The following is a 71,873-nucleotide window of genomic DNA, read 5'->3' as shown; positions in this document are numbered from 1 at the left end:
AAACTTCCGCCGCAACCCCCAGAATGCAGTTTTACTTTACTGACAATGTTTGACGGAATCCATCAACAGTTGCATGCTGTTATTTATCATTTGACGACCCTTAACACTATCATACACTCAGAGAGTGTGTAGAGAAGTTGCAACTTCTAAACACTCCTGAAGAAAGAGAACGCAGGATTAATGAAATTCCAGAAGTACATGTTGACCCCCATATGGATCCTAATTATGAATCTGCTGAAGAATGGAATGACAAAACTACTGGTACTTAATGTCTTGACTGTTCATATTCTACAGTGTCTATTATGGTATTATAAATATTGACTTTCTGGGGACTTATTTATTGACTTGTATGCAGTTGATTGGACTATAAATAGGAATGGATCCGATCTTCATTTTCCTGGAAGAAAAGGAGCAGAATCGAACTCTGTGCAGTTCCCACCACAGAAATGTTCCGATGCTAGTCGTCAGACTAGTTTGAATCCACCTACAGAGGGTATAACACATAAACCAGGAGTAGGAAGTAACTTGAACTTGCAATCAGCAAATGGATGGAATATTTCTCGGCCTCGCATTGATTTAAACAACACGGCGGGTGAAGCTGCATCAGTTTCATCATCTGGAGTTGTATCAAGTGATGTGGAGCCAGAAAAAGTATGGCACTACAAGGACCCTTCTGGAAATGTTCAAGGTCCGTTTACTCTTTCACAGCTTTCCAAGTGGACTACTTATTTCCCAGGTGACATGAAAATATGGCTCACATTTGAGAGTGAAGAGAACTCACTGTTGCTGACTGAAGTGCTCTCAAAACAGCAGAAAGATTCCACTCAACCTACGCCAGTCGTTAACAGTAATAAATCCACATGGGCTGGCCCTGGGAAAGATAGTAGTAACTCAAGTATGGCTGAAAACATCACTTCTCCTGTTGGTTATAACGTTGTCTACTCTTCTGGATTGCCTAGCCAGTCTGCTGACCTTTATCATGGAAGAGAAAATCCGAAGTTTCTGGGTGAAGCTTTGCCAGCGAGAACAGACTTTGGACCTCTGAAGAACTATTCATGCACCATTCCATCTTCTGATGGTTCATATGGACCACCAGGATCTCATGGTGATGGGGTCCCCCGAGAAAAGAGTGGGGAACACAACAATCATCAAGAAACTAGTGGTATGTGGAGTCCAACCACACCACAGAAGATTCATAGCAATCATATTACCATGAAGCCTGATCCTGGTGTGTGTACTACCCAGAAGCAATTGCAAAATGATTCAAAAGGTAATTCACTATCAGGATTTGTGGAAAACTTGAATACACCGAAGGTTTTTGGTTCACAGAAAGTACCAATTCCTACTCCACCTACTGCTCATGATGAAATTCAATCTTCAATTGCTTCAGCAAATCCTGGGAGCTGTTCTCCAATGAATCCTAGTCAGTCGGGGGCTCCATTTACATGTACTTCTAGTTCAAGCAAGACCGAGGAGACCATGAATCAGCGGAAAACATGTCCGCCTGATGCATTAAACGTGTCTGTTAACCAACTTCCTGGGCCTAAAATTGATCCAGTGTTATCCCCTCACACTCAGGATCAATGTCCCAGTCCAACTCCAAAACTTGAGAGGAAGCAGACTTCCATGAACAAGTCACGGTCAACATCTGTAGCACCTAAAGATTCAGCTATGAAGGCATCTGACCACTCTTCGATACCTTTCGTATCAGAAATATCTGGTCCACCTTCTAGTAAAATATTTGGCTTGCAATCACTCAAGGAGACACAAACATCACGTGTAGAAGAAAAAGATCTAAAAGATGGAGGCTCCGTTGCTCAAACAGAGCAACTAAAAGGAGAGGCTGCATCAGCTAAGATACAGAACGGAATTGTTAGTTCTGTCTCTGATGTTGAAGCAATTGCTGTGTCTGATGTGTTGGGATCTTCAACAGTACAACACCGTGGAACTTATAATATGTATGGAGCAACACCTTCGGAAAATATCATGCCAGCTTCAGCCGAGGAAGAAAGGCCGCAGTGCTCTAGCCCTATTGCGCTATCTCCGTGGGGTGAACCAGGTTACTATCAAGGTGAAGCTGTTGATTCTGCTCTGTGGGGTGTTCAAGATGACCCAAGCAGTGACATGTGGTCGTTGTCTTCACCAACACCAGCTCTCCAACCTTCATCAGGTTAATGAATACTATTCTATTCTCGTTTTTGGTGTTAATTTTGACAGAGAATCTTACATAATCTTGTACAGATCTTGGAGCTCACGAAAAAGATACTTCATGCATTATAGAAGCGGTGATAGTAGCCCAAGGAAATAGTGCTGTTGTTCAAATGCCAACATCAGAGGGGGAGAAGACTGAAAAAGGCAACCCAAGTGCTTCAACAGCTTGTGGAGTGCCGGAGCAGGTAATGCTATTGGAAATATTTAAGGATTGAAGTCGTGCATGATGTGTCTTCTGAAAAAAGATTCCTAGCAAAATGGTCTTCCATGGCCCAACTAACTTGTTTCTTTTGATTTGATTAGGTAAAACTAAAACAAAATGCTGCATGGAGCTCATCTTTCAAGAGCACGGAAGCTTCAGGCGAGCAGACATTAGGATCATCTTTAGAGGGGAGTAAAGAAGCTTCAGGTAGGCAGCCATCACACTCATCTCTGGAGGGGATGACAAAAGCTTCGGGCAGGCAACCGTCGAGTTCATTCCTAGAGAGGATCCTAGAGAGGAGCCCAAAAGCTTCAGGCGGGCAACAAGCAGGCTCATTCGTAGAAAGGAGCGCAAAAGCTTCAGGCGGGCAACAGGCAGGCTCATTCGTAGAAAGGAGCACAAAGGCTTCAGGCTGGCAACCGTGGGATTCATCTCTAGATGGAAGTGCTAAAGCTTCAGGTTGGGGTTCACCTCTTGAGGGAAGCACGAAGGCTTCAGGTTGGGGTTCATCTCTTGAGGGAAGCACAAAATCTTCAGGTTGGGGTTCATCTGTAGAGGGAAGCACAAAAGCTTCTGGTTGGCTACGATCAAGTTCATCTCCGGAGGGGAGAAAAACTCCAGGCTGGCTTTCATCAGCTCGTGAGAGCTCAAAGGTGAATTCCACGAGTGCTAGCCTGAACCGCAACTCTTCTTCAAGTCACCAAACAACAGCACCAACAGTTAAAAGCTCTTCAGAAACACCAAGGAGACAGGGGAACACCAATTCAAATTCTTCTGGCTGGGGTGAGGCACCAGGGAACAAGAGCTGGCATCCATCTTCTGGTAATGCTAGTCGAGGCAGCAAGTCGAGTCAGCACCATGATAGGTACTCTCAGGGCAATGAATCACGGAGGGGTAGCTATCAGGGCAGCGAATCACGGAGGGGTACCTATCAGGGCAGCGAATCACGACGAGGTAGCTCAAACCACCCTAGGAGGTCTGACCATCGTCAAGATCATGGCAGTGGCGTGTCATCAAGATCATCGTCAAGAGGGCAGCCCCAACGAGGAATATGCAAATATTATGAGAGTGGCCAGTGCAGGAAGGGGTCATCTTGCTATTACGTTCACCCCCGTTGATCTTCGTGGTAGGAAACACATCGTGAAGTTACCACGTCTTACCTCACATTTTTTGTATAGCCTGATAAGTTCACTTCGTAGTCAGCTTAGAAGAGAGCTCTTGGCGCCACTCAGATGCTAGTAAATACATCCGTCGGCACATGAGTATGATTGGAGCAGCATTTTAAGCTTAAAAAGCCACTGATGATGCACTACGTGGATATAGATTCCCCGTTTTGCAGTACTCTCTCTGTTCTCAAAATAAGTGCGCGATTGGTAGGTTGTAGCACCTTGAAACAGGCTCTGTGGAGAGGAAAACGGTTTGATTGGATGCCTTGTCCACGTTCACGTTGTGGCCCACGTGCCTCTCAAGCATCTTCGGTCTAGTCCCTGGAAAAACGTCTAAATCGATCGATTCCAGTCTGGTGGCGTACAAGCGGATGCGGGCGGCGGAGATGGCGCGAGCTCAGTTTTTTCGATATTTATTACTGGAAGTATCGAACATTACATTCAGTTTCTGTATAGTTAAGATATAGTTAAGATGCACAGGCGAGTGGCATGGTGGCCGGGCGTCAGAACCTTGAAAGACCACCTTATAATTTTTCTTTTTGCCAGGGTTCTTTCTCTACCCAGCCAAAACGACCATACAAGCAATCGCTCCCACTCGGATAATCGTTTTATACGAGAATGTATCCCATGAAACAATCCAACTCCTGCAACGGCTGCATTCTGGGCTTCTGCTACATTTACAAACTGGACCTTACTATGTCGCTCAATCATGCAAACAATCTTCCAAACCCAGTTCGTCTTCTTCCTTCGTACTCTCCCTCTCTCAAGCTTCTTCTCCTGTACCAAAGTTTACAATTCTTATTTCTTCAAACAGAAGAAAATACACGGAAATTGGTCTCAGATTTAGGATCAGAACAGGAAACACCTAGTTTGTCTATTTCCCCCAATCTTACTGTTGCGAATTGAGGATACAATTTTACCAGAATACTTGCAGCACATACTACTGTATTTTCTTATGCAAGTGATTTCGTAAACCATGACGGGAAAAATCGCCCAGATCCGATCGAAGGAACAAAATGTGTTCACAAACAGGGGACAAGGGAAGAGAAGAACATATCCTTGATCCTCAACGAGCCGCCGCGGCTAATCACGATTCCGTCGCGTGCCGTAGAGTCAGTAAATTGGGCGGACGAGCGGTGGGGCTTCAGTCCCGGTGAAGGGACAGGCACAGTAAGGTGACGATGACTTTGGGAAGGACAGGACTGTTCGTATGATTCAGCTACACTTTCAGGTTTAATCTGCAAACGTGCCATCAGCCCACCGCTTAGCTGCATCTTGTCCCTTCTTTTCACATCAAATGGTCCATAATAGATCGGTGCAGTCGGTTCATGAGTCTAGTCGTTTCACAAGATACGTTCTCCGTTTTATACCTTGAATCCACCCCATTTAACCAATTACCAAATATATTAGTTATACTAGGGGTGGGTACAGGGTAGAATCTATCTGAATGATTGATCATATAGATCTAGCAACCCGACAGTTAAAGAAAATGTGTTTTATTGTCTCATCTTCGTGACAGAATACACATTTCTTGCTACCCTACCAGTTGCGTTTTACAATGTTATCTTTAGTAAGAATCACACCTCGACGAAGATACCATGCGAATATCTTCGTTTCTAATGGCATCTTCATCTTCTAGATGGACTTATTATTTAAAATCGGTTGGGTAGGAATGCAAAGAGCTTTATACATTGAGTCTACCGAGAATACACCATTCTTGATAAGACTCCAACGGAATTCATCAGACCCCGTAGATAACTGTATTGAATCTAACCGCTGAAGCAGTTCGTTTTAAGAGCGGGGACCAATATTGATAAGACTCCAACGGAATTCATCAGTTTGAACGTTACCGAGGGTGGAGAAGATTCCATCACCTTCTGCAAGGTGTTTCCTTTATAACGAACAATATTGTACAAAACCGGATACGGTTCGCGGAGAGTGGTTGTTCCCAACCATTGATCCTCCCAAAAAACGTATCTCCGCCCATTTCTAATGGAGAAGGAGCCAAACGGAAAAAAATATTTTTTTGTTGCCATGATACCAGCCCAGAAGTGTTTATCCCCCGGTTTCCAAATAACCTGGGATATCGCCTTTGAGCCTACATACTTTTTCCGCAACAGTTGTTGGCATAGATCGTTTTCCGTTAATAATCTGGCCAGCCGTTTTCCTAGCAAGGCCCTGTTTTTAACTTCTAGATCGTGAACACCAAGTCCACCTTGATCTTTTGGATGTCATACAACACTCCATTTTGTCAACCGATATTTTTTCTTTTCACTATCCCCTTGCCAAAAGAATCTTGATCGGAAGTAATCCAATCAGTGCAAGACTCCTTTGGGCAGCTGGAAGAAAGAGATCATATACAGTACCATATTTGTAAGTACTGAATTTATGAGGACTAATCTTCCCCCAAGGGATAGGAGCTTTCCTTTCCAACTAGTAAGGCGTTTCTGAAGTCGTTCTTCGACGATTTTCCATTCAGCCAGAGTTCGTCTCCGATGATGAATCAGAATACCAATACAACTAATTGGAAAGCAACCAAGCCCACAGCCGAATAACGCGTCATAAAGATTGGAGTAAAATACATGGTGAGTCATTAGAGTTGTTTGCGGGTTCAGTTTGATCACTGTACTTCAAAAATACTAATTTACGGGTACTCAACATGCTTGAAGTTTCGTCTACGGTCACCCATGCTCGGGACTCGGTGTATTTGTCGAGGTGGCACTTCTGGGACCGATATGTCAGGCCCAGTTGTGTTATATTTTGCAGAAAAAACCCACAAATACTTTTCCCTATGTCTTCTTCCTTCTCCGTCATTCCTCTGTTTTCCTCCTTCCCTCTGTTACCTCATGGAGAAAGAGAAGCAAGGCAAGTAAAAAAAAAGAAGCAGAGCAGGCCCCCTCTGCTCGCCGCCAGTCTGAGCACATGGAAGGAGGGTTCCTTGACCGCGTGGTCGAAGAGAGCGGAAGCATCGGCCGAGAATGGAACGCGGGGAGGCGACGGCGTGAGGAGGCAGGGGCACACCGGCGTGCTAATTCAGCGGCGGCGTGGAGAGACTGCAGCGCACGAGCGGCAGGGTACGCCGGTTGGTTGGTGCCACCTCCACCTTCCTCTTCTTTTGCGGCCTAGGGTCAATCTTGTGCTCCACCTTCCTATGCTTCTGCGGCGCATGCGTTCGCAACCGCGCCACCCTCCCCCCTTCCGAAAATCGCTTCGATACGAGCAAAATCCCTTGCTTCTTTGCGTGCTCCAACCCTCTGGATCTCCTCGACCAAGCAGCGGGCGTGGGCACAGACCAGCGGAGATGAACCAGGCGGCTGTCGGAGAGGAAGCCGACGGCGGGGTGACGCGGTGGAGACGGGTAAGCCTTGCATTAGCCGGACGTGTCGTGGAGGTCGGCCGACTCGGCGGTGAGGCGGCCACCAATGCAGCTCGGGTATGGATGGCACCACGACGCTCCACCTAGTAGCGTCCGGCGACCCGCACGTCACTCGCGGCCGTGGAGGCGGTATGGTGCGCATGTAGCACTGTGTGCAGGGGAGCCCGAGCGCCGGCCGACACTGTGCGCCGTCGTGCGCATCCTATGCAGGGTCCACGTCTGATTTCACGAGCCCCAGGAACTCATCCGTCGGTACCACTGACGGACCATGATGGGCCGGGCTCACGCGTGATGCTGGGGCGTGACTCCGGTATGCTACCATTGCGGGTTAATTGCTCGTAGGTGCGTAGCCGCATCCTATCAAGTCTACGGCGGTCGTCGGCGCCGGAGAAGGGCCACAACGAGGAGATAAGGGGCGGTGGCTGGGGAACGGGGCTAGACGGGGTGGAGGATTTAGCCGAGTTGGAGAAGGTGGAGGGGAAAAAATTCGAGGGGCCTTTTGCAAAAATAATTGCACAACTGTAACCCAACTCAGTCTGACATATGGTGTTTATAATTTGCCTCGTCATCAAATATAATGTTGTACCGACGATGAGTGACCGTCTATGAGCATGCAACTCGTATTAGTTATCGTAAATTGGTATTTTTGAAGTACAGTGATCAAACTGAACCCCGCCGACAAGTTCAATGACCCATCATTGATTTTACTCTAAAGATTGGTATCATCTATGGTTTCGCCAAAACAAAACAACTCACTTTTATGAAAGTTGATCTTAAGATCTAAAAATTGCTTGAATGTTGAAAGAATTAACTTCAGATTACGTGCCTTTGCTAAATCATGATCCATAAGTAGAATTATACCGTTGGCATACTGAAGAATTGATAAGCCCACATCAACTAAATGGGGAAACACACCTTCAATTTGACCATCAAACTTAGCGCGTTTAATTATAATTGCAAGCATATCCGCCACAATGGTAAAGAGCATCAGGGACAATGGATCGCCTTTCCCGAGACCTTTTTTTTGTCTGGAAGTATTTGCCAATGTCATCATTGATCTTTATGGAAACACTATCACCAAAAATGGTATTATTAATTAGAGCGCGCCACTCATCAGAAAAATCCTTACATCCGAAGTGTTTGTTGAAGAAAGGACTATTTAGCTTTATCATAGGCTTTTTCAAAGTCGAGTTTGAGTATGACCCCATTCAACTTTTTGCGGTGCATCTCATGAACTGTTTCATGCAAGATGACAACTCCATCTAGGATGTATCTGCCTTGCATGAAAGCCGTCTAAGAAGGTCGCACCACATGATCCGCCACTGAATTCAGTCGAATAGTAGCTACTTTTGTGAAATTTTTGAAACAAAAGACATATGGGTCTGAATTGTTGGATCCGTTCCGCATCAGTAACTTTCGGTAAAAGAATGATTTCACCAAAATTGATGCAGAATTGATCCAACTGTCCCGCATGAAGCTCCGTAAATAATTCCAATAAATCAGTCTTCACAACATCCCAGAAAGATTGATAGAATTCGGTTGGAAAACCATCCGGTCATGGTGGCTTATTATGCTCCATCAGAAAGACCGCCTTCCTAATCTCCTCCTCGGCATAAGGGGCAATTAGAATGACATTTTCTTCTGGAGTCACGTGAGGAATATCATCCATCCTGGATTCATCCAGGGATAGATCCGATTCCTCAGTTTCGCCGAACAGACCCTTCTAGTAAGAAGTTGAAAGAGCAAGGTCTATACCCCGTGTTTTGTGTGTTTGATAACAACACTTGAATGAATTTAACCGTGTGCATAGATTGTCTTTGATAGATTTGCAGGTGCACGGTGCCCTCGCTGAACACGTCATGATCGGAGGACTGAAGCGTAGCTTATAGGTTTCCTGGTTTTGTGTGTGTGTCGCGAGGTGACGTGGCTGGAGAGGGAAAGAGGAAAAACAGCAGATTATGCCTGACCGATACTACCGGTACCAGTAGCGGTAGTACCGCTACCCTACTGGTACCGCCCTGAGGTACCGCTCTGGGTATTTGCACTGAATTGTCCCACAGAGTGCGTTACGGTACCTCTACGGTAGCATGAGCGGTAGTACCGCTTACAAGCGGTAGTACCACCCTTGTACCGCTTAGGTACCGTAACACAAGTTACGGCACTACCACGTTGGTACCGCTAAGGTGCCGCGAGGAGTCCAGGGCTCACAGAGGCCGTTACGGTACCGAAGTGGTACCGCCAGCGGTACTACCGCTGTGAGCCCACGTGGCGAATCTGTGGAGAGCATTCGAACCCAGAGCGGTACTACCGCTTGCCCAAGCGGTAGTACCGGTCGTGCGGGATCTGAGCTTAACGGTTGGATTTGGAGGGACCTATAAAAAGGCCCTTCTTCTCCAGTTCGTTTTCATCTCTTCTCTCTCTCTCTCTCCTCCATTGTTGTTGAGCTCAAACCTTGAGGATCTCCTCAGCCACCCAACCAATCTTGCCCAAACTTTGTGGAGTGGTGGAGGAGGCCCCGAGCTATAGTTCTACCAAGAGAGTTTTCACCAATACCAACTAGTCCTTAGTGGATCTTGGAGTTAGGGTTCCTATGGTGGGATCTTGGAGGAAGTGCTCCTATGGAGGCTAGCTTGGAGTTGTGCTAGCCCCATAGGGTGTTGGGAGCCTCCTATTGTTGTGGAGCTCGCCCCAACCTTGTGAAGGAACCACCGCCTCGATCGGTGTCTTAGTGGAGAAGGGGGAGCCCCTTTGTGGAGCTCTCTCGAGGAAGAAGGTGAGGCCTTCCTTCGTGGTGTGGCCGTCTAGCCTTCGTGGCTAGCACCTCCTCAACGCAGACGTACTCCCTTTTGTGGGAGGAACTGCGGGAAACAAACCTCGCCTCGTCTCCGTGCTCCCCGGTTGTCCCACTGCTTAACTTTAATATCTTGCTTGGTTCCTTTGCTTGTTGCACTAGCCTAGGATCATACTAGGATCACCTCAAACATTAAAGCTATCACCTTTACTTCCGCATCGCACTAAAACTCAAAAAGGTTAAAAATTGCGTAGCGCCCATTCACCCCCCTCTTGTTCGCTACGATCCATTCAATTGGTATCAGGGCAAGGTTTTCTTGCTCGGGCTTTACCGCCTAAGAAATGGCCGAACAAGAGGCGGCCGAGAATGGGTCCCTTCCCGTTGAGCTACCACCTCCACCATCTACCGTCAATAGCACAACGGCTACGTTGGATGTCCTCAAGAAATTGGAGTCGTCCATCGTTAACCAAATGAAGGCTATGATGATGGAGTTGGTAGCTCCAAAACTAACCCCCACCATAGATCCTAAGGAAAGTGCCGAGGTTCCCCCACCCAAAGCTACTTAATTTCCTCTTATTGGTTTTGTCGCTCAATCGACGAAAAACCAACAAGAGGAAGGGCTTGGGGAAGCCATCACTTCTTCAAAAGGGAAGGATGATCCACCGGTTGCGGGACAATTAGGAGGTAATCATGTGGTGCCTCCACCAAGTGATTACAACATAAATGTCCCAATACCTATGCCTCATATTTTGTCTCATGGTTCACCACCGCTACTTGAATCGAATAGCTTTGAAAATTGGCAATTCTTAATGCGTTCTCATGTGCGCAGCGCTTCTACCGAGCTTTGGCGCATCATCGAGAATGGCTATTCACAACGAGACCCAAATAAATTGACTCAAAGAGAATTGGTGGATGACCAACTCAACGCCACCGCCATCAACATGATTCACATGGCCGTAACACCCAAGGACCATGCTCACATCCGCTCTCTCAAGACCGCCAAGGAAGCATGGGATAAACTCGACAAGCTCTTCCTCGGAAATGAGAGCATTCAAAGCTCTTGATTTGATGAAGTGAACAACATGGCTGACAACTTCGTCATGAGTGAAGGAGAATCTCCGGAAGAAATGTACCGTCGCCTCATCGCTCTTGCCGTACAAATGCAAGATCTTGGAGCAATGTTTGTGGATGACCATTGGATCAAAAGAAAGTTCTACAATGCTCTCCTCCCATATGAGGAAGTGAAGTTGACGGCCATCCGCCAAAATGCCTCCTTCCGCGCTATGACTTCCGATGAAGTCCTTAGTAAAGTTATTGCTTTGGACATCTCCAAGAAGAATGCGGAGGATCTTGTTGCTCGCGCTCACAACAGCCGCAAGCCCAACCTCGCTTTAAAGATGAAGGAGCATGAAGCTAGTGAAAGCGATGAGGATCCCATTGAGTGGGGTACGGATGATCTCAAGACCAATTATCATGAACACATGGCTCTTGCCGCCAAGAGTTTTTGGGATGGGAACAAGACATGAAGCTCAAGGCCAAGAAGATACTCGCCTCGTGAATCTCCAAGGAACTTCTGAAAGAACCCAAGGGAGGGGAAAAGAGGGAGAACATGCTACAATTGCGGCGACAAAAGCCACTTCGTCGCAGATTGTGTCTATGAGAGAAGGGAAGATAATGGTGGAAGGCTTGTCCGCAAGGACAAGTTCAAATCCCTCTCCAAAGGTTTCTCCAAGTTCTCCTCCAAGCCCGGTGACGCTAAAGTCTCCTTCACCAAGAAGCCTAGAGCTTTCATTATCCGTGAGGAGTATTCCTCCGATGAAGGTGAAGAGCATGAAGACAAGAACTCGAACAAGGAAGAGGAGGGAGTGGCCGCCATCGCCATATCCACTCCCTCCACCTCCCTCTTCGACTCTCCTAATGAGAACCTCATCACCAACAACTCCCATTGCCTCATGGCAAAGGTATCTTCGGAGGTAGAACCCCTTTCCAAACCTACATCCTCCTCTAATGCTATATCTATTGATGATGCCACTAGCCTCACCATTAAGCATGAGATTGTGGGTTTGGATGCTTTTCTCACTAACATGCAAGGGGATACCAAGACCTATGTTGAGGCCCTCATGGCTCAACTTGGTGCGGCTCAAGACCTTATAGAGGAGAAGGAGAGGCTTGAGAGGGAGGCGGCAAATGAGATTGCCTCTCTCTCTCAAGCATATGAGGAGGAGCAAAATTTGCGCATGTCTCTTGAAGCTAGTGTCATTACCCTCGAAGACTCTAACAACGCCATCATCTCCCAACTCACCAAGGACCGAGATCATGCTCTTGGTTTGGTGGGTGAGCTCAAGAAGAAGAAGTTTCTTCTTGAGGATGACCACGAATTACTTCTTGAGGAAGTTGCTACCCTCACCAAGGACTTCAAATCCTTGGAGAGTAAGTATGTGCTTCTCTCCGAGATATGTGATCATCCTCAAGAGGAAGCTCCTAAGGAGAAAGTGGATGAAGGCTCGAGCTCATGTTGAGACGAGCTTGTTAATCAAGTTGCATCTTTGAAGAAGCATAATGCATTGCTCTTGGAGGTCAATTCCCTTCAAGAAGAAGCCTTGGATGAGTATTACCACCTGTGCAAGAAAAAGACTTCATGTTGCAATCATGAAGAAGAAATTGCCGCTCTTGAGAAGACCAAGGCCAAGCTACTAAGTTTGAATGGTATGCAAGAAGAGTTCTTAATGGAGTGCCTCCGCATGAGCAAAGAGAAGGTTACTTGTTGTGACCATGAGGAAGAAATTGCCTCTTTTAAGAGGAGCAAAGCCAAGCTTATGGAGGTCAACTCAATGCAAGAGGAAGCCTTGAAGGAGTACTTTCCTTTGAGCAAGGACCGTGCTTGTTGCAATCATGAAGGTGACATTGCCAAGTTGGAGAGCCACAAGCGCCTACTTATGAAGATGAAATCTCTCCAAGAAGAAGCATTGATGAAACATTTCCGGGTGAACAAGGCAAAGGAGGTCCAAGTGTTCGATATCACTCACCCTCACCTGGAGCATGAAGATGAAGTAAATCGCTTGAAGGCCAAGATTGATAGACTCCAAATCCAAGTCCAATACTTGGAGAGAGTTGTTGAAGCTAAAGATGGATCCAATGAGGGCTCTTGCAATGAAGTAGGAGTGGCTTCCAAGCCAAAGAGGAAGAGAAGAAGGAGGACCAAGAAGAAGAAGAACAAGGAGAACATGAGGATCAATCATGAGGGAGATGATTCTCACTCAAGGAGGGGTGGAGTTCCCGATTCCACCACAAGGGGCTTCGCCGGCTCTAACAACCCTTCTCATGTTCTTTTTGTCGATTACTATGGACATATTAGTGCTCGCTTTATTGGTCCTCAAGAGGACAATGTTGATTGGACTATTTGGGTTCCCAAACCCCTTGTTACTAACATGATAGGACCCATTGAAAAATGGGTACCTAAATCCAAGACTTGATTCCTTGTAGGATTATGCTTCTGGTGGTGCTAAATGGGTGGTTGATAGTGGAGCCACAAGTCATATGATCGGAAGCAAGGAAATTGTTGTCGACCTCGAGCCATCTCACTCTACCGTTTCTTATGGCGACAACACAAGATCAAAGGTATTGGGTCTCGGCAAGGTGGTGGTAACACCCGACATCTCACTTGTGAATGTCCTCCTTGTCGAGACTCTTGGTTACAATCTACTTTCCGTTCATCAAATTGCACATATGGGTCTTTGTACCTTTTACAATGAACATATGGTGGTCCTCTTGTGGAGCAAGACACTCCGAGAGGACACATTCTAGGACTAATAGAAAATGTTTCCTTTTGTAAAGATCGTGTTTGTAGGGCTTGCATTAAAGGAAAAATGCATGGAGCTCCTCACAAAGCCAAGACAACCATATATACCACAAGATGCTTGGAACTTCTCCATGTTGACCTCTTTGGCCTGCCGTCTCATGAAAATTCTTGGAGGAAAGAAGTATTGCCTCGTCATCGTTGATGACTATTCACGCTATTGTTGGGTATTCTTCTTCAAGTACAAGAGTGAGACTCAACGGACCATGATGAAGTTTTCCAATCAATTTCAACGCAAGTACGACACCACGATCCTCGCAATAAGGAGCAACAATGGAATGGAGTTCGAGAACTACACCTTAGATGACTTCCTCGGTGAAGAAGGAATCCAACATCACTACTCCTCGCCATACACTCCCCAACAAAATGGGGTCGCCAAAAGGGAGAATCGAACCTTAATTGAAGCCACTCAAACATGATGATGGAGTACAAGTCTTTTGGGTGGGTTGTGGAATTTTGTGATGTGACATTTGATGAAGATGATAGATCTTTGGGGGAGCGAAGTGCTTCTTGTGAGAAAGGAGATGAAATTCCCCCAGATACCGTAGGAAGGATGGGTGTTGGCACTCGCCGACCTCAAGAGCTACCTTCTACGAGTACCGGGGAAGGATCAAGTTCCACCCACGTGGAGCCATCTACACCACAAGGCCAAGCTTCTTCCATTGAACAACCAAGTGCAAGTCAACCACTACCACAACCTCAAGTTTGGCATCAACAATGACAACCGCAAGGTCATCTACTACAACAACTGACACCAAGTGACCAAGGCCAAGCTTAAAGTTCTTCACCGAGTGGTTCAATTTGGGGACAATCTTTCCGGATACTATCATTTCCAATACCCCCAAGTCATCCGATTCTCATGATGATGATGTCTTCTACAACAACAATGGTGGTCAAGGCGGGGATCCAAACCATGATGAAGATTAAGTGGCCTCACAAGAATCTACTCCTATGGCCAATACTCGCCGTGAAGATATTACTACAAGTCTTATTCCTTGCGCTATATCATTGGAGATCTAAAGAGCAAGGTTCGAGATGGAAATGATGGGGGAGCTCAAATTCTTCCTTGGTTTTGAAATCAAGCAAATGCGTCAAGGCATCTTCATCAATCAAGCAAATTACGTTCAAGACATTCTCAAGCGCTTCGATGTGAAGGGGGCCAACGGTATAGGAACCCCAATGCACTTAAAGTGTCAAGTCTCCCTCGATGAGACCGGCAAGGCGGTGTTAAGTGTGGGTATGCACATACCACTCTTTAGCTAAATGTCTTGATGAAAAGCACGCATGAACATAGGGGGAGTGCGGTTTAAACTTACTGAGCTATCCCCCCCCCAATAATGCATAAAGAAATCCAAAACGTACTCTATTTGTCAAATAAGTGACTAATGAGCTTCATGTTGAGTCTTAGTAGTGAGTCCTAGATATATCTACGCGACGTCACACTATTATACTCTTACACGGTGGCTTCGGCCACCAACCTCCTCCTTGAGGAGTTTTTGGTTATCTTCGGTTCTTTTTGACTTTCTTTTGGTTTCTTTGTTTTTGGTTTTTCTTTTCTCCATGTTCTTTGTGGGAGATTCACCCAAGCTTGGCTTTTCACGTTGATCCTTGCCAGCTTGGTTGAGTAGTACCTTACCAGTTTCTCGATCTAAACCTAAGCCAATACCTACCTCTTGAGCCATTTTAGTCTAAACGCACAAGCCTACAACATAATATGGGATTTTTGAGACTTGGAGCCCGGTACTACCGATCCTTAGGCTGGTACTACCGCCCCGGTGCAGTGTCCTGATGACTGTCAGGATTTTGCCCAGGAGCGGTACTACCTCCCAAGGTACCGGTCAGGTACCGGTAAGCGGTACTACCGCTTATACGAGCGGTACTACCGCTTTCGGCTTTGACTTAAGGTATCAGGTGGGGACGAATCCAAACAGATTCACCACTCTCCCCCACCCACCTCTAGTCAAGGACGACTCCAAGCTCGAAGAACCCGAGGAGACCGGCCCCGATCTCCTCCTCCGACCATCCCCGGTCAAATCTCCTCCGTCGAGAAGCTTCCCCACCTTCTCCTCCACCATGTCCTCCGGTATGAACTCGAACCTCTCTCTCTAGGGTTTGTTGGATTCCCTAGATGCATAGGTTAGGGTTTGTTGGATTTTTTGGTGGAGAAACCTTCTTGGAAGCCTCTCCATGTACAGGGATACTAGCTAGCAACATTATGTGAGACTATGAACTTCAATGCCATGTATCTCGACATAGATCTAGTTGTGCTGATCTCGAGCGGTAGTACCGCTCGTTCACGAGCGGTACTACCGGTCTAAGTTGCGGTACTACCGCTATGACTGGTTTCACTCCTGTTGCTTGTTAGTGTCCTTTTTGATCTTTTTTTTTGAAACTTCCTTTTTGATCTTTAACTCCAAGGCTTGTGCACTTACCCCTAATTCCCTCCTCAACCTATGCTTCTTCACATGTCCATCCAACCTCTCTAGCGGCGCGAAGAGGGGCAAGAAACTCTCATCTCATCGTCCCCGTGACCAAGTGCAAGAAGAGCAAGAGGAGATTATCTCGCCAAGGACCACCAAGCGTCAAAGGGCAGCAGCAGCGACAACTAGCAAGTGGACCACCTCGGGTCCCCAAAAGCCTATGAGTGCTCTCACCAAGTCGGAGTTCTTGGAGATAAGGAGAGTCAACCACTATTTGGTACCAAGGAACCCGCGGTTATGCCCCAACAACCTCTTCTACCACGCCAATCAAGAAAGGATCTACAATGAAGTCTATGGGTCAAAGGAGTTCAATTGTTGCCCCCAATACTCCATCAACATGGACAAGCTCTGCTCTAAGCCATAATACTTTGGGGAGGCACTTGAGATATGCGAAGAGCAAGGTCTTATTCCCTTGATGACCTTCTCCCACAACTACTCCAAGGAGGTGATATGTCAATTCTTTGCCACCGTGGTGTTTCCTGAAGATGAGTATGGCTTCCGCTCGTTGAAGTGGATGACCAAGGAACTCGAGATGGAGGCCACGTGGCAGGAGTTTGCTAGGGGCATTGGCTATGATCTCCCCGACAACGACATCAACCTCTTCCGGATTCACCTTCAACACAAGCCAATGGCCAAGGAGAAGATGGTCAACCTCTACATCCCCGGGGGAACGTTGTGTGGAAGTGCCTATCATCTCCTTCCCGTCTACGACATCATGAACCGCATCTACCGCAGCACTATCAACCCCAAGCACACCAACCAAGATGAAGTGCATGGCTTTCTTGTGAACCTCCTAGTGCGCACCGATGAGATGAGGGGTAGCGGAAAGCAATTGGATGTCATGGACTACATATGGCATGAGATGCGTGAGTGTGCCTTCCTCCGCAAGCTTCCTCAATATGCACCCTACATCATGAGGCTCATTTGCCTCAAATGGGAACAATCTCGCCGTGGAGATCTCCTAGAACAATGCTGCCCCATCACCATCCATAAGGAGAGAAGCCCCCAAGTAATTCCCCAAGGTATGGCAAGAATGCTCCCAAGGACCCGGAGGAGGAGGAAGCCGATAGTGATGACTCCGACTTTGTGCCCACCTCCGTCAAGACCAAAGGCCTCTTCGCCAAGCTCACCGCTCGCCTCAAGAAGTCCTTTTGCTTCAAGGAGGACCTCCAAGACAAGATGTATCAAGCCCATCATGACAACAAGAAGATTCGTCAACGCCAAAAGACTATGATGAGGCACATGGGTCTCCCCGTCTCCGAGGGCTCCGAGGACAACATCACACCTCCCAGTGAGTGGAAGTCCAAGCACACTTGGTCGAGCTCCGAGGACTCCATCCCCGAGCGCATCATTCGCCCCTCTCCACCACCTCACGGCAAGACGATGAAGATGAAGAGGACGAGGAGGATGAGTATATGGAAGGTGATGATGAGGAGGATGACGAGGAGGGCGAGGAGGATGAAGACGAGGATGATGATGACGAGTGATCTCTTTGGGGCGCTAGCATGCTTCTTCTCCCTTATTGTTGTTATGATGCCAAAGGGGGAGAAGTTGATCTATTAGGAGGATGGGTATTTGCATGGCGATGCCAAGGGATTGGTGCTTCATTTTGGTTATTCGGCCTTGGCATCATGTTTTATCCCTAGTTATTTGAGAACTTATTCGTATGCTTTCTACTCTATTCGTGGATCTCCCCGGTTTGTAATAAGACTTATTCGTGGTAGCCTAGATTGGTCTTCGTTGTTTATCTATTGTCGGCTACACCAATCCTATGGAGGCATTTATTGTGAGTTTGGGTTTTCTCAAGGCAAAGGTATGACAAATCCACCCAAAGCTCCTTGTGTTGCCATATGTTGCCTCCATAGTGTGCATATGCTATATGAACTTGTCAAATATCCTTGTTGCATATGTGCATGGTTTGTAGAATCTAGGGGGAGTTGTTTCTCTAGGATGTGTTCATTTGTATTCAAATGCATATTCCAATTATGCACACGTCTAGGGGGAGCTCCGTCTAGCTTTTGCAAATCTAGAACCTTATCATAATATCTTAATCCATTGCAAATTCTTGTGTTGTCATCAAACACCAAAAAGGGGGAGATTGAAAGAGCAAGGTCTATACCCCATGTTTTGTGTGTTTGATAACAACACTTGACTGAATTTAAACGTGTGCATAGATTGTCTTTGACAGATTTGCAGGTGCACGATGCCCTCGCTGAACACGTCATGATCGGAGGACTGAAGCGTAGCTTATAGGTTTTCTGGTTTTGTGTGTGTGTCGCGAGGTGACGTGGCTGGAGAGGGAAAGAGGAAAAACAACAGATTCTGTCTGACCGGTACTACCGGTACCAGTAGCGGTAGTACCGCTACCCTACTGGTACCGTCCTGAGGTACCGCTCTGGGTATTTGCACTGAATTGTCCCACATAGTGCGTTACGGTACCTCTACGGTACCATGAGCGGTAGTACCGCCCTGGTACCGCTTAGGTACCGTAACACAAGTTACGGCACTACCGCGTTGGTACCGCTAAGGTGCCCCGAGGAGTCCAGGGCTCACAGAGGCCGTTACGATACCGAAGCGGTACCGCCAGCGGTACTACCGCTGTGAGCCCACGTGGCGAATCTGTGGAGAGCATTCGAACCCAGAGCGGTATTACCGCTTGCCCAAGCGGTAGTACCGGTCGTGTGGGATCTGAGGATAACAGTTGGATTTGGAGGGACCTATAAAAAGGCCCTTTCTTCTCCAGCTCGTTTTCATCTCTTCTCTCTCTCTCATCCATTGTTGCTGAGCTCAATCCTTGAGGATCTCCCCATCCATCCAACCAATCTTGCCCAAACTTTGTGGAGTGGTGGAGGAGGCCCCGATCTATAGTTCTACCAAGAGAGTTTTCACCAATACCAGCTAGTCCTTAGTGGATCTTGGAGTTAGGGTTCCTATGGTGGGATCTTGGAGGAAGTGCTCCTATGGAGGCTAGCTTAGAGTTGTGCTATCCCCATAGGGTGTTGGGAGCCTCCTAGTGTTCGGGAGCTCGCCCCAACCTTGTGAAGGAACCACCGCCTTGACCGGTGTCTTAGTGGAGAAGGGGGAGCCCCTTTGTGGAGCTCTCTCGAGGAAGAAGGTGAGGCCTTCCTTCGTGTTGTGGCCGTCTAGTCTTCGTGGCTAGCACCTCCTCAACGCAGACGTACTCCCTTTTGTGGGAGGAACTGCTGGGAACAAACCTCGCCTCGTCTCCGCGCTCCCCGGTTGTCCCGCTCCTTAACTTTACTATATTGCTTGGTTCTTTTGGTTGTTGCACTAGCCTAGGATCATACTAGGATCACCTCGAACATCAAAACTATCACCTTTACTTCCGCATCGCACTAAAACTCAAAAGGTTAAAAATTACGTAGCGCCCATTCACCCCCCTCTTGTTCGCTACGATCCATTCAGAAGTAATATAGGATTTAAGCTGCTCATGACATTCGATCATGCCCTCTTCCTGTACAAGAGAGTGAATGTGTTTCTTTCTGTGTCTACCATTGGCAACACTATGAAAGTATCTCGTATTCGCATCTCCTTCCAATAGGAACTGGGCCTCATATCTCTGGTACCATTTGAGTTCCTCTTCATGAAGTAAACCGGCTAACTTTGCATTGTATTGACTTTTTAGTTCAATTTCTTGCGCAGTCAGCAGGCGTACTTCAGCGATTGCCTCTAAATCATCAATGTGTAATGTTAGGCTGGGTTTCTCTTGTTTGAGCTGCCCAGTCATGTGCCTGGCCCACCCCCCAAGGTATCTATGCACCGAACGTAGTTTATTATTTCACCTTTGGATTGTGGTGTTCCCAGCAACCGGCTTATCCCAAATGAATTTAATCATGTCCGCAAAACCATCCCGATATAGCCATCCAAGTTCAAATTTGAACTGACGTCTATGTTGAGGCAATGGTTTCCCAGTAGTTAACAAAATAGGCGCGTGATCTGACAAGGCTTCGATACGAGGAAGAGCTCGTACTGAGAGTAGAGGGAACTTAAATTCCCAATCAGAGTCCATAAGTACTCGATCCAACTTCTCGTATGTCAGCTCAGGAAGACTATTTGCCCATGTGAATTGTCTCCCAACCATTGTCACCTCTCTCAAATCCAAGCTATCAATGACAACATTGAATAAGAAAGGCCAATGGGTGCCAAACCTACCCTTGCTCTTTTCCTGAGGGTATCTAAGCAAGTTAAAATCCCCTCCTATGATGATAGGATGAGGATTGTCCTTAACCAGATTTACCAACTCACGGAGAAAAGCGGGCTTATGCCCATCCTGCGCGGCTCTATAGACAGAAACCAAACTCCATATGAAGTTATCAGACCTATTCCGAATGTGAAGTTTGATATGAAACTCACCACCGGAATTATCTAGAATCTCCATAGTCGAAGTTCGGACTCCAACTAATAAGCCATCAGAGCGTCCCCGAGGTGGGCGGGATATCCAAGCAAAGTCCTCCCCGCCTGAAAGGCGATTTAGAAAACTTACTGAATAACTCCGTTTACCCGTCTCGGAGATAGCAATAAAATCTAAACAATGTTCCCTAATATTTTCGGTAATATGTAAGTGCTTAGCCAAGTCTTTAAGACCTCTTCAATTTCCAAACATGCCATTCATTTAGAAACAATTGGAGATTTAGTCACTTTGGCTTTTTTTGTTAGGCCACACATTTCTCTTAATAGAGTACAACCTGGATTTCCGTTCGACAGCTTGAAGTTCAATGCATGAACCTAACGCCCCGTCATCGACCAACCGCTGACCTGGGCAAAGTTGCATGATCTGCCGTGGTTGATTGCCGGTGAATTTAATGAATGCATGTGGTCGTTTGAGCACTTCTCAGCCACTCCAAGATCAGAGGGACAAATGGCAGATTTCAGAGATATATTAGAGGTGTGTGGCCTTGTTGATCTTGGGTTCTCAGAAGTCCCTCACACATATGATAACAAACGGTTTGGGAATTCAATTCAAATGTAAAAGTTAGATTGGACCATGCAGTTGCCACTAATTCTTGGCGTAACCTGTACCCTTTCTACTCGGTGATGTATGTGATTACGCCATGTTCTGGTCATGTGGCTTTGCTTATTAAAGGTGAGATTGAGGAGGTACAAGTTGGTAGGAAAATAAAATCCGCAAGTTAACAAAAGATGCGGGGTTACACGTGATGATGTTGCGACAACCAAGCTATGGCAACAAAATATTTCCAAAATCTTTTTACTGCTGTCATAACCTTGATCCACGTCCGACGGTAGAGCTTTTAATGAGTGTTACAGCCAAGGCTAATGACCGTTTATGTTGTGATTTTACAGAAAAGGATATCTCGGATGCACCGTTTCAAATTGGGCTGCTAAAGGCATCTGGTCCAGATGGCATTCCCGCGAGGTTTTTCTAGCGTAATTAGGACACTTTGAAGATAAATGTTGTGGCTGCGGTACATTTTTTTTAGAACGAGTATCATGCCAGAAGGTGAATTTCAAAGGTAAGTAATCCATGCAAGTTATATGAGTATCGGCCAATCAGTATTTGTAATGTTGTTTACAAATTGTTGTCAAAGTGTTTGGTAAATAGATAAAGACCCTTGCCTTGGTTGGCAATATCATCTCAACATCACATGAAAATGGTCCCATAAAAAGCTTTTGTGATATAAAATGGACTTATCAAAGACATAGTTGATTGGGTATTCTTGAAGCAAGTGATACAAAAGCCGAGGTTCTCTCACCGGTTCATTGATGTGTGTAACGTCAGTGAAGTATTTTGTAAAATTCAATGGGAACCTCTTGGATTCATTTCACCGACACATGGGCTTCAGCAAGGTGACTCCTTATCTCCATTTTTATTCCTTTTTGTCACTGATGGACTCTCGTCTCTAACAGAATTGATGCAAATTTGATAAATCTTTCTTACTAACCTATCCTCTCTTTGCTAAGAGAAAGCACCCCCCTCCCCCTATTCCTAGCTCCCATTGCACACAGGAAAAAATACACCGCAAGACGTTTTTTTATTTTCTTGCAATAGAAGTTTCCTTTATTTACTAGAACATATATCGCTATATTTATCACATGTGACATCCAGTAGCATGAAACACAGTACTCATCTAGCAGAACAACGTTGTGGTTACTTCGACCTGGGCGTGCTGGGAGAGAACACCGGGTAGTAGGTATTCAGCTCGAGCTGCTCCAGAATTTGCTGCATGAGTCCCAGGTAGGAAGAGTGCCCGACGACGAGATCACTAACATCAACCTGCGTATGATTTGCACAACTTAATTAGTCAAGAAAAGGAGGAGCTTACTCAGTTGAATGCGCCAGGCAAAAACACGTACGTTTTCAACTCCAGGGACTTGGATCGCCTGGATACCAGCCAAACCTTGCGTGAGCAGGCTGCATGACAAGTCATTTTATCAGGTTCATTAGTCATCAGAGAAAAACGAGACGCGGTGGTTGCAGGCTGAGCTTTGGGCATGTTTGAAACACACGAGTTTCACAAGAAATAGTTCCAACTGGGCGTTGATGGTACTAGTTACCTCGCGCGGAAAGTGACACCGAGGATCCAATCATTGGTAGAGTACACATTCACAAGCCTTCCAGCAACCATCTGCACATATATACAGGTTGGTGTATATATGATTCTATGAAAACAATTGCTCGCAGTTTCCTGGGAGGGAAAGGTCAAAATAATACTGTCCATACCTTCCTGGCGGGAGCCCATAGCTCATCGTTAACTGAAACCGGAGCACCAATCAGCACAGCCCTCTCAACAATTCCCTCTGTTCATGGTAAAATTGTCAGCTGAATAAACAACCGACTCCATATGTGCACATAGTTAGAGCTCAGGAATTCTCTCAAAAAATGACGTACCATTATTGCCCGACAGAGCTAATTCTTCCAAGCATTTGAACACGACACGCGCACCGAGTGAAAAACCGATGAGGGTGACAGGCCTGGAAATGATTGTGAATTTTTATACGAGGGAGAAATTAGCTCATGCAGACAGCATTTACTGAATTCTTTAAATTGTGGGCAGAGGTACCTGCTTCCTTGCAAACCCTTAAGCAAAACATCAGCCAGCATTTTCCCAACCTTATCTGTCCTGGAATCACCCACTTGATTTATCAGGTAGAAAATATTACTGGTCTGGAGGCTAAGTTTAGAAAGAATGAACTACACAATATTGCCTGAAGTAGAGCTCTTGATCAGGATATAGTTTCCAATTCCTGCATGGTTCCCCTGGAACCCTTTTTTGACAGGTTTTTTTACTAGCAGGAACAGATCGAATTTCGAACGTTTTGGGATTTCCAGAACTTCAATTCAAATTTCAAATGACTGAATAGGGATATTAAACATTTGATGTACAAATCTACAAACAAAATATGATTCGAATCCTGTATGTCTGTCTCCGAGAATGGAAGCGTGCTCTTAAGTACTTCCATGTAGTATTCAGTTTTTGTGCAACTATGCCTTGGATAACTGAAAATAAAAGAAGAGCAAAATATGGGCAAGAGTGTAGGAAGACACCTGTCAATAGCAATAGACCATTTACTGTCGATAAATTCTGCAGCAGTTATTATGGTAGCAGGCCACGCAAATGCCGAAATGATCCCACTTAAGACAGTCTGCATTGCACCTTCCCTCACCAACTCCAGTGCAACTCCTGTAGTGATAGCAGGAATCCTTAATAAATTTATCACTGCACGAGTGCACATTATGCATGAATCATGAACATTACTTGATGCCAGAAAATCCTGTATTGCCGTACTCAAGGCAATTATATGCTTAGTCTCCCACTGAAGAATGTACCTGCGAATTATCAATGAGAGCTGCAACTATCCTCTAGTCACGATGCTGAAAAGATTTACACAGTGCAAGCTTGTGGCTGAAATGGATTGTGTAAAACTCAATGGGTTATCTGACTTGTTATATCGTAAATCAAATTTCTGGTAATCGTTAGCCAAAACCTATTTGTTATAACACTGAAGCATAGAAAAATACTACCGAGGAATGGGCAGTAAGAAACGTTTTCTTCAGCAACTGCTGTATTAGGAAAAATGTACCTCTCTAAGTTAGTTTTCCATCCTTCCCAAGGCTTTGAAAAATCATCGTCATTAAAAGCAAACCCAGACACCATGATGCAAACTGCTAGGCGCTGTAACAAAAAAACATATCATGAAACCCATTTTATCTTATCAGTAAACATCATTATAGTTGTTACAAGAAACACAAGACAGAGCATTGGATAACCAACACTGTACAACTGAAAGTGAAAAAACAAACACATACACCCTGGTTATGGTTCTCGCCAATGGTTTTGAACTCAAATTCTTTCACATTTCCAATTCTTTTGGCCATTTTGGACCCAGTTAACCCAGCTCCAGCAGCTGATTCCAAACAAAGATGATGGTTAGTCACTATGGATAATTATGGAAGTCTAGATCATCAAATGGAGGCAGGGATTGATATATATTCCATTTTATAAAAGAATATTCAATTCTAATTTCCTCATTACACTCGTTTGATTGATCACTAGAGCAATAATGCACATTGTTACTACTAAACAATAAAAATGAGGGGGGAAATCTAAAATGTGAAATGCCTCACTGAAATATCATTCGGAATATTCAGGCTCACCTCCAAATGATGCAGCAACTGCTACAGAACCAGCAGTATGTCCAGCAGCGGTAGCCATAGCAGCAAATCCACTAGCCCCTATAACAGGGACAAGTGCGTGCAACGTTGGAACCAGAGCACTAAACCCTGCAGCAATCGCTGGAGCAGCAAGACCTGTAGAAGATCCAGCTAACTGATTCAGCAGATGGTAGAGAAGTCTCATCGAGATTTTGACACCATTTCACATATCATTTACCGCCGGAGATGGCCATGAGGGTCCCTCCGGTCAAGGCCGCGGCGCCGATGATCCCTCCACGCTTCCAGCTCTGCCACCTGCTCCTGGGCGACACACATTCACGCGATTGCTCTTCCACTTTCGCTGCAGCCATAGCAGAGCAAGCAACCATTATCTCGATAGCTTCCTACAATGCCAAAGGTGTTCGACGGCAAAAGACAGATTTAGCACGGTAGGAGCTCGCATGCCATTTCGTTTGCACTAGAGATCGAGACACGGAGATGTTATGTACCATCTTGATCCACTTGACGTCGAGCCACGTCGCGATCAGCCGGAGCGCGACGCGGTGGCGGGCGTCGTAGCCCTTCCTGATGCGGGGCGACCCCGTGCCGTCCTCGGCCATGTTCACGTCCGCCACACAGGCGGAGAGGAGCATGTACAGCACCGCCATCTTCCGGTAGTCTTTGGAGGAGCGGCCGCCGCTGGGCGACCCTTCGTCGTCCTCTTGTTCGTCTTTGTTGGAGCACTCACCGAACACCTGCTGTTTGAACAGGTCTCCCGGCGCAACGTCGTTCTCCAGGCCCATCGCCATGGCGTCGACGGCTTTGGCGAGCGCGAACTCGAGGTCGGACCTGTCGGCGGCGGCCTTCTCGCCGTCGTCTTCGTCCTCGAAGACTTTCCGGAGAAACTGCGCGCGCCATATACATCACACGATACGTCGAAATGTGGGGGTGGAAGGAACTCAATTCAAGACGGGGGATGCGGTGTGTTGTTAGCAAAACGTACGGCTCCAATGTGGTGCTTGGGATCGGAGGTCGCCGCCGTCTTCTCCACGCCCGGCCATGCCTTGGGGTCGATCTCGAGGAACCTGAGAAAGCATGCCACGTACGCCGGATCAAGATATCAGGAGGCGGAGCACGCACGCATGTCGGAATGTGGGGGGCCACCTGACCTGAGGACGGGGAAGAGGAGGCCACGGGAGTCGTGTGTCCAGAGGTCGCGGCCGTCGGGGTCGGCGCTGCAGACGACGGCGGTGTCAAGGTCAGGGTCCTCGTCGAGGCCGTGGGAGCCGAGGAGGACGCGCTGGTGGATCTGCGCCTGGCGGAGCGCGAGCGCGAGGAGCGCACCCGCCGCGTACCGCTGTGTCTGGCTCAGCGTCGACGACGTGGCCATTGCCCGGTGGTGTCCACTTCGCCGAGAGCCAGGGAAAATCCGGGACCGGTAGCGATATTGCGACCGATCGAGCAGCTTCGGAGAATCGGAGGTGCGCCTCCAGCAGGAACACTCCACAGCGAACCAACGCAGTCATGCACATAGGCCCCCGCACAGGAACGATTTTTTTTGGGGTTCCAAATTTTCGAGCCGGTGTTAGAGCATCTCTAGCCGAAAGCCTATAGTTTAGGAGATTAAAGGCCACTATATTCTTTAGACGAGCTAATTTGCTCCTTCAAAAAATGCACTTTATAGCCAAACTCTCATTCTTACTGCATCTCCAACAGCCGCACAATAAAGCCACGTGCTAAAATCAGTTTACAAATAGCTTCCCTTCAACCAACTTGCCCTTCTTGTTTTTCTTAGGATCTCTCTTGAACAAATTTTGGGTAATGTCGTTTTACATGAACAGAATGAGAGCACAAATAAGAACAAATGCATGGTAATGTCACTAAGAATATACACATATTAGTACAAGAGAAAAACGCACCCGCGGTACACCAAGTTGACAAGAAAGAGCACATTGGTCACGAAATTGTAGAATGCCAAACCGCGGTCTCCAACTTGCCAAATGTGGGCACGCTGGTCACTCTGTGACGGAAGCTCTAACGGAGCTGTTAAGTGAGCACGTAATGGGCTTATAGGGGTGTGTTTTTCTGAAAATACCCTCGAATTAAGTGTAGTGTTTGAACCAAGAAAGTTCGGTTTTGGTGTAATGTTTGAACCAAGTAAATTTCAATTCTCAGTGTAACACATATAGAAGATTTTACTAAATTCATCCACAAAACTATCCAGCTGTGCACCACATAGAGCAAGATTTTACACATTGGGCATCTATCAAACAAAAGGAGAACTGCTATTACTACATACAGTCCATAGAAATGTATCACACATAGCAAGGTTTTACAACATTCTCATGTACAAAAGGACTGACAAATAGCAACCACTTTGCTATGTAGATAATTACAACAACTATTCAGAGTAATCTCCAGTGTGGTGTTGATCTGGTACGAGCTCTGATACTCTTCTTGTGGTTGTGATGTAGATTGTCCATCATCTCCAAGTAGCAACCACCTTGCTCCCCTCTTCCTTTTGTTTTAAACATAAGGCCAAAGGCCCAGCTTTAAATTAATAAAGCCACATACGACAGATACAAGAGTGCTTACAAACAGCTTACAGGAACAGGCACCAAGCAGACTAAGGATACACCAGAAACACAGCTAGAGATGCCTAGACCACAGCACGACACCGAGAAGACTCCTAAGGCAGCGAGGTTGAGGAGAAGGCAGCCGGGAACACGCCGACGTCAACTCCAGCCAAACAACTAGACCCGAGCTCCACCGTCTTCACCTCCGGAAAGGACTCCCAGTCCCTCGCCCCGGTTCGAAGGGCGTCGACCCATCAGGAGGCAAAGCAGTTCCCCCAAGAACACGGCGGACCTACGGCGACTAGGCTGCCGGGGGAGAATCCACCATAAGCGTCCAGAAAGCTTCACCGAGACCACCACCACCATAGGCACCACCGCAACATCGTATCGAAGCTGCCGGACGAAGACGCACCCATGAAGAAGCGACGGAAGGGACGCCACCACCCCATGTTGCTGAACAAGACCACCAAAGTCTGTAGACGCATCTGCCAAACCACCATTGTTGCCGTAGAGGGGAACCCTTTCCCCTCTCGCCCAGGCGAGGGCGTCGACCAGCAAGCAATGGCCTTTCCGCGGCCAGACACCAGACCAAGCACTTGACAGAAGACATGGGCGAGCGCGACGCCAAGCAAGAAATGTCGCCACAGCCACCACCAAACACAGCTGCAAAGCCTACACCTCTGCGGTTCCCCGGATGGCGCCTCCAAGAAGGGGAACGACGCCTCAACGCGGCCGCCATCCGCACGGAGAACCAGGGCTTTCGCCTAGTTAGAGGAGGGGTTAGCCAGGGTGTTACCTCAACGAGGCCTTCAGGAAGGGGGCCGGCGCCAGCGGCGTCGTCCTCGTTGTGGCCAGCCAGGCTGACCAAGGGTTTCCCCCAGCACCACACACCAGCACCCACTGACAAGGTATCAACTTGTCAATGCCTATGGATTATAGGCTAGGGTTTAGCTGGAAGTAGAGGGCAAGTAGATCTCGAAGGTTTCAGCCGAAAAGTACTCGACGATTATGAAAACTAGGGTTTGTAACAATGATTCGATTCCCTTTTCGTCCCTCGACTCCCCCTTTATATAGGAGGCGGAGCCGAGGGTTTCGTTTTGTACAAGTTACAGAGTCCGGGACGGTTTCTAACTCATCCCGCCGGTTTTACCAATAACACTTCCTATTACAACTCTAACTTTCCTTAATATATCTTGGGCTCCCGAATCTTCTTATTCTTCGAGTACTGGGCCTTCAGTAAACCCCGGGTACTATCTTCGACAGGCCCATTTGGGATGCCTATGTCAGTAGCCCCCGAGATTTTGCTTGAATCGTAGAGTCAGGGAAAATCTCCACTGTTTATTTTTATTCGAGAGTTCTAACTTTTTTATATTTCTTCACATAAAATTCTATATTGTACAGGGATATTGGTAGTTGGGGCTAGTTTGTCTGACGGATCAGGTACTAGTTAACTGCTCTAGTGGCAATCCGCAAAAACCTACTTCAAGATCACGTCCCTGGACATGATCTCGGGATACTGGTGTAAACTTCGACAGGTGCCGCTTAAGGTCTTACCATTCTGTCGAGTCCCAGTCAAATTTATCGAGTACCTAACGCATCCGTTAGGATTTTTCTTCGTATCTGTTGATACGGATAAAAGTAGCAGAGCGCAGTTTTCGGCGATGCCACGCCCAGCAGAACGGATCTGGGGTCTTACCTTCGCAAATTTGCGGCATTCAGAAATTGATCGCAACTTTGGCGTTCTGAGAATATATTGTCGAGTGCTTTTCCGGCTGTTAGAATGGCACATTTTATCGAGTCGAATATGACTTATATTGCTCTCCCGATGGGAGTATATGTAGAGTTAATTAAAACTCGAAATATACTCTCTTGCTTTTCTATCTTTTTCTTTTTTAATTTCATCGGGCACGCGAACAGCGTTCCCGATGGGAGTAGCCCCCGAGGCTACAGCCAAGAACTTGTGCTTGGTTGTAGGCTCAACATTTTAGTCCACCTTGTCGCTATATTGTCATTATTTCCCAATATGATCTTCTTTTCATCTCTCGGGTGCGCGAACAGCGCTCCCTCCGGGAGTAGCCCCCGAGGCTACAGCCAAGGACTTGTGCTTGGTTGTAGGCTCCCGCAATTTCTATACTGCCATACTCGAAATTTTACTTTTGGTCGAAGTAGCCCCCGAGCATTTGGGCAAAAACTTGTATTTGATCAAAGGCTCCCGAAGTATTTTATAACTCCTTCTGTCGCCAATCTTTTTTTTTTCTTGTCGGCATGCTTCCCTTAGCAAATTTACTTCATCTCTGTTAATAGTCGTGATTTTTCTGCTTTGTGGGTCCATTGCTTCCACCACGTTGACACGTCGTGCAAGTGGGGGACACACGTCCTCCGCTTTTCCTGGCGCACGTACGGTAACGCCTATCTCAGTAAAAATACCTTTTTACCCTTTATCTAGAAGATCTTTTTTCACCACACGAATTCTTCATCCAACGGTGCATTGCTTCGCCCGATTCTTATATAAACCTTTCTTCAACCTTCGTTCACTCCTTCGCTTGCGCCGCACATCTGTTCCTCTTTGCAAAAAATTCCCCTGCGCCCAACTCTCTTTGATCTTCCGCACGCACGAACATTGCTTTTCCAGTGCCATTGATGCCACCGCGCACGCGACTCACTCGCCATAGCACTCCAGAGTCCAAGATGGCCGCTGAAGACCTTGAGTGGGAGAGATCTAAAATCTCCAATCAAGACGTCAACACGCTGAAGAGGCTTGGCCTGATGAAGAAGGAGGACGCCATCCGCTTTCCCAGCGAAGAAAGCTACCCAAACCCTCCAATAGAGTATCGGGTTAGTTTCGTTGATCACCTCATCCGCGGCCTTTCTGCCCCAATTCACGATTTCCTCCGCGGCCTTCTTTTTGTTTATGGGATTCAACTGCACCAGTTGACCCCCAATTCCATCCTCCACATTTCTATTTTTATCACTCTGTGCGAATGCTTCCTTGGAATCCCTCCTAACTGGGCTCTGTGGAAACGCATTTTCTGCCTCCGCCGCAATGGCTCCCACAACGCCACTTATAACATAGGCGGCGTTGTTATCTGTGTCTGAACTGACATTGATTATTTCGACGTCAAATTTCCTGATTCTGTCCAAGGGTGGCGCAAAAGGTGGCTCTACATACACGAAGAAAGTGCCAACTCTGTGGAACACAACATAGTCCCTTTCGACGGAAGTGCCAAAATTCAGCGCCGCCGCTCCTGGGATGCTGAAGCTTCCAAAGAAGAGAAAAAGGCGACAGAAGCACTTATGTCTCATATTCATCAGCTTCAAAATACTCGAGGCAAAGAACTGTCCGGTGTTCAAATCACCGCCTACTTCCTTAGGATTAGAGTGCAGCCTCTTCAGGCCCGCAAAAATCCCCTTTGGACGTATGCTGGTGCAAATGACGCCAATAGGCTCTCCAATGATCTTTCTGTAAAGGACTTGGAAAAGCTGATTCGAAGAATATCCTCGCTGAACAAGAAGGATCCTATTCCCTCCTCTTGCCGCGTGGCACCATACAGCTCCGCCAATCCTCTACCCGAGGTATTTTGTCTTCTCGAATTTCTGTCTTATTCCGAATTTTCCCTGCATCTCATTGTATTGATATTTCTCTTTTGTCGCTATTTTCCTGCAGAACCATCCTACTATAGCTTCCCTTCCTCCTCTTCCTGAGGATGGAGAAGTCGAAGAAAGGGCCATTGTCACAGATGACAATCAGGAAGCTCCATCCTTTGTGAACGAACCCGTGGATTCACGAAAATCTACGGGTAATTCCGAAGATACTTCGTCGGCACAATATCCTCCTCCCGCTGTCTCCCCGAAAGGCAAAAGGAAAAGGAACAATGTCGAAGACTCCGACACTTCCAAAGCCGAAGAAATTGATCCTTCACACCAGAAGGCAACTTACGATCCTTATCTTGAATCCTTCGTCAGCTCGTAAGTCTATTTTATTTCTCCTTATCTCTGTACCCGAAATGTTTTGTCTTGTCCTGCTTTTTATGCTGTCTTCTTTTAATCGCAGTGATGACGAGGGAGAAGTACAAGCTGTCGACGCGGCTCCCCGTACGAGTACGTCACATACTTTGCTTGCTTCGGACACACTAGTTGAAGGAGAAGAATCTTCGCCTCCTCAACGGAACGTCGTCACCACTACTCCGCCATCAAGCCCCCTTGCGCCTTCACCAAAAAGGGCAAGGATTGAAACGATTGTTGAGCCTGCTCCTCAGTTAGGCGGCTCTTCTTCTTTGTTCTTGGACGATGTAAGTTTGTCGATATCTATATTTCCTCTATTTTGTTTTTTCATGTCTTCACCCGTTTTTCATACCGATATTTCTCTCTCTTTTTTTTTTCTTCTTTGATAGCCCATGGTCAAAGAGCTTATTCGCATCGGATCCCAATTCGTTGGGTACCGTGAACATGCCAACAGAACTGAGGGTAATAACTTTTTTGCTGTCTTTGTTTTTGACTTCTTGCTCCTGTCCTTTGTCGCAACCATGTTAACCTTTCTTTTTTCTTTTTTACTTCGACAGAGAAACTTGCAGAGGCCAACAAACGTGCCGACGCACTTGCTCAAAAACTGGAGCAAAGCGAGGCGGCTCGCAAGAAGGCCGAACTTGTTGCTAGCGAAGCCAAAGCCGAGGCTGATGAAGCTAAAGCAAAAGCTGCTAGTGTCGAGGAACTGCAGAAGAGACTTGAGGATGCTGAATCTGCTTTAAACGAGCATAAAGCTGCACAAGCTGCTCGTGAACAGGGGATCCTCAAGCGCCTGAAATCACAAAGTCGACGCACTCAAAGTAATATTATTGACTTCTTCTATTGTTGTGCTACCCGCTGTTTTCTTGCTTTTGACCAACATTTTGTTTCATGTGGCAGACCAGACAAACCAAGAGTTTGACCTGGAGAATCCCGACAATGATCCTCTCCTTGACGCACTTTCTTATCTGGAGCTTCATGGAGCCGAAATTCGTGAAGGTGTGGCGAATGCTAGTGCGGGACTGTCAGCGCTGTTCCCCTTCTTCTTCCCGAAGAAAGAGGAGCCCCCGACTTTCCTTACCTTGGCCAAGAGCTTTAATTCATCAGAGGACCTTGGACTGAAGATGCGTCAAGAAAACATGAAGATTGCTGTCGAAAGCACTGTTGCCCTGGTTGCTGACAGCCAACAGACTATTGATTGGATGAAAGTTGGTGACACCAATCAGATAGAGCAATCAAAATGGAGGTCGCTGATTAAAGCAGCCAAGCCCAACACGAAGAAAATCTTGGCCTATCTCGGGATCAAACCAGCTTCAACTCCTAGCTCATCAAGGCCGGAGGTCTAGTTGCATGCCTCTTTCTTTTTCTGTTTCTTTTGCTCTTGTCGCCAAAGTAGTTATTTGGCAACACGTACTGCATTAGCTCCACTGTAAGGCCTTTGTAATTATTCCGAAAGATTAATGGGAACTCTGTCTTTGCTTGTTGACTGATGTTGTCTTGTTGTATTAAATTTCAGTTGGTATTTGATAACTATACTCCATCCTCCGCTCCTTCCAATGTTTCGCCTTCTTCTTCTCGGTCAAGAAAAACTCTTGCTGATGCTACACCTGTCGAAGATTCTTTGCCGCGAGAATTGGATGAACTTCGGCAGCAACTTCAGTATGTAAAGAAGCAAACACTTGTGATGATGGAAAAATCTCGTAAGTCATCCGAAGCCGAAAAAATTGCACTTCAGCAAGCTCACGAGGCCATGGCTGCTAAGGAAACCGCTGCTTCCGAGGCTGAAAAGGCGACTACTCGAGAAAATTTCATGCTCGAGTTAATGAATGAAGCCAGTGCGGATATGTCGGGTATGCTTGTTTCATCCTCCGATATCTTTCGTCTTGATGCTACGTCTCTTAAAGTTTTCTACTCCGTTGCTTTAATAGGTTCCTTTACTGATGCTGCTGCCGAGGAAGAAAAGGGTAAATACTAGGACGAACCTCCTTGTTAACCTTTCCCTTGACCATGGTTCTCTGTTTTGGGCTACCCCAGAGAGGACCCGCCAGATTGTCAGATTTCAGGATCGCACCTCTCAAACTCGCGACTTCCTTGACTTCTGTACCAAGACCCTGTTTATGGTTTATAACTCCATGTTTCCTCGGAACGTTCAACCAAAAACTCTTCCCGAGTTAATGGAGAAATTCAAGGATGCCCACAGGATCCATGATTTTGTCAGAGCTCAACTTGTAGCTGGCGCCAGATTTGCCCTTATCATGCTTCAGATTTGCCACTCGAAGCTTGACCTGACCCAAGTTGTTGCGAAAGTTCATGAGAAGGTAAGGCGTCGAAGAGTTGGTGTCGACCGAATTAACACGAAGATTTCGCCTATAGCCGAAGAAATGATTGAAGACCTTCTTCGGATGGATGCCGACTTTTTTGCCGATGGTCATTATGCTGACTTTCTTGGCGCTGCTCCTGAAGAAAACAGAATTACTCTTGATGACATACTGAATCATGACTAATTATTTTCCTTTTGTAGATAACTCTTCTTTGTAACCCATGATTGTGATTATATTGTGAAGCAATCATTATATTTCTATATTTGTCTAGCCCCCGAGTGTTTCGGTGGCTATTTACTGTATTTGTATATTGCGAGGTTTTGAACCAAGGCATTTATTTAATATGTATTTATGGCGAATATCAGCCCCCGAGCTTCTTTATTGAGTACTATTTTGTATTTTGATTAACTCACGAGGTATTTTAATACCAAGGCAAGACTTTTCTTTTTTGATGAACTATATTGAAATTCGTCGGGTTAGAGACTTTGAGCATGTCGATAAAGAAAAGTTATATTGACACTATCTTTATTATATTGCAGCACCGCGAGCCCGCCTCATTAAAAACCTTTCCCGGCCCCACTCGGTGCCCCGAAAAAGGAAAAGAGTGCGTCTGAAAACTCGCGGGCGTTTCAGTACATTGAAGTTTTACAAGGACTATATTTCAGCTCTAGGCATAGAACCGCCTGAGTTGCGCCACGTTCCAGGGTTTTTGCTCCTCCACCCCTGTCTTCTTGTCCTTTATTCTGTATGCTCCTCCTCCGATTACTTCCGTGACAATGTAAGGGCCAAGCCATGGTGACTCGAGTTTTTCATGACTTTTTTGCGTGAGCCGAAGAACTAGGTCTCCCACCTGAAAAGATCTCGGCCGCAAACGTCGACTGTGGTAATTCTTCAAGTCCTGTTGGTATTTGGTTACCCTTGATAGTACTTCGTCTCGAGCTTCGTCGAGTGCGTCGACGTCGTCTTCCAATGCTATCTTGGAAGTTTCTTCATTATATTCTGTGACTCTGGGGGAGTCGTGCTCTATTTCTATTGGCAGTACTGCTTCTGCTCCATGGACCAGGAAAAACGGGGTCTCCTGTGTCGCTGTATTTGGTGTTGTTCGGATGCTCCACAACACACTTGGTAGTTCTTCTGGCCAGGTATGCCGAGCTTTTTCCAGTGGTCCTAACAGGCGTTTCTTGATGCCGTTGCAAATGATGCCATTGACTTTCTCGACTTGCCCATTGGTTTGAGGATGTGCAACTGACGCAAAGTGCAGCTTGATACCCACTTCTTTGCAATAATCTTTGAATTCGTTGGATGTGAGATTCTTGCCATTGTACGTGACGATCTTTGTGGGGCACTCCAAATCTGAAGACGAGGCCTTTTATGAATTTTACTGCAGATGCTCCGTCTGGTGAATTTATCGGCTTCGCTTCTATCCACTTTGTAAATTTATCGACAGCTACTAGCATATACTCCTTTCCTCTTGGCCAGGATTTGTGTAACTTGCCCACCATATCAAGTCCCCATTGGGCAAAGGGCCACGACAATGGTATTGGTGTTAGTTCTGCTGCTGGAGAGTGAGGTTTTGCGGTGAACCTTTGACACGCGTCGCAAGTTCTTACTATTTCCTTGGCGTCCTCGATTGCTGTCAACCAGTAGAATCCTGCTCGAAATACCTTGGCTGCAATAGCTCGACTACTTGCGTGGTGGCCACATATTCCTTCGTGTACATCCTTCAGAATTATTCTTCCTTCTTCGGGTGTGACACACCTTTGCAGGACGCCTGAAATACTCCGCTTGTACAATTCGCCTTTAATCACCGTGAAAGCTTTGGAGCGTCGAATTACTCGCCTTGCCTCAACTGGATCATCAGGTATTTCCTTCCTGAGGATGTATGATATGTACGTCTGCATCCATGGTATTTGTATCACCATGACCAGGTCCTGATCTTCTTCTTCTTCCTCTTGCTCTTCCTTGGTAGCCCCCGAGGGTTTTTTCTCCTTCTTTTTTGATTTTATCGATTTGGTGGATCTCTCTGTTATCTCTTCCCAGAATACACCTGGCGGAACTCCAAGGCATTGCGACCCGATGTTTGCAAGAACGTCGGCTTCGTCGTTGCTCAATCTGCTAATATGATTTACTTCGCATCCATCGAATAACTTCTCGAGTTCGTTGTACACTTCCTTGTATGCCATCATGCTATCATTGACTGCATCACATTGGTTCATAACTTGCTGAGCCACCAATTGTGAGTCGCCAAAGATTTTTAGTCGAGTTGCACCACAAGCTTTCGCCATCTTCATCCCGTGTATGAGAGCTTCATATTCTGCTTCGTTATTGGATGCGTTAAGGAACGTCATCCGAAGGACATATTTTAACTTGTCGCCTTCGGGTGATATAAGTACTACTCTGCGCCAGCTCCTTCAAGTCTCTTGGACCCATCAAAGTTCATGGTCCATGTTCTCGACAAGTCTGCAGGGTCTGTGTTTTGCAACTCCATCCACTCTGCGATGAAGTACGGCGAGAACTTGCGCCTTGAGTGCTTTTGTTTTTGCTTACGTGATGTCCCGAGGGGAAAGTTCGATTCCCCAAAGGGAGACACGACCCGTAGCTTTCTGGATTGTTTAGTATATTTGACAAGGGAGCTTCATTGACCACTATGATCGGATGTGCCGAAAAATAGTGGCGCAATTTTCGTGCTTTGTTGTGAACACTCCATATGCTAGCTTTTGGTGCGAGGGTACCTTTGTTTTGAGGCGACGTAACTTCGCTCCACGAAGTATGCTTGCCTCTGCACTCCATGGATTTTTCCTTCTTCTTCTCTTTCGACAACTAGCACCGTGCTAACCACTTGAGGTGTGGCTGCAATATACAGCAGGAGAGGTTCCTTTTCCTTTGGCGCCACCAAAATTGGTGGTGTCGAAATTTTGCACTTCAAATCCTCGAAAGCTCTATCGGCCTCTTCGTTCCATTGGAATTTTTCTCCTTGCTTTATCAAAGCGTAAAATGGTAACGCTTTTCTCCCGGCGCGACGAATCTGCTCAAAGCTGCGACTCGCCCGATTAGCTGCTGTATCTCTTTCAACTTTGTTGGCTTCCTCATTGTTACTATAGCTTGTATTTTGTCGGGATTTGCTTCAATCCCTCTTCTTTGAGACCGAGAAACCCCGAAGTTCTCCTGCTGGGACGCCAAAAGAACACTTCGTCGGGTTCAGCTTGAGGCAGAATTTGTCGAGGTTGTCAAAAGTTTCCTTGAGATCCTCGATCAGTGTTGCCCCCTTTTTTGACGTTATGACGACATCATCGATGTATACTTGCACGTTTTTCCCAATCTGTGTCGCCAAACACTTCTGCATCATCCTCTGATATGTTGCTCCCGCATTTTTTAGACCAAAGGGCATTGTTCTGTAGCAAAACACGCCGTATGGTGTAATAAACGCGGTCTTTACTTCATCTTCTTCTTTCAATCTGATCTGGTTGTAACCAGAATATGCGTCCAGGAAGGAAAGACATTCGCATCCAGCCGTGGAGTCGATAATTTGATCGATCCTCGGGAGGGTAAAGTGATCCTTTGGACAATGTTTATTGAGACACGTAAAGTCGACGCACATGCGAAGGACTGTCGTGTGTTTCTTCGGCACCATCACTGGGTTAGCTACCCATGTGGCTTCTGTAGATATCTCTTTGATAAAACCAGCATCCTTGAGTCGATTTATTTCTGATAGCATAGATTTGCGGTTTGGTTCCGAAAAACGCTGCAAGGGTTGTTTGATTGGTCTCGCGAGAGGATCTAAGTTGAGGTGATGCTCGGCAAGTTCCCTGGGTACTCCTGGCATGTCAGCTGGACACCATGCGAAGATTTTCCAGTGCTCACGGAGGAACTTGACGAGCGCGCTTTCCTATGCGATATCCATATTTGTTGCAATGGACGTCGTCTTTTTCGGGTCTGTCGGGTGAATCTGCACCTCCTTAGAATTTTTCTCGGTATTGAAGGTTGAGTCTTTATTTGGCCTTCCAACATCTGGCAGCACGTCGTAGTCAGTCATACTTTTTGACGCCAAATACTCAGCTTGCATCCCGAAAGTTTCTGATAGCCGATGAAAATCCTTGTCATATTTATCGGCTAAAGCGAAGCTTCCTTTGACTGTGATTGGTCCCCTTGGTCCAGGCAATCTCCATAACAGATATGTATAGTGTGGCACCGCCATGAATCTAGCATATGCTGGTCGTCCCAACAAAGCGTGGTACTGCGACGGAAAATCTACGACTTCAAATTCCAGCCTCTCGATTCTATAATTCTCTCGGGTTCCAAACTGAATGTCGAGATTAATTTTCCCCAATGGATAATTTGGCTTCTCTGGTGTGATACCGTGGAACCTTGTGTCTGTTGGCTTTAGGTTTGCTAAGGATATGTTCATCTTCCTCAGTGTGTCTGCATACATGAGGTTTAAGCTGCTGCCGCCGTCTATGAACACCCGAGAGACATCAAACCCCGCAATAACTTCTTTGGCGAGAATAAGTCTTGACCCCTGGTCGAGGAACTTGTTGCGGATGATCTGCTATGGTGAAGCCAATATCTTGCCCTGACCAATTAAGATACTCGACAGTTGGTGGAGGCATTTTTTCTGCCATAAACACTTGTCGTGAGATTACTTTCTGAGCTCTATTTGACGGCCTTGCCTTCTGAATCATCGACACCGCTCCGTGAGAGTTGGGATCAACATAAGGTGGTGGTGGGGGTGTTGCCGCTATTCTGAGCTGGTGTCGATTGTCGTCTGTAATCGCGGGAGGTGGTGGCAGGTGAATCTCGCTCCTTGGTTCTCGAAGATTTCTCTGTGTTGCCCGCGCATTAGCGTGCTCTGCATACCTTAACATTGCCTGAAAATTTCGACAGTCTTTCTGCAGGTGCCCTGACTATCTTTTACCGTTGCTGTCGAGGAAAAAGTGCATCTGACACGGCCCATTCATCATCTCTTCAGGGGACACGAAAGGCCTTGGGAACCTAGGCCCGCTATTTTGCCTGTTGTTGCGAGAATCATCCCTATTATCACCTCGCTGTTCACTGCTTCTCTGATAATCATCTCTGTTGTTTCCTCCTGTGTTTGCTCGAAAACCTGCCGAAATTTGCCCTGGAGCGTCATAATTCTGGTACTGCCGAGGAAATCGTCGCCTCGGTTGATAGTTTCGACCACGGTCCTCCTCTGGCGACCTGTGTCGTTTGTTGTAGACAGCGTCTTCTCCATCTGCCCATTTGTTTGCTATCTCCATTAACGCAGATACTGTTTTTGGATTGGTCCTTCCCAAGTCCTCGACAAAATCTCCACGCCTGATTCCTGCGACAAACGCATCTATTGCTCTCTCGTCAGATATATTTTCTGCCGAGTTTTTGATGATATTCCACCTTTGAATGTACTTTCTCATTGGCTCATCTGGCTTTTGTCGACATGCTCTTAACTCCTCTAACGACGCAGGTTTTTTGCACGTAGATCTGAAGTTCTTGACGAACACGTCCTCGAAACTTTCCCAGCTGTCAATAGATCCTGGAGTGAGTTTTTTTATCCAAGATCGTGCGACTCCACTCAAATGCACCTGGATGCTTTGCATAGCTGTTGCCCTGGTTCCTCCTGTGAGCTTCACTGTCTCGAGGTAATCAACTAGCCAATCCTCTGGATCTTGAAGGCCGTCGAACTTCTTGAAGTTGTCGGGTAACTTGAATCCTGAGGGGACTCGAGTTTTTCGGACTCTCCTCGTGAAGCATGGCAAGCCGCACATATCTTCGTCGTTAAGCTCCGGAGATTGCCGATGATCCCTTCTGTTTTGCCGCGCTCTGTCAACCCTTGTTTGTGCTGCTGTGTCTCTTGCTCCACTTGGTCCTTCAGGTGCTACCGCCGTTGCTGCTGCAGGTCATGGACTATTTTGTCTTGCCGCTTCCTCGGGAGGCGTTGATAGAAACGCTGTCCCCATAGCTCCAACCCCTGCTATCGCCATATTGTATAGTGTTTCCCTTGGATCACCTGGAGGTGGTTTAGATGCAAGGATAAAAGCTTGTGTCACCATATACCCAGCTTCTGGTGTCTTAGGGATAATGTTCCCTCTTGTATCTATCGACATAAAGGACATGTCGAGGTTTTGAACCAGGTGCTCTCTTTCAGCTTCGGGTATGTGTTGTAACCTTGACCTTCCTCTGTTCCGAGCCTCCCTGTGGCTATCACCCGAAGTTCTAGATTGTCGACTTAAATCTGCCCTTCTCCTGCTGGATGCAGAAGCTGCCTCCTTTCTTCTGTTTAATTCGGCTGTCTGTTTTTCCAATTCTCTGGCAGCTCGTGCGAGTCTATATTGATATGCTTGTAATTCCTCTGGTGTGGCCGTGGTAGCCATTGGTTCTGTACCGTTCATAGCTCTCGCAGCTCTGTCCCACGCTGTTTGTGAAAGTTGAACTCTGTCTCGCGGCTCTGGTCCGACGTATTTGTTGCCCAGGCCTTGTCGTAGATTGGAGGGATCGACGTATGGATTTCCCAAATCGTCGAAAGCCTCAGATGTTTCCTCTTGATCTTCAATGGCATAAATCTGATGATGCTTTGTACTCAGATCTATGTTGGGTTTGGTGACATCATTGTTGAGATTGATGAAGACCTTGCCCACTGTGATAGATTTGTCGATGAAGTCGTAACTATCGACATCACTTGAGCCATCGCTTATATATGAGTCCGCAGATGACTCAAACGACATGTCGTTGAAGATCTTGGCGAGTTTCTCTTTTGCTCTGGTGCCGACGTAACGTGTCGATGAAGTTTCTTCTTCTCCTGACTCGGTTGACGATGTATAATTTGAAAAATCGGAATCGACCGCCGACGATCCCGACGAAATCGGAATTTCGACACGATACGATCCTTCCTTTTCGACGCGAAAGTGAAACCTTCCGAACGTCATCTCCATGGGCTCCGCCAGATACGCATATGCATCCAAACGGGAGGGTGGGTGAGGAACAAAATCGACAGGACCAGCAGCGATCTATTTACCTCAATCCATTGCGTTGCTTGCGGTTGACGATGTCGAAGATCTTGAACGTGCCATCGAGATCAGATCCTTACGCCTCTAGTTCCCACAGACGGCGCCAATTGACAAGGTATCAACTTGTCAATGCCTATGGATTATAGGCTAGGGTTTAGCTGGAAGTAGAGGGCAAGTAGATCTCGAAGGTTTCAGCCGAAAAGTACTCGACGATTATGAAAACTAGGGTTTGTAACAATGATTCGATTCCCTCTTCGTCCCTCGACTCCCCCTTTATATAGGAGGCGGAGCCGAGGGTTTCGTTTTGTACAAGTTACAGAGTCCGGGACGGTTTCTAACTCATCCCGCCGGTTTTACCAATAACACTTCCTATTACAACTCTAACTTTCCTTAATATATCTTGGGCTCCCGAATCTTCTTATTCTTCGAGTACTGGGCCTTCAGTAAACCCCGGGTACTATCTTCGACAGGCCCATTTGGGATGCCTATGTCACCCACCCACCTGCCAGGGCACCCAGATCCGGCGGCCAGAGGCCACCAAGATCCGGGATTGGCAGGGGCGCGCAGATCAGGTAGGAGCAGGCTTCCTCCACAGGTCTGGAGCAAGGGCCAGCCACCACTCCGCGAACCACGGCCGCCGTCTCCCCGCCACCCGCGCGGCCGAGGAAGACGGACCGCACCCACCACGGACGCCCCCTGCCGCAGGGCCGGCGCCGTCCACCCACCCAGGGCCACCGCCCTGGCTACCGGAGCCCCCACCACCGCAGACCACCAGCAGACCACCAGGAGGAGTCCACCGAGCAGCGCAGCAGCGGCAACGGAGATCCCGGGCGCGGAGTTCCTCCAGCTAGTAACCGTGCGGGGGCTGAGGGCTCAGATCCCCGCCGCCCCCTTCACCGGCGCCGCTTGCTTCGCCGGCGGCGCCTCCGAGGACGGCGAGGAGGAGGGGGAGAGGGAGGGGCGCGCGGCGGCGGCGGGTTAGGGTTCGCCCTCCCGGTCGCCTGGAGGGGGCGACACGAGAGAGCGGTACCATTTGGTGGAGGGTACTGCTCTCTCTCTGCTCTTCCTTTTGTTGTATCCTCTCTTTGCTCTCCCTCTTGCTTGTTGAACAACAGTCGCTCTTCCTCTTGCTTTTGTACCTCTGGCACGTGTACCCCTGGCTCGTGTACCTCTGGTTCTAATTGTCCAATCAGTTAGTGCAATGCTTACCCTACCAGATTTTGGGATGGCATTTCTGTGCTCAGCCACAAACCAAGATTCTTCAGGCAGCGGTTCGGCTACCCTATTTGTACATGTAGGTACCTCATGTGCTAATTTGTACACCATTCAGCTAGGAAGTTGGACAGGATCATGGCTAGGCACTAAATTCTTGGGGATAATGTGCTGCAAGGGATAATATACAGTCAAATTCATGCTACAATTGAAATGACAGTAGTAGTGTATAGTTTTATGTGAACTTACTGTCAATAATTCTGGGACATCAATGTCACCATTTTCGTCAAAGCACGTAGCCCTTTTTTTCCTGGCCTCACACGCAGCTGATGCTTCCTGCTGCTCCATCTTTTTCAGACTTGGTCTTCTCTTTCTTTTCCCTACAACTTGCTCTTGCACTTCTTGCACTTGCTCTGGAACTTGCTCGGCTGGAACTAGCTTGGCTAGAACTTGCTCTGGAACTTGCTCGGCTGGAACTGGCTCAGCTGCAACTTCTTCATGTGTTACTTCGTCAGTTGGTACAGGTTTGGCTGTCCTTTGCTCCGGAGGAAATGCAATCCCAGCTTCCAGGTCAGCCTTATAATCTGCACAATTTCTTTTGGTGTGATTTGGTGATCTACAGTAACCGCAATGCATTTTCACACCATCCTTGCTAATCTTTGTGCCCGCCTCGTTCTGAATGTAGCAGATCCGTTGACTAAAGCTCTCCCTAGGGCAAAGCATGACCAACACCAGAGTGCCATGGGTGTTAGGTACCTTACAATGTAATCTAGATTATTGACTCTAGTGCAAGTGGGAGACTGTTGGAGATATGCCCAAGAGGCAATAATAAAAGTGGTTATTATATATATCTTTATGTTTATGATGAATGTTTATATACCATGCTATAATTGTATTAACCGAAACATTGATACATGTGTGATATGTAAACAACAAAGAGTCCCTAGTATGCCTCTTAACTAGCTTGTTGATTAATAGATGATTAGTTTCATAATCATGAACATTGGATGTTATTAATAACAAGGTTATATCATTATATGAATGATGTAATGGACACACCCGATTAAGCGTAGCATAAGATCACGTCATTAAGTTATTTGCTATAAGCTTTCGATACATAGTTACCTAGTCCTTATGACCATGAGATCATGTAAATCACTTATACCGGAAAGGTACTTTGATTACATCAAACGCCACTGCGTAAATGGGTGGTTATAAAGATGGGATTAAGTATCCGGAAAGTATGAGTTGAGGCATATGGATCAACAGTGGGATTTGTCCATCCCGATGACGGATAGATATACTCTAGGCCCTCTCGGTGGAATGTCGTCTAATGTCTTGCAAGCATATGAATAAGTTCATAAGAGACCACATACCACGGTACGAGTAAAGAGTACTTGTCAGGAGACGAGTTGTCAGGAGACGAGGTTGAACAAGGTATAGAGTGATACCGATGATCAAACCTCGGACAAGTAAAATATCGCGTGACAAAGGGAATTGGTATCGTATGTGAATGGTTCATTCGATCACTAAAGTTATCGTTGAATATGTGGGAGCCATTTTGGATCTCCAGATCCCGCTATTGGTTATTGGTCGGAGAGAGTTCTCAACCATGTCCACATAGTTCGCGAACCGTAGGGTGACACACTTAAGGTTTGATGTTGAAATGGTAGAACTTGAATATGGAATGGAGTTCGAAGTATTGTTCGAAGTCTCGGATGGGATCCCGGACATCACGAGGAGTTCCGGAATGGTCTGGAGAATAAGATTCATATATAGGAAGTAATTTTATGAGTTTGAAAATGATCCGGTGCATTTATGGAAGGTGCTAGAAGGTTCTAGAATATTCTGGAAGAAAGTCACTTTGGAAGGCGGAGTCCCGAAGGGACTCCACCACCATGGCCGGCCAACCCTAAGGGGTGGAGTCCCAGGTGGACTCCACCTATGGTGGCCGGCCACCCCCTCCCAAGGGAAGGTGGGAATCCCACCTCTAGTGGGAGTCCTAGCTTGGGTAGGTTTCATGTGATATGGAAGGTTTTGGTTTGGGGTCTTATTCGAAGACTTGTAGACCAACTCTTGGGTGTTCCACCTATATAATGAGGGCCAAGGGGAGGGGGCTGGCCACCTCAAACACCACAAGGTGGCCGCACCCCATAGTGGCCCGCGCCCCCTCTCCCCAAACCCTAGCCGCCCCACTCCTCCTTCTTCCCCGCACGCTTAGCGAAGCTCCGCCCGGATTCTCCACCACCACCGACACCACGCCGTCGTGCTGCCGGATTCAAGAGGAGCTACTACTTCCGCTGCCCGCTGGAACGGGGAGGTGGACGTCATCTTCATCAACAACCGAACGTGTGACCGAGTACGGAGGTGCTGCCCGTTCGTGGCACCGTGATCAAGATCTTCTACGCGCTTTTGCAAGCGGCAAGTGAACGTCTACCGCAGCAACAAGAGCCTCATCTTGTAGGCTTTGGAACTCTTCAAGGGTGAGACTCGATCATCCCCTCGTTGCTCCCATCTTCTAGATTGCATCTTGGCTTGGATTGCGTTCTCGCGGTAGGAATTTTTTTGTTTTCTATGTAACGTTATCCTACAGTGGTATCGGAGCCGTGTCTATGCATAGATGGTTGCACGAGTAGAACACAATGGTTTGTGGGCGTTGATGCTTATGTTGTCTTTAGTTTGAGTACTTTGCATCTTTGTGGCATAGTGGGATGAAGCGGCTCGGGCTAACTTTACATGACCGCGTTCATGAGATTTGCTCCACGCTCGACATGCAACTTGTATGGCATAAGTGGCTTTGCGGGTGTCTGTCTCTCCTACTATAGTGAAGATTCAATTTACTCTTCTATTGACAACACTAGTATCACCATTGTGGTTCATGTTCGTAGGTAGATTAGATCTCTCTCGAAAACCCTAAACCACGTAAAATATGCAAACCAAATTAGAGACGTCTAACTTGTTTTTGCAGGGTTTGGTGATGTGATATGGCCATAATGTGATGATGAATATGTATGAGATGATCATTATTGTATTGTGGCAACCGGCAGGAGCCTTATGGTTGTCTTTAAAATTCATGTTGAGTAGTATTTCAAAGAAGTTGTAATAGTTGCTACATGGGAGAACAATCATGAAGACGGCGCCATTGACCTTGACGCTACGCCAACGATGATGGAGACCATGCCCGATGATGATGGAGATCATGTCCGTGCTTTGGAGATGAAGATCAAAGGCGCAAAGACAAAAGGGCCATATCATATCACATATGAACTGCATGTGATGTTAATCCTTTTATGCATCTTATTTTGCTTAGATCGCGACGGTAGCATTATAAGATGATCCCTCTCACTGAAATATCAAGATAATAAAGTGTTCATCCTTAGTAGCACCGTTGCCAAGACTTGTCGTTTCGAAGCATCTCGTAATGATCGGGTGTGATAGAATCAATAAGTGCATACAACGGGTGCAAGCCAGTTTTGCACATGCGGATACTAAGGTGGCCTTGACGAGCCTAGCATGTACAGACATGGTCTCGGAACACGTGATACCGAAAGGTAGAGCATGAATCATATGATTGATATGATGAACACTTTGAGTGTTCACCATTGAAATTACATCTTTTCTCGTGATGATCGGACTTAGGTGTGGTGGATTTGGTTCGTGTGATCACTAAGACAATTCGAGGGATATTGTTTTGAGTGGGAGTTCACCTAGTTTTTAATTATGTTGAATTAAAATTTGAACTCAATTTGTCATAAACTTAGTCTAAACTATTGCAAATATATGTTGTAGATATGGCGTCCCCAATCAATTTTAACCAGTTCCTAGAGAAAGAAAAGCTTAAGAGCAACGGTAGCAACTTCACCGACTGGTTCCTTCATGTGAGAATTTTCCTCGCTGGCGGAAATCTGCAATATGTGCTTGATGCACCGCTAGGTGACCCTCCTGCAGAAACTGAAACTGATGAAGTAAAGAATGTTTACGCAACTCGGAAAACTCGGTACTCTCAAGTTCAGTGTGCCATCCTATGCAGTCTGGAAGTCGATCTTCAAAAACGTTTTGAGCACCATGATCCACATGAGTTGATAAAAGAGTTGAAGACTATTTTTGAAACTCATGCGCCCGTGGAATGCTATGAAGCATCGAAACACTTCTTCAGTTGCATGATGGAAGAAGGTAGCTCCGTTAGTGAGCACATGTTCGTTATGACCGGGCATGCGAAGAAACTCAGTGACTTGGAAATAGTTATTCCTAACAGACTGGGGATTAATCGTATCCTTCAATCACTGCCACCTAGTTACAAGAACTTTGTGATGAACTACAATATGCAGAACATGAACAAAGAGTTACCTGAACTCTTCTCCATGCTTAAAGCTACTGAGATTGAGATCAAGAAAGAGCACCAAGTGTTGATGGTCAACAAGACCACCAGTTTCAAGAAACAGGGCAAGTCTAAAGGCAAATTCAAGAAGGGTGGCAAGAAAGCTGCCACGCTTCCTGTGAAACCTAAGACTGGCCCTAAACCTGATGCTGAGTGCTATTACTACAAGGAGAAGGGACACTAGAAGCGTAATTGCTCCAAGTATTTGGCGGATCTGAAGAGCGGCCTTGTCAAGAAGAAGAAAGAAGGTATATCTGATATACATGTTATAGATGTTTATCTTACTGGTTCTCGTACTAGTACCTGGGTATTTGATACTGGTTGGGTTGCTCATATTTGTAACTCGAAACAGGAACTAAAGAATAAACGAAGACTACTAAAGGATGAAGTGACGATGCGCGTTGGAAATGGATCCAAAGTCGATGTGATCGCTGTCGGCACACTTCCTCTACATCTACCTTCGGGATTAGTTTTAAGCCTAAATAATTGTTATTTTGTACCCGCGTTGAGCATGAACATTATATCTGGATCTTGTTTAATGCAAGACAGTTATTCATTCAAGTCTGAGAATAATGGTTGTTCTATTTTTATGAATAATATCTTTTATGGTCGAGCACCTGAAAAGAATGGCTTATTTCTGTTAGATCTCGATAATAGTGATACACATATACATAACATTGATGCTAAGTGAATTAAATTAAATGATAATTCTACTTATATGTGGCACTGTCATCTTGGTCATATTGGAGTGAAACGCATGAAGAAACTCCATACCGATGGATTACTTGAATCACTTGACTTTGAGTCACTTGATAGATGCGAAGCATGTCTAATGGGAAAAATGACTAAGACTCCATTCTCTGGTATTATGGAGCGAGCTACAGACTTTTTGGAAATCATACATACCGATGTGTGTGGACCAATGAGTGTAGCCTCGCGCGGTGGATATCGTTATGTTCTAACCTTCACAGATGATCTGAGTAGATATGGGTATATCTATTTCATGAAACATAAATCCGAAACTTTTGAGAAGTTTAAGGAATTCCAAAGTGAAGTAGAAAATCAACGTAACAAGAAGATCAAATTTCTACGATCTGATCGCGGAGGTGAATATCTGAGTTATGAGTTTGGCATGCATTTAAAGAAATGCGGAATACTTTCACAATTGACACCGCCGGGAACACCACAACGTAACGGTGTGTCCGAACGTCGTAATCGAACTCTCTTAGATATGGTTCGTTCTATGATGTCTCTTACTGATTTGCCGTTATCATTTTGGAGTTATGCATTAGAGACAGCCGCATTCACTTTAAATAGAGCACCATCAAAATCCGTTGAAACGACACCGTATGAATTATGGTTTAACAAGAAACCTAAGCTGTCGTTCCTTAAAGTTTGGGGTTGCGAAGCCTATGTAAAGAAGTTACAACCGGACAAGCTAGAACCCAAAGCGGAGAAATGCGTCTTCATAGGATACCCTAAGGAAACTATAGGGTACACTTTCTATCACAGATCCAAAGGCAAAATCTTTGTTGCTAAGAACGGAACCTTTCTTGAGAAAGAATTTCTCACTAAAGAAGTGACTGGAAGAAAAGTAGAACTCGATGAGATTGATGAATCTTCACTAGTTGATCAGAGTAGCGCAGTACCGGAAGTTGTTCCTATGCCGCCTACACCGACAACAGAGGAAGCTAATGATAATGATCATGAAACTTCAAACGAGATAGCTACTGAACCTCGCAGATCGACAAGGGAACGTGCCACTCCTGATTGATATGATCCTTGTCTAAATGTCATGATTGTGGACAACAATGATGAGGACCCTGCGACGTATGAAGAAGCGATGATGAGCCCAGATTCCAACAAATGGCAAGAAGCCATGAAATCCGAAATGGGATCCATGTATGATAACAAAGTATGGACTTTGGTAGACTTACCTGATAGCCGAAAGGCTGTCGAGAATAAATGGATCTTCAAGAGAAAAACAGATGCTGATGGTAATATTACTGTCTATAAAGCTCGACTTGTCGCAAAGGGTTTCCGAAAAATTCAAGGTGTTGACTACGATGAGACTTTCTCACCTGTAGCGAAGCTAAAATCTGTGAGGATTTTGTTAGCAATAGCTGCATTTTTTGATTATGAGATTTGGCAGATGGATGTCAAAACGGCGTTCCTTAATGGAGACATTGAGGAAGAGTTGTATATGGTACAACCCAAAGGTTTTGTCGATCCTAAAAATGCTGACAAAGTATGCAAACTTCAGCGTTCAATTTATGGACTGAAGCAAGCATCGAGAAGTTGGAACCGACGCTTTGATAAAGTGATCAAAGACTTCGGGTTTATACAGTGTCATGGAGAGGCCTGTATTTACAAGAAAGTGAGTGGGAGCTCTGTAGCATTCCTGATATTATATGTAGATGGCATATTATTGATTGGGAATGATATAGAACTATTAAGCAGTGTAAAAGGTTATTTGAATAATAGTTTTTCAATGAAAGACCTTGGTGAAGCATCGTATATATTAGGCATCAAGATTTATAGAGATAGATCAAGACACCTAATAGGGCTATCACAAAGTACATACCTGGACAAGATTCTAAAGAAGTTTAGAATGGACGAAAGTAAGAAAGGATTTTTACCTATGTTACCAGGCAAGGTCTTGAGTAAGACTCAAGGACCGGCTACGGCAGAAGAAAGAGAAAGGATGAGTCAAATCCCCTATGCCTCGGCAGTAGGCTCTATCATGTATGCCATGCTATGTACTAGACCGGATATAGCACAAGCTGTCAGTTTGACTAGCAGATATCAAAGTGATCCAGGAATGGAACACTGGACAGCGGTCAAGAATATCCTGAAGTACTTGAAAAGAACCAAGGATATATTTCTTTGTTATGGAGGTGACCAAGAGCTCGTTGTAACCAGTTACACCGATGCAAGTTGGAACACTGATCCTGATGACTCTAAGTCACAGTCTGGGTACGTGTTTATATTGAATGGTGCTGCGATGGCTGGGCAAGCTCAAAGTAGTGCACGGTGGCGAAGTCTTCAACAGAATCGGAGTACATAGCGGCTTCAGAGGCTTCATCAGAAGCGGTATGGATGAAGAGGTTCATTGTAGAGCTCGGTGTGGTTCCTAGTGCATTGGACCCATTAGTCATCTACTGTGACAACATGGGTGCCATCGCCAATGCACAAGGACCAAGGTCACACAAAAGGCTAAAGCATATCAAGCTGCGTTGTCATTCGATTCGCGAGTACATCGAAGATGGAGAAGTAAAGATTTGCAAAGTACACACTGATCTGAATGTAGCAGATCCGTTGACTAAAGCTCTCCCTAGGGCAAAGCATGACCAACACCAGAGTGCCATGGGTGTTAGGTACCTTACAATGTAATCTAGATTATTGACTCTAGTGCAAGTGGGAGACTGTTGGAGATATGCCCAAGAGGCAATAATAAAAGTGGTTATTATATATATCTTTATGTTTATGATGAATGTTTATATACCATGCTATAATTGTATTAACCGAAACATTGATACATGTGTGATATGTAAACAACAAAGAGTCCCTAGTATGCCTCTTAACTAGCTTGTTGATTAATAGATGATTAGTTTCATAATCATGAACATTGGATGTTATTAATAACAAGGTTATATCATTATATGAATGATGTAATGGACACACCCGATTAAGCGTAGCATAAGATCACGTCATTAAGTTATTTGCTATAAGCTTTCGATACATATTTACCTAGTCCTTATGACCATGAGATCATGTAAATCACTTATACCGGAAAGGTACTTTGATTACATCAAACGCCACTGCGTAAATGGGTGGTTATAAAGATGGGATTAAGTATCCGGAAAGTATGAGTTGAAGCATATGGATCAACAGTGGGATTTGTCCATCCCGATGACGGATAGATATACTCTGGGCCCTCTCGGTGGAATGTTGTCTAATGTCTTGCAAGCATATGAATAAGTTCATAAGAGACCACATACCACGGTACGAGTAAAGAGTACTTGTCAGGAGACGAGTTGTCAGGAGACGAGGTTGAACAAGGTATAGAGTGATACCGATGATCAAACCTCGGACAAGTAAAATATCGCGTGACAAAGGGAATTGGTATCGTATGTGAATGGTTCATTCGATCACTAAAGTTATCGTTGAATATGTGGGAGCCATTATGGATCTCCATATCCCGCTATTGGTTATTGGTCGGAGAGAGTTCTCAACCATGTCCACATAGTTCGCGAACCGTAGGGTGACACACTTAAGGTTTGATGTTGAAATGGTAGAACTTGAATATGGAATGGAGTTCGAAGTATTGTTCGAAGTCTCGGATGGGATCCCAGACATCACGAGGAGTTCCGGAATGGTCCGGAGAATAAGATTCATATATAGGAAGTCATTTTATGAGTTTGAAAATGATCCGGTGCATTTATGGAAGGTGCTAGAAGGTTCTAGAATATTCCGGAAGAAAGTCACTTTGGAAGGCGGAGTCCCGAAGGGACTCCACCACCATGGCCGGCCAACCCTAAGGGGTGGAGTCCCAGGTGGACTCCACCTATGGTGGCCGGCCACCCCCTCCCAAGGGAAGGTGGGAATCCCACCTCTAGTGGGAGTCCTAGCTTGGGTAGGTTTCATGTGATATGGAAGGTTTTGGTTTGGGGTCTTATTCGAAGACTTGTAGACCAACTCTTGGGTGTTCCACCTATATAATGAGGGCCAAGGGGAGGGGGCCGGCCACCTCAAACACCACAAGGTGGCCGCACCCCATAGTGGCCAGCGCCCCCCTCTCCCCAAACCCTAGCCGCCCCACTCCTCCTTCCCCGCACGCTTAGCGAAGCTCCGCCGGGATTCTCCACCACCACCGACACCACGCCGTCGTGCTGCCGGATTCAAGAGGAGCTACTACTTCTGCTGCCCGCTGGAACGGGGAGGTGGACGTCGTCTTCATCAACAACCGAACGTGTGACCGAGTACGGAGGTGCTGCCCGTTCGTGGCACCGTGATCAAGATCTTCTACGCGCTTTTGCAAGCGGCAAGTGAACGGCTACCGCAGCAACAAGAGCCTCATCTTGTAGGCTTTGGAACTCTTCAAGGGTGAGACTCGATCATCCCCTCGTTGCTCCCATCTTCTAGATTGCATCTTGGCTTGGATTGCGTTCTCGCGGTAGGAATTTTTTTGTTTTCTATGTAACGTTATCCTACAGGTGACAAGGGATGCCTGTCAACTGCCACCTCCTACATGTGCAACTCCTCAAGTTCAGCTCGACAAAATACTGAACTTGGTTAGACATAACTGAGAACACACCATTGTCAGCAGGTGTTGCCACACAAATATTAGATAATTCGGTGAATTTTCTGACTTTCTGCATTATTTTCAGGCAAATTTCCCTTTCCATTTCTCTGATGCTTCTTTCTTCTTGGTGTGAATTCTAGACTGGACAATGCACTTGATTTTCTCAAACATTGAGTAAATGCAGACCTCTCTAGCTTCTAGAATCATCCTAGAACAAAGTAGCGATGCATTAGTTTTAGACATTAAACACCACAAATTTCCTGTGAACTTGCATGCACCCTCTGTCCTGTTGTCCTTAGACACCACAAATTTCCATGGACATACTCCTTCCGCACACTTGCCTACACAATGTGCTTCTAACCTAATTGCATTATTCCTCGTCTTTTTGATCTGCACTCTTTGCTTCACAGAATATTGAGCTAAGGCTTTCCGCACCTCTACCATGCTACTGAACACCATCTTCAATTTGAACTGGGGATTTTCCATATCAGTTTCTGCATTAAATGATTTAGTGTGGAATTTAATTTTGTAACCATCTTCATCCATAGGTACCTGCAGCTCCTCATCTTCTGCAAGTGCATCGGCCCAAACCCCTTCCTTTAGTTCTTGCTTGATCATCTCATCCTCAACATCATCATCAACTGCATTTTGGAAATCATCGTCATATGAATCTTGTCATTATCTTTCATATCATAGTCGCTGTCAAACAAATCTGTATCTGAGCCAGAACCTTCTCGAGCGACTACATCATCACTGCCAGTGTTCCTCTTCTTTCTTTCGGTTTCTTGGGTCTTCAGCAAATGGACATGATCCACATATAAAACCAGATTTTTCACAAGCTTTGATGCATCAGCCATCTCTTTGGCATGCCTGTCAAATATGACAAATTTCAAGCCATCTGAAAGTGTCTTCCCAGGCTGCTGCCAATAGGCATGTTCCATAGAAGATGAAGGATAACCACACGTGTTCAGCATATAGTCTATACACATCTGAGTAAATGTTTCGACTGCGCAATCGTCGAACCAATCCACCTTCTCTTCTAGATAGCAACAATTTGAACCAAGTCCACAGAAAAATCCCCCGTGGTGCAGCTCTGTACTGAATTTCCCTGGCCACAGACCTACATTTTCAAATGCACAAAAACAAATCCCCTTTCAGAAACCCTAGATCGAGTTGGGAATCATTAGTCCTAAGCAAAACCAGCTAAATCGGCTTAATTACAACCAATCTACAACCCAAATAACATCATCACAACATCTAAATCGACCGACAAAAGGGACAAGAGAGTAGAACTTACTGTAGTCGGGAGCGTCTTGGCCTGGTTCTCTTCGACGAGGCGGACCTGGCTCCTCTTCATGAACGGGAGATGTGGGCGCCTGAGAGCCCATCATGCTCAGCACCGACGCCGTGCCACGTGAGCCGCCGTCGCCACGGCCGCCTCGCCAATGAACCCCAAATCGCCCTTCCAATCTTATCTCTGTGAATGGGAGGAGTGGGGACGAACAAATGACAAGAATAATAGATTCAGGTGGTTTCTGTAAAATTCCTACTACCGACAAGCCGTTCTAACGGTGGCAGTCACGGAGTGACGAGCGTGCCCAAAATTGGCAACTTTAAGACTGGGGTTCGACATTCTACAACTTTGTGACTAATGTGCTCTTTCTCGTCAACTTGGTGTACCGCGGGTGCGTTTTACTCTTAGTACAACTTACCCTATCTGTCATCAATGCCACTTGCGTTCATTCTATCAACCAAGGTCAACACAGCCGACCACTTAGAACAATCGGTGTTGATAGTTGAACACCGAGAGCAAAGAGATCTATCGGTGCGCTCGCATCCCCAGCTGCAAGTTTTGTTGTACAAGTCCGTGATCCTTGTCCAATGTGTATCTTCAGTTTTATCCATGCCGGTGGCTGGATCCATGCCCATCTTGCACCATGTTCTGCAAAGCAAAACATCTTCTTCGGCGGTGTAGTTGCCCGACCTTCCCCTTTTTCTGCAAAGTAATTGCAAGCAACATTCATATATGACATGTATGTCTCACCATAAACACTACATCACATTGAAATGTTTCTATCAATTGCTACTCATCTATCTCATATACAACTACAAGTAAAAGTATTTTGATTTATACCTTGCGGTCACTTTCTCGGGCAGGTCGGGCGCATATGATCCCGGTCCGGCGGACCCTGTGGCGGTGGCGCTTGCGCAGCTGTTCCGGTCGCCGTGTTCAGCCACGGCGCGACGAACAGGTTCTGCACTAGCCCGGCGCTAGGGTTTGCCACCGCCGAGGCGTGGAAGGATGAGGCCGACGGAATGGAACCATCGGTGTCGGCGGCAGCGAGATTTGGTGCAGGAGGGATGAAGCGGCCGTCTGTCGCAGGTAAATTGCCGGCGCCGATGCGAGAGGATGCGAAATCAAGAGCGCGGGAGGGGAACTGGAACGGCGGTTGGATTTCACGTGTTGTCTCTTCTTTTACCGTGCGCGGCCCCGCGTGCGGAGCCGCAATATCTCGCACGCTGAAAACTATTTACCGCGCGCACTATTATTCAGCGTTTGTTCGAGCGCCTATTGGCGATGCCCGCATACAAAAAAAAATGTCGGGTTTACAGCGCGGGCACAATTTAGCGCATATGTTGGAGATCCTCTTAGGTTCCTATATCTAAAATTTCGCTCTAAAAATATATCAAACATGTGTGATGTAGTGCAAATATGTAGACAAATATTGATTAAAACAATACATAGTTCATAGATGATAGTTGTGAAATACACCATTTTTTCTCGCGTTTAAACCCTTAGCTAAGTCAAGAAATTGACCAAGTTCACCTCTCAACTTGCCACTAATGACTAATTAATGCAAAAATGTGCAATCTATTCTATTTTTGGATGATGTGCGGGAAATCACGTCATAATGATAAATGGACCTGCAATTACTAAAGAAAATCGCGTCAGGAGCATGACAAAGTTGACTACGCTCGAAGAGGTGGTTCCAGGGGCTTTAATGGGCATCAGTACGGGCAAGCCCCACCCATTCCGTGCGCCCGTACCGTGTGCCGCTGCATTCCCGAGGTCAAACCCTATAAGTTTCGTGAAGGGACCGATGCTAAAAAGAGAGCTATTCATCGCCAAACAGAGCCGCCACCCATCAGGTCCATCTACACCACACCGGAGGAGATCCACCACCATAGTTCCTCCATCCCATCTTCCATCCATGTCCATAGCCATCACCATTGTAATAGAGATCTCCTTGAGAATTGACGACCATTGTAAGAATATTGTGATATCAATCTAAGTATTTTGCACAATAATTTCTATCTTTGTATTTGATCTTGATATTATGAGTGAGTAGTCCTCACGGGATGCGGGTTGGGATGAATCCTCGCAGCGTTTATGTGCATCTAATCTTATTATATGTGTAAGGATTGAATATGAGTTTTCAATCTTGTATCCTTATCTCTTTGCCTCGTCTCGGTGATCTGCAGGTATCCATATCATTCAATTCGATCAAGGGAAGTGGTAGGATGAGTGGAGAACGGTGTGCTACCGCGAAACCTCAGTGATAGAAAGGGGAAAGTAACGATACATGTTTAGTGATTCATTCGGGATTATGGCACAATCATCTAGCTTAAGGCTTTGGTCTGTATTAATTTACTTAATAACTATTGTTGCTTGCGATTATAAGTACAATGGTTGGACCATTAGGCTCTTGTCACCTCTGGCTTTAGGGCAAGAGTATTTCCGGATGTGCTACTCACAAATCTATCATATTTATTTTATTTGTTACACATACATGCTTCAATTATATATATGTATGCATAGCTGTAGCTGAAACCTTAACCCTGGCATATTTTCATCAGTGAACACAACCCCCTTAAAAGTAAACTAGATATGCCCGGTAAACTGAAGATAAAATACACTAGCAAGTCTTCTAACATTTTCTTTACACCATTTTAGCAGTGCTTCCCAAGGTTCGATTAAACCTAGGTCTTCTAGAGAAAAAGCTTATCATACTACAATCCGTAATCCGGATCGAAGGTATCAATAGACAAAATTTGTTCGATCACACATTAACCCTAGACTAAAACATAACCGAAGATAGATTTAAAAGTATATTTAAACTATTCGTCACCAAAGTCGAAGTCCTCGTCGGTATCGGTGTCTGAGAAGTTCTCATTAAGCCACTCCTCCAACGACGAGTGATGGGTTCTATGCATAGAAAACAAAATAAAATACCGTGAAGAAGAACAAAACTAAGATCCAATCTAGGGAAAGCCAAGATCTAATCTATGAAGATCAGAGCAACGAGAGAGATGAGAGACTAACCCGCAAAGATCCAAAGCCTTAACGAGATCAGATCTCGTGGTTGATGTAGATGATCATTCCGGTGCTGCAATCCGGCAGCACTTCCGTACTCGGTCGCACGTACGGTATCGATGAAGGTCTTCCTCTCCCCATTCCAGCGGGCAGCAGAGGTGTGGTAGATCTCCTCGGAATCCCAGCAGCACGACGGCGTGGTGGTGGTGGTGGTGGAGGAGAATCCCTCCAGGGCTTCACCTAAGCCGGAGCAGGGAGAAAGAGGAGGGAGGAGAGGTGGCGGCTAGGGTTTCAGGTGGGAGCCTTGGCCGGCCACCCCTCCCCTCTTTATATAGTGGGGAGGGTCGGTTGGGGTGGCTCACCAAGCCCAAACCCATCTAGGGCCAGCGCAAGGGGGAGGGGGAAAACTTTCCCCCCCCCAAGCCTACCAAATTAGGGTTTCCCCTAAACCCTAGGGGTGTGGCCGGCTTGGGCCTTGAGGGGCTGGTGCGCCTAGCCCATTAGGGCAAGGCAGCACCCCCTTGGCCCAAGTGGCCCCTCCCGGGGTTGTGGGCCCACTGGTGGACCCTCCGGAACCTTCTATAACCTTCTTGGTCTTCCACCGGAAAAATCCCGAACTTTTCCGAACCCCAGAAATTAACTTCCCTTATGTATCTTATTCTCCGGACCATTTCGGACCTCCTCGTGATGTCCTGGATTCCATCCGAGACTCCGAAAAACATTCGGTCTCCATCTCATATTCCAAATCTACTATACGGCATCGAACCTTAAGCGCGTCACCCTACGGTTCGTGAACTATGCGAACATGATCGAGACTCCTTTCCAATCAATAACCAATAGCGGGACCTGGAGATCTATAATGGCTCCTACACATTCAATGATAACTTAATTAGTGATTGAATGAACCATTAACATACGATACCGATCCCCTTTGGCACACAATACTTTACTTATCTGAGGTTTAATCATCGGTATCTCTATACCTAGTTCAACCTCGTTACCGACAAGTACTCTTTACTCGTACCGTGGTATGTCATCTCTTGTGACCTTGTCACATGCTTGCAAGCTAATTAGACGACATTCCACCGAGAGGGACCAGAGTATATCTATCTATCATCGGGATGGACAAATCTCACTCTTGATCCATATGCCTCAACTCATACTTTACGAATACTCAATCCCATCTTTATAACCACCCATTTACGCAGTGATGTTTGATGTAATCAAAGTACCCATCCAGTGTAAGTGATTTACATGATCTCATGGTCGAAGGACTAGGTTACTATGTATCGAAAGCTTATAGCAAGATGAACTTAATGACTTGATCTTGTGCTACGCTTATTACCGGTGTGTGTCCATTATATCATTCTCCCAATGATATAACCTTGTTATTAACAATATCCAATGTTCATGATCAGGAAACCATGATCATCTATTAATCAACAAGCTAGTTTAACAAGAGGATTACCAGGGACTCTTTTATGTTTACATAACACACAAGTATTAATGTTTCCGATTAATAGAATTATAGCATGGGATGCAAACATTTATCATAAACACAAAGATATAATAATAACCACTTTATTACTGCCTCTTGGGCATATCTCCAACAACGAGTCGGTATCCTCGCTGGTGAGGTCCATGGCGTCGGGTTGAGGCACCAAGACGGAGCGGGGAGTTCGAGCATCGGCAGAGGTACCTCCTGTTGGAGATATGCCCAAGAGGCAATAATAAATGGTTATTATATATCTTTGTGTTTATGATAAAGTTTACATATCATGCTATAATTGTATTAACCGAAACATTGATACATGTGTGTTATGTAAACAACAAGGAGTCCCTAGTAAGCCTCTTGTATAACTAGCTTGTTGATTAATAGATGATCATAGTTTCATGATCATGAACATTGGATGTTATTAATAAACAAGGTTATGTCATTATGTGAATGATGTAATGGACACACCCAATTAAGCATAGCATAAGATCACGTCATTAAGTTATTTGCTATAAGCTTTCGATACATAGTTACCTAGTCCTTTCGACCATGAGATCATGTAAATCACTTATACCGGAAGGGTACTTTGATTACATCAAACGCCACTGCGTAAATGGGTGGTTATAAAGGTGGGATTAAGTATCCGGAAAGTATGAGTTGAGGCATATGGATCAACAGTGGGATTTGTCCATCCCGATGACGGATAGATATACTGTGGGCCCTCTCGGTGGAATGTCGTCTAATTAGCTTGCAAGCATATGAATGGTTCATAAGAGACCACATACCACGGTACGAGTAAAGAGTACTTGTCAGGAGACGAGGTTGAACAAGGTATAGAGATACCGATGATCAAACCTCGGACAAGTAAAATATCGCGTGACAAAGGGAATCGGTATCGTATGTAAATGGTTCAGTCGATCACTAAAGTCATCATTGAATATGTGGGAGCCATTATGGATCTCCAGATCCCGCTATTGTTTATTGGTCAGAGAGAGGTCTCAACCATGTCTACATAGTTCGCGAACCGTAGGGTGACACACTTAAGGTTTGATGTCGTTTAAGTAGATATGGAATATGGAAAGGAGTTCGAAGTTTTGTTCGGAGTCTTGGATGGGATCCAGGACATCACGAGGAGTTCCGGAATGGTCCGGAGAATAAGATTCATATATAGGAAGTCATATTCCAAGTTTGGAAATGATCCGGTGCATTTATGGCAGGTTCTAGAAGGTTCTAGAAAAGTCCGGAAGAAATCACTATGGAAGGCGGAGTCCCGGAAGGACTCCACCTAGCATGGCCGGCCAACCCTAAGGGGGTGGAGTCCCAGGTGGACTCCACCATAGGTGGCCGGCCACCCCACCTAAGGGAAAGGTGGGAGTCCCACCTTGGGTAGGACTCCCTCCTTGAGTAGGTTTCCCACTTTTGGGAGGTTTTGTTGTTGGGGTCTTATTCGAAGACTTGGACTACAACTCTTGGGGACTTCCACCTATATAATGAGGAGCCAAGGGGAGGGGCCGGCCACACCAAAGCCTTCTAGGCCGCAGCCCCAAGTGGCCGGCGCCCTAGACCCTCTCTCCCCAAACCCTAGCGCCCCTCCTCCACATATCTCTCCCGCAGCGCTTAGGCGAAGCCCTGCCGGAGTTCTCCATCAACACCGCCACCACGCCGTCGTGCTGCCGGGATTCCGAGGAGGATCTACTACTTCCGCTGCCCGCTGGAACGGGGAGAAGGACGTCGTCATCAACACCGAACGTGTTACCGAGTACGGAGGTGCTGCCCGATTGTGGCACCGTCAAGATCTTCTACGCGCTTTTGAATGCGGCAAGTGATCGTCTACCGCAGCAACGAGAGCCTCCTCTTGTAGGCTTTGGAACTCTTCAAGGGTTAGTCTCGTTCATCCCCTCGTTGCTACCGTCTTCTAGATTGCATCTTGGCTTGGATTGCGTTCTTGCGGTAGGAATTTTTTTTCTATGCTACGAATCCCATCAGTGGTATCAGAGCCAGGTCTATGCATAGATGGTTGCACGAGTAGAACACAATTGTTTTGTGGGAGTTGATGCTTATGTTGTCTTTAGTTCGAGTACTTTGCACCTTTGTGGCATGGTGGGATGAAGCGGCTCGAGCTAACTTTACATGACCGCGTTCATGAGACTTGCTCCACATTCGACATGCAACTTGTATTGCATAAGTGGCTTTGCGGGTGTCTGTCTCTCCCACCATAGTGAAGATTCAATTTACTCTTTCTATTGACAACACTAGTATCACCGTTGTGGTTCATGTTCGTAGGTAGATTGGATCTTACTCGAAAACCCTAAACCACGTAAAATATGCAAACCAAATTAGAGACGTCTAACTTGTTTTTGCAGGGTTTGGTGATGTGATATGGCCATGATGTGATGATGAATATGTATGAGATGATCATTATTGTATTATGGCAACCGGCAGGAGCCTTATGGTTGTCTTTAAATTTCATGTTGAGAAGTATTTCAAAGTAGTTGTAATAGTTGCTTCATGAGGTGAACAACCATGAAGACGGCGCCATGGACCTTGACGCTACGCTGACGATGATGGAGATCATGCCCGTTGATGATGGAGATCATGTCCGTGCTTTGGAGATGAAGATCGAAGGCGCAAAGACTAAAGGGCCATATCATATCACATATGAATTGCATGTGATGTTAATCCTTTATGCATCTTATTTTGCTTAGATCGCGACGGTAGCATTATAAGATGATCCCTCACATTAATATCAAGATAATAAAGTGTTCTCCCCTCGTATGCACCGTTGATATAGTTCGTCGTTTCGAAGCATCTCGTGATGATCGGATGTGATAGATGTCGTGGTATCGTCACGGCATATGCCATAGGGTGGCTAATCGAAGTGGTTCCTGAGGGATCTCACGGCGGTATCCGGATGCGGGTATGGGCACGAGCGACACGGCGACGTACCCAGGTTCGAGGCCCTCCAATGGAGGTAAAACCTCTACTCCTGCTATGAGTGTATATGATGATCACACAGTACAATGGTGCTCCTAAAGCTGTGTCCGGCTGCTCCTGAGAGGCTAAGGAAGACTAGGGTCTCTCTCACAGGGCAGCTCTGTAGGTGGGTGAAAGTAATCAATGATCGATCCCCTGCACGAGAGGGGGTAGTGCGGCTTATATAGGCACCGGCACTTTACATATAAGACCCTATAGTTTACTGGCCGGCTGGGCCGGCTTCGGCTTCCGCTCCTTCCCGAGGCGGTGACGTCAGGAGTGGTTGAGGCATCGTGGCCTGTCCCATCCGGCTGCCACGGTCAGCGGTATGGAGGAGGTGTCCCTGTCGCCGTCAGCCGCTGTAGCCAGTACGGATCGTCGTAAGCCCTGACGGCCTGTCCGGCGCGTGGCACTATTGCTCCACAGTGCCCCGCGCTTTACGGAAGATGGAGTCAGCGTGGACTTTGGGAACCCGGATCACCTACCCGGTTCCTTCCAGTGCAAGACTCGCCAGCCTCGAGTCGGTCTGAGGTACAAACCCCAGTCGGATATGGCTTGTAGAAGCCGGCCCAACTACAGCATTGGTGGCCGTAGCCAGGCCGACTAGGACCTAGAGCCAGCCGGCTTCCAGACCAGCCGGCCACGGCGCCAGCCGGCTGCTCCTCAGCCGGCCTTTGCCGCGAGCCGGCCAGTGGCCAGCCGGCTGCTCCGCGTCCATTGCCCTATCCGGGGTCTTCCCCCCGACATTAGCCCCCGAAGCTGGCAAGGTCCTGCGTTTAGAAGGACCTAGGCAGGTTTTCCTGGCTTCTCGAATATATTGGGCGGCACTTGGAGAGGCCGACTGAGAATTTCCATTCAGCCGGCTGCGCCCTCATCCGGCTCGTTCCTGCCGGCTGCTTCTAGCCGGCCGCTTTTTATACTTGTGCAGTTTTTGCTTTCTCGCAAGATCTGATGGCGTCTCCGCCTTGCTGATGAATTTTGGCTCGATTGAAACTTCTTGTCCGGCTCCGGCTCGCTATGCGCCGGAGTCTCCGCCGCCTCGGGTCCTGCGCCCGACTTGACCGGTCTGATGCCTGGCGCTGCGGTCGGTTCGTCTGGTCACATCAATGTCCCTCCGGATCCGGTGCGGTAGTGGGCGACGTGGTGTGGCCGTTTCTGGTAACCGTCGTGGACGTGGGAGGAGTTACGGCGCAGTAAATCCGGGGACGTGGCCCACGACCGCCACTTGGAGGCCAACCGCCCGCGGCAGGAGGCTATAAATGCCGCGGGGGAGGCATCGAGGCGGCCACTTGCCATTCTCTTCCTCCTCGCGCTCCTGCTTCCATCGCTCCCTGCGCGCTCGAGCTCGCTGTTGCTCCGGCGAACGCCTCCCGCTGGCGAACTCCGGCAGGCGAATCTCCGCCGATCCGCCGCCGCCACTCCGTCAATCCGGCGCCACGGGGCCGCGCGTCTCGACGGAGCGTCCTCAGCCGCCGTTGTCGCCGCCGCGGTCGCAAGGTTCCTCCTCGCCGTTTAGTCTCTCCTGGTCATCTTCTTCCTCGACATCGCCAATGGCGTCCCCCAGCGGATCGTGGAGGGGCTCCTACATGCAGGAGGACGACATCGAACGCCTGGTGCGCCTCCGGCGGATCCCGCAGTCGGTGATCACGCGGGTGCCCGGCGAGGAGGTGGAGCCCGAGCCGCGGCCCGGCGAGCGCGTCGTCTTCGGCGCGCACCTCGATCGCGGGCTGGGCCTGCCGGCTTCGACGTTCTTCCGGCAGTTCCTCGACCACTTCGGCCTTCAGCCGCACCACCTGCCGGCCAACGCATGCGTCCTCCTGAGTTGCTTCGTGGCGTTCATGGAGGCTTACGCCGGCTTGTGGCCCGACATCGACTTCTGGAGCCGGCTTTTCTTCTTGAAGGCGCAGACCAACGACGGCCGCCTGCGAGCCTGCGGCGCCGCCTCGATCTACACCCGGCCTGGTACGCCTTTCCCCAAAATCCCCACCGTCGACTCGGTGAAGAACTGGCAGATGTCATTCTTCTACGTGCGCAACGAGGGGGAGCTCGTCGACCGGATCAACTTGCCGGAGTTCAACCCGGCTCCTCCAGTCGGCCGGATCAACTGGAGCCACAACGCCCGCTCGACGGATCAGAACGCCGAGGTGAATCTGCTTTGGGACTTCCTGGCGACAGCCACCGCTGGCGGGCTGACTGCCGAAGATCTCCTCTGCACCATCGCCGAGCGCCGGGTGCTGCCGCTCCAGATGCGCACCCACAAGATCGGGCACATGTCCGGCCGGTTCGATCCGAACCGGACGTCCATTGCGCGGCTCACCAAAGCCCAGGTGGCCAGCCGGGTGAACCACATCACCAAGGCGAACCTGCCGGAGGACTGGAGTTACGGGCTGGTGCCCTGCGACAGGAACCATCCACCGGCGCGGGTAAGCCTCATGTCTTTGCCATTTTCCGGCTTGCGGCTGCGGGGCCGACTTCCTTTTTCTTCTGCCGACTTCCGGCTCGTCATATGCTTATGTTTTTTTTCTGTCATTCTAGCTTTTTGAGCGCCAGAACGTCAAGGACGGTGACCTGGCGACGAAGAGGTGGACGCCGGATCACGTCGATCCGGCTGACCAAGCCGGCGACCATGCCGGCGACGACGACCTGCCGCAGGCGCCTGATCTAGGCGGCCAGGGGGAGCACAATCCGCCCCCCTCACCAGAGCAGCAGGAGGAGGAGGAGGAGCCGGCGGCGTCCGGTACGGGGCCAATCCCCGCCGTGCCTCTGCGCACGAGGCCGCCAAGCACCACGGCGACTTCGGCGCCCAAGGGCACGAAGCGAGCCGGCTCCACCGCCGCCTTGGAGGCGAAGGCGAAGAAACAGCGCCGGCAGCAGCCGAAGAAGGTCCCGGAGCAGGCCGGGTGAGTTCTCTTTCTTTTTCTTGTTTGATTCCTTTTCTTTCCTTGCTTCCATGCTTATTGTCTTTCTGTTTATCCGGCTAGGGTCCCTATCAAGTTCGCCCAGGGCGGCGGCTCCCGGCAAGCTCCGCGCGTCGCGTCGCCGCCGCCGCGCCAAAGGAGGGAGCCGACGCCGTAGCCTTCATCGCGCGCTCCTACGCCGCCGCCGCCTGCGGGTACTGCGCCTTCCGCAGGGGCATCTTCCTTCGCCGTGCCGCTGGCTTCAGCGCCTGATCGCGGCACGCGGGTCGAGCCGCCGCGGCAGCCGACGCTGGACGATATGTTCCCGCGCCGCGCCCCGTTTGTGGAGCGGGCAGCCGGAGCTGGCAGGGGCATGCCATCTATGGCAGGAGCTGGAGCTGGAGCTGGTGGGGCGCCGCCTTCGACCGGAGTCGGCGAGTCCGCGCCCAACGTTGTGGTGCTGGAGAGTTCTCCGAAGGGAGCGCCTCAAGCGCCGGATGCGACGGCTCCCACCGGGCCGACTGCTTCGACCGCGCCGCCTCCAGCTTCGGAGCCGACGAGGAGGGAGCCGACCGGGAAGGAGCCGGCGAGGGGGGAGCCGGCGCGCTCAAAGGACGCCGACTCCCGGGCTCTGGTGAGGACGAGGGGCCCGCCGGGCTCAACTGAGGGCCTTCATGTGGCCAAGGGGGCCCGGCTGCTGCATGTGCCGTCTGCCTCTGACTCCAGCCTTGGCTCGGCCGGCACCATGGAGGCTGCGTGGCATTCGGCGGATTCTTGTGAGGTGTTCAACCGGGAGGGGCAGCCTGGTACGGCGCCCATGAAGATGGCCTTCTCCGGCTACCGAGCCGGCCTTAAGAACAAGGCCGCCGAGGCCCTTGCCCAGCTAGCAACGCTGGAGGATGCTGACAAGGTAGGTGTCTTCTTGTTTTTGTAATTTTGTTATTATCCTGGTAGCCCTCCGAGGCATGGTCCGGCTGCTTGGAGCCGGTCCGGGTTTCGTCTGGATATCTGATTGTTTCTTTCAGGCGGTTACGGAGCGACGCACCGTCTTGTACAACAAGGTGGTGACTAGCTACCACAAGGCCAAGATCGAGCGAGCCGGCTTGGCTCGCGAGCTGGAGGCTGTCAAGGGTAAGCTCTATGCTTCTTTTGACTTAATGTCTTGTTTTCTTTCAGTCTTGGTTGGCTGACATTTCTTTCTGGCCGCCTCGCAGTTGAAGCCACCAAGGTCCCGCAGCTGGAGTCGGATCTCCGAGCCGCTCGTGCCCAGTGCGCCGAGAGCGAGGAGGCGGGCCGATCCGCCGCCGGCAAGCTCAAGCTGGCTGAGCAGGAGCTGACGCGGCTGCGCCTGCTGGAACAGAACCACCTTGCTGAGCTCAACTCCCTCCGGACGGCGGAGAAGGAGAAGGTGGAGGATCTGAGCCGGCGGCTGACGGAGGTGGAGAAGCAGCGGCTTGTGCTGCAGGAGGAGGTCACCGTCAAGTCCACAGAGCTGACGGCTACCGCCAAGCGCTGGACGGATGAGATTGGCGCACTAGATCGCGGCTTGGCGGGTGAGTGCATCTCTAAGTTCCTTTCCCTTTGCCGGCTTTCGGCTGTTGGCTGCCGGCTTTCGCTGGCAGCCGGCAGCAGAAACTTCTTCGTTATCTTCAACTTGGGGCTGGTGGCAGTCGGTTCTTGCCGGCTGCCGCCAGGCTTTTCCTTTTGGCTTAGGACTTCGAAAATTTGCATTTTTCAGCTTATTTCGGCTTCAATGATTTCTGACTTGCTTTGTCTTGCAGCAGCCTTCCCGGAGACGCAGGACGCGGCTCTGGCAGCCGTTGGCGTTGCGCGCGAGTCCAGGAGGCAGGAGACCGGCGAGGGCAGCTCGGAGTATTTCTCCATGGAGGATCACATGGCGTCCATGGCTGCCCGCGTCGAGCCTATCACCAAGCTCGGCTGGGAACTTCGGAAGGCGGCTGAAGAGCTGGTACCCATGCTGTGGCCTGAAGAGGCGGCGCCGCAGGATATCTCCGGCCTCATCTCCGCGATGGAGCGGGCGCCGGACCGCTTCCTCGACTGGAAGGAGTCGGCCACGCGCGCCGGTGCCGACATGGCGCTGTCCTTCGTCCTCTCCTGGTACAACGAGGTGGACCTGGGGCAGCTTGAGTTCCGGCGAGCCGGCGTGGAGGACAAGCTCCCAGCCGATCTCAAGGCCGCCCGCCTTGCTCGAGCCAGCACCATCGCCGAGTTCGTCGACAAGGCCCTCTTCATCGCGGACCCGAACCCTCCTCCATCCGATGGGGAGTATGTGGACGATGAGGAGGCGGAGGACGTGCCTGAGGACGACCCGGCAGCCGGCTCCACTGATGCCCCTCCGGCTTAGATTTCCTGCTTTCCAGTTGTTCTTTTGCCAAGACAAATCGTTAAATCCCCGGGATGCCGGGTGCATATGTAAGACAATGTTATTATCCTTTTATTAAGGCACGCTTTAATGTGTTTGTTAATCATCTGTGTGCCGAGTTGCTTTCTTTCGACTCGTTCGCTTTTTCCCATCCGCCCCACTCTTTGGCTGTGCCCTTGCCGGTCGTACGTCCGACTTGCGATCCGTCGCCGGATCAAGAGCGGGCCGCTGGGTGAGGCTGACAGTATTTCAGTCGAACGAGCTGAATTCGGCAATCCGGCACTTATATGAAAAGTTGCAAGTCAACTCGCTTTTACTCTTTCCCTTAGTCGTTTTTCGCGTGCCGGCTCCCTAGGCCTTACTCCCGCCAGCCGGACAGCCGGGTTGCGGTCTGTAGCTGGATCGGAAGCCGGCTGTCGGAAACCGGATCACGGTACTGAGCTGACCGCGTGAGAGGGTTCAAGCCAATTGGCGAAACAAGGTAAAATACGCGAAAAACTTGTCGGAAACAGCGCTCTTGGCGCAAGCTTTTTCATAACTCACAGAAGGGATACAAGGGGTACATACATTCCTGCTCTCATGTGTAAAATGGGCGGAGTAACCTGACATTCCAGGGACGTTTAGTCTCCTCGTCAGCCTTGTCCGGCTTGCCTTTCTTAGCCTCTTGGGCATCTATGAGATAGTAGGAATCATTGCCTACTGCCTTGCTCACGATGAAGGGACCCTCCCATGGGGATGACAGTTTATGCTGTCCGGCTGTCCGCTGGATCAGCCGGAGCACTAGGTCTCCTTCTCGGAATGCTAAGGGCTGGACCCTCCGGCTGTGATAGCGTCGGAGGCTTTGCTGGTAGATAGTAGATCTAGACTCAGCCAGCAGCCGGGCCTCTTCGACCAGGTCAACTCCATCTTCGCGAGCTTCTTTGGCTTCGGCTTCTGTGTAGAGCTTGATCCTTGGCGCGTCATGCTCGATATCAGTCGGCAAAACGGCTTCGGCCCCGTATACGAGGAAAAATGGTGTGAAGCCGACTGAGCGGTTTGTCGTTGTGCGCAGGCTCCACAGCACATTGGGCAGTTCTTCAATCCAGCAGCCGGCTGCTCGCTCGAGCGGCTCCACCAGCCGGGGCCGGATGCCGGCTAGGACTAAGCCGTTAGCCTTTTCCACTTGTCCATTGGACTCTGGGTGTGCCACAGAAGATAGGGCCATCCGGATCCCCATTTCCCCGCAATAGCGAGAGAAGATGCCTTGGGAGAAGTTGGTGCCGTTGTCGGTGATGATGGTGTGGGGGTAGCCGAATCTCACAATGATTTCCTTGAGGAATGTGACGGCTGTGGACCCGTCCAGTTTCTTGATTGGCTTGGCTTCGATCCACTTGGTGAATTTGTCAATCATCACCAAGAGATGTGTCATGCCGCCTCGTGCTGTTCTGAATGGACCTACCATATCCAAGCCCCATACGGCAAATGGCCATGTGATGGGGATGGTTTTCAAGGCGGAAGCCGGCTGGTGTCTTTGCTTTGCGAAGCGCTGACAGCCGTTGCACTTCTTCACCAAATCTTCTGCGTCTCTGAGCGCAGTCGGCCAGCAAAAACCGTGCCGGACGGCTTTGGCCACTATCGCTCTGGATGAGGAGTGCTGTCCGCACTCTCCTGGATGGATTTCCCGTAGGAGTTCAATCCCTGCAGCCGGCTCGACGCACCGCGGGAACACCCCACTTCCGCTGGGTGTGTTCAGCTGGGGGGTGAGGATGGTAGTGGCCTTGGGCCTTCTCTCAATCTGCCTGGCCCGGACTCTATCATCGTGCAAGCACACCGTCGGTGAGGTAGGAGAGGAATTCTTGTGCCCATGAAGGTACGCATCTTATCTCGAATACGCTGACCAACGGGGCCTCCTGCGTGGGAGCTTCCGGATTCGATCGCATGGTCGCCGGGTTCGGCTTGCTAGCCGGCGGGTTCGGCTTGCTAGCCCCCGAGTTTGGCGATGAAGCCCCCGGGTTGGACTGAGAAGTCCCCGGGTTCGGCATGCTAGCCGGCGGGTTTGGCTTGTTAGCCCCCGACTTGGGCGATGAAGCCCCCGGGTTCGGCTGGGCAGCCCCCGGGTCAGCCGGCACGAATATTGAATCCGAGTCCGGTGACGGTATGATGGATGGCTTCTTGAGAACCGCCAAGGCGACACCCGGCGGAATGGCTTGCCGGGTTGAGCCAATCTTGGATAAGGCATCAGCCGCTTCGTTATTTGCTCGTGGCACATGGTGGAATTCGCAGCCGTCGAAGAAGCCGGATAGCTGCTGGACATGGAAGCGGTACGAGGCCATGTTGGCGTCCTTCGCGTCCCGCCGCCGATGCTTGCTGTATGACCAAGTCGGAGTCGCCGAAGCAGAGTATGCGACGCACGCCAATCTCCTTGGCCAGCTTCAGCCCATGAATGAGCGCTTCGTACTCCGCCACATTGTTGGAGGCGGCGAAGTGGATCTGCAGGACGTAGTCCAGCCGGTCCCCCTTGGGAGAAGTGATGACGATGCCGGCTCCCAAGCCGTTTCGCATCTTCGAGCCGTCGAAGTGCATCTTCCAGTGTGTGGAATCCGGCACGAGCGGCAGGTGCGCATCTCAGCCCAGTCGACGAAGAAGTCCGCGAGGATCTGCGACTTGATGGCTGTGCGTGGCTCGTAGAGGATGGTGTGGGCGGCTAGCTCCAGGGCCCACTTGGCAACCCGGCCGTTGGCGTCCTTGCTGCCGATGATTTCCGCCAAGGGCGCTGTGGCAACCACCCTGATGGGGTGCTCTTGGAAGTAGTGCTTGAGCTTCTTGGCCGCCATGTAGACGCCGTAGGTGACCTTCTGGTAGTGGGGGTAATTTTGCTTCGACTGGGAGAGCACTTCGCTAAGGTAATAGACTGGGCGCTGAACCAGCTGCTCCCTGTTGCCGGCTTCTCTGCGCTCCACCACCAGGACAACGCTAACCACGCGGTTGGTGGCTGCGATGTACAACAACATCGGCTCCATTGAACCCGGCGTTGCAAGGATTGGCGCGGTTGAGAGCACGCGCTTCAAGTCACGGAAAGCCTCATCCGCCTGCGGTGACCAGACGAATTTGTCCGCCTTCCTCATTAGTTGATACAGGGGCAGTGCCTTCTCCCCCAGCCGGCTGACGAAGCGGCTCAAGGAGGCCAGGCAGCCAGCAAACTTCTGGACGTCCTTGAGGCACTGCGGCAGTTCCATCTTCTCTAGGGCGCTGATCTTGTCCGGGTTGGCTTCGATCCCTCGCTGAGAGACGAGGTAGCCAAGGAGCTGGCCAGACGGCACGCCGAATGTGCACTTGGCCGGGTTGAGCTTCATCCGGAATCTTCTCAGATTGGTGAAGGTTTCTCTCAGGTCATCAAGGAGGGTAGTCATCTCCTTGGTCTTTACAACGACATCATCCACATATGCGTGAACGTTTCTGCCGATTTGATCCTGCAAGCATTTTTGCATGCACCTTTGGTAGGTGGCGCCTGCATTTTTCAAGCCGAACGGCATAGTCGTGTAGCAATAAGCCCCGTACGGGGTAATGAACGAAGTCTTTATTTGATCAGCCGGATTCAAAGGAATCTGGTGGTAGCCTGAATAGGCGTCTAAGAAAGACAACAGTTCACAGCCGGCAGTCGAGTCTATGACTTGATCTATGCGCGGCAGGGGGAAGGGATCCTTCGGGCACGCCTTGTTCAGGCTGGTGTAGTCGATACACATGCGCCAGGAGCCGTTCTTCTTCAAAACCAGGACCGGGTTCGCCAACCAGTCCGGGTGCAGCACTTCCATGATGAAGCCGGCAGCTAGGAGCCGGGCGATTTCTTCACCGATGGCCTTCCTTCGTTCTTCGGCGAAGCGCCTGAGAGGCTGCTTCACCGGCTTGGCCTCAGGCCGGACGTGGAGGTGGTGCTCAGCCAACTCCCTCGGCACACCCGGCATGTCTCTTGGAGTCCATGCGAAGATGTCCCGATTCTCACGGAGGAAGCTGGTGAGCTCGCTTTCCTATTTCTTGTTCAAGCCGGCACCGATGGTGACGAACTTGTCCGGCTGCGCCGGGTCCAGCAGGATCTTCTTGGTGTTGTCGGCCGGCTGGAAGTGAGTCGTCCCAGCCGGGTTGCCCACAGTCGGCATGTCTGTCTGCGCGGCTTTGGCGAGGGCGACGGCGTCGTGGATGAGCTGCTTCTCGGTGGCGATGACCAGCGTCTGGGCCATCTTGGAGCTCTGCGTGGCGCAGTCCATGGAGCGGCGATAGTCGCCGGCTACGGTAATGACCCCCTTGGGGCCAGGCAGCTTCATCTTCAGGTACCCATAGTGGGGCACCGCCATGAACTTGGTCAGGGCTGGCCTGCCCAGGAGCGCGTGGTAGGGACTCACGAGGTCCACCACCTCGAACTCGATTCTCTCAGTGCGGAAGTGGTCCGGCTTCCCGAACATCACCTCCAGCGTGATCCGGCCGATCGGCTGGCAGCAATGGCCTGGCACGATGCCATGGAAGACGGTGGGGGTGGGGCGCAACTCGGCCTCCTGGATGCCCAGCTTGCGGGCGGTGTCGCGGTAGAGGATGTTGATGCTGCTGCCGCCGTCGATGAGGACGCGCGAGAAACGCACGCTGCGCCGGGTTGTGCCGATGGTGGGGTCGAGGACCATGGCGTAGCTGCCCGGCTTCGGCAGGACAGCCGGTGTGTCGCGGCGATCAAAAGTGATGGCCTGCTACGACCGGTTCGTACTGGGGGACCGGCGGTATGACCGCGTTGACCTCGAGGGAACGGCGCTCTTGGCTCGTCCTGTCCTCGGGCTCGGAGGTGAAGATAATGTAGGTGGCGTCTTCGGCCAGGTACCGGCCGGCATGGTGCACTTGGTTAGCCTCGTGGTGCTCGAGGTTGGCGTTCTCTGCGCCGGCTTGGCCACCCGGCCCGCCGGCTGGTGGAGGCGGGGGTGGAGGCGGTAGAGGTTCACCGCTTGTTAGCCGCTTCATGAAGTGGCAATCGCGGGTGGTGTGGTTGGAGGGGTTCTTGCCGCTGTGGTACTTGCACGGCGAGTCGAGCATCTGCTCGAAGGTGTACTTCGGCTTCCACTGCCGGTCTTGCTTCTGGCGGCGGCTGCCGCCTGCCGCGTTGTCTGCCACGGCGGCCACGTGGGCGGAGCCGTACCGGCGGTCCGGCTGGTCGTTGTGACGCTTGCCGCGGTAGTTGTCCCGCCGGCTGCCATGCGAGGCGCCCTCGGCCGGCTTGTTGTTGTCCCGCCTTGCTGGGGCCGGTGAAACATCAGCCGGCGCCTTGCCGGCTTCCTCTGCCAGCGCGTACTTGTCTGCGATGACCATCAAGGCGGCCATCGTCTTGGGCTCGCTGCGGCGTAGCTTGTGCCACAGCATGGTGTTGGGTCGGCAGCCGCCCATGAAGAAGCTGATGGCTTGCATCTCGTGCACGCCCTCGCAAGAGTTGCGCATCTCGCACCAGCGCGTTAGGTACGCGCGATCCGTCTCGTCCGGGCCCTGCTTGCACATCTCGAGCTGTTGAGGGCGACCCGGCCGGCGATAAGTGCCGGTGAAGTTGCTGATGAAGGCGGCTTCGAAGTCCAGCCAGCCGTTTATGCTGCCGGCTGGCAGGTTGTTGAGCCACGTGCGGGCGGAGCCGAGTAGCATGAGGGGGGAGTAGCGCACAGCCCAGCGCTTGTTGCCCTTGGCGATGCCGACTGCCGTGGAGTAGTCCAGCAGCCAGTCCTCCGGCTTGGCGGTGCCGTCGTACTTGGGGGTGTCGCGCGGGAGCTGGAAGCCATCGACCATGGGCTCGTTGAGGATCCGCGGCCCGAAGCACTTTGGGCCGGCTGGCCCCTCTTCTTCCGTGATGCGGGATTGAACCAGCCGGTTGAGGCGGTCTCGGGCGTCAGCGGGCTCGATGCGCGGGCCCAGCCGGGAGTGTGCCGGCTGGCGTGCGCCGCTTGCTTCTGGAGCCGGCCGGTGATGACGGCGGGGCCCGGAGTCTTGCTCCTGGTTCCGGCTCGGAGGGGGCCGGCTGCGGCTGTTGCCGCTCGGCTGGTGGCTTGGCCGGCCCGAGCTGTGCGTGGCCCGGGAATCATGTCGTCGGCTTGGTGCTGGGGAGGAGGACTCGGCCGTGTCCCTGGCACCTTCCCTGTCGTTGCCTGCAGCTCCACGAGCGTGAGAAGCTCTGGGGGCATTGACATACCTGGGGTCGGCGATCTGCCTGTTGGCTGCGTTGAGCAGCTCAGTCACCCGCCTGGCCTGGCGGCGTAACTCTTCGCCCTGAAGGCGGTTCAGCTCTTCTGCGGCGGCTTCTGCCGCGCGC

General features: G+C 48.7%; 2 protein-coding genes across 2 annotated transcripts in view; one reads left to right on the top strand and one right to left on the bottom strand.

Moving 5' to 3' along the window:
* The window catches only part of LOC127306081 (uncharacterized), a 9,603-nt gene extending 5,849 nt beyond the window's left edge, over positions 1-3,754 (top strand). The window contains exons 9-12 of the mRNA XM_051336686.1: positions 117-261; positions 356-2,170; positions 2,242-2,396; positions 2,515-3,754. Of these exons, the coding sequence (XP_051192646.1) occupies positions 117-261; positions 356-2,170; positions 2,242-2,396; positions 2,515-3,531 (3,132 nt within the window). The 3' untranslated portion in view covers positions 3,532-3,754. The remainder of the gene's footprint in view (positions 1-116; positions 262-355; positions 2,171-2,241; positions 2,397-2,514) is intronic.
* An 18,320-nt stretch (positions 3,755-22,074) lies between these two features.
* Positions 22,075-26,221, bottom strand: LOC127306080 (uncharacterized). The gene is made up of 15 exons (XM_051336683.2): positions 25,884-26,221; positions 25,718-25,799; positions 25,224-25,619; positions 24,953-25,118; positions 24,718-24,870; positions 24,370-24,467; positions 24,144-24,235; positions 23,819-23,889; positions 23,608-23,743; positions 23,123-23,182; positions 22,951-23,033; positions 22,783-22,859; positions 22,617-22,687; positions 22,416-22,473; positions 22,075-22,335 (listed from the first exon to the last, which is right to left on the bottom strand). Exons 1-15 carry the CDS (start codon positions 26,102-26,104, stop codon positions 22,210-22,212), a joined length of 1,890 nt encoding a protein of 629 aa, XP_051192643.1. The 5' UTR covers positions 26,105-26,221; the 3' UTR covers positions 22,075-22,209.
* Positions 26,222-71,873: the final 45,652 nt, after the last annotated feature.

This window comes from Lolium perenne, chromosome 1 (assembly GCF_019359855.2).
Source record: "Lolium perenne isolate Kyuss_39 chromosome 1, Kyuss_2.0, whole genome shotgun sequence".
NCBI lineage: Eukaryota > Viridiplantae > Streptophyta > Magnoliopsida > Poales > Poaceae > Lolium > Lolium perenne.
This window is presented reverse-complemented; position numbering and strand designations above follow the sequence as displayed.

What these genes read in the sequence shown, in the direction of transcription:
- LOC127306080 (XM_051336683.2), bottom strand. Translation starts at nt 26,104, where the DNA reads ATGGCCACGTCGTCGACGCTGAGCCAGACACAGCGGTACGCGGCGGGT. An exon ending in AAGGGTTTGCAAGGAAGCAG is followed by an intron (nt 23,034 to 23,122) that starts GTACCTCTGCCC and finishes AATCATTTCCAG; the next exon opens with GCCTGTCACCCTCATCGGTT. An exon ending in TATGGGCTCCCGCCAGGAAG is followed by an intron (nt 22,688 to 22,782) that starts GTATGGACAGTA and finishes ATATATGTGCAG; the next exon opens with ATGGTTGCTGGAAGGCTTGT.